We start from the raw sequence: 72,089 nt of genomic DNA, 5'->3' as shown, positions 1-72,089 counted from the left end.
GTGAAGAGAAGTCCACTCCATCAACCTCCATCTCTCACAGCTACTGCTGGTAGTCCTTTGCCCTCATTACTCTCCACTTTATGTCACATAGCCAACTCCAATCAAGGGTCTTTCAAGCCCATAACTTCTCCCTCCAGGAGCCTAAAGTCATGCAAGACACACTTCTCTCCATTTTATCACTTCTTCCCCTCGTTCTTATAGAGAAACCCAAAAGATCTCTTTCGGGCAGATTTATGGGTCTTATTACGTGGCTATTTCCGACCCTTTTTAAGTATTTTATCACGATTAATCCTTCATAAAAATTATTCTTCTTTGAGTCTAGTTTCCGTGAATACTTATTAGTCTCATTACATGCTCATTTGGTCAGTCAAAAGTATTTTTAACCATGGAAAGGACATTCTGGGCGTGAAACTAGAGAGTATGATATGTTTTGGAATTTTTGACCAAGCTAGAGAACATATCTTGGTCCGAAAATTTTATGGAGTGTTGTTAGCATGTGTTTATGAATGTTAATTGAGGTTTTGTTGCATGGATAAAGCTTTTGAAGATAGATTTCCTTAGATTTTGAAACTTGAAAACTGGAAGTGGAAAAACAGTTTTTGTTTTGTGAAAGTTTGAATATTTTGTGGTTTGATCTTATTCCAAAGGTTTTGATATTTTTATATGATGATCCTAAGTCTCTTATATACATGTTAGGATGTTATTTTGAAGATATTTAGTATTATTTTTAAAGGTATGATTTTTCTATGCAAGAGGATTTCGGTTAGGCTTAAGATTTGATGTTTTTGGGTTAGATCCATGTTTTATTGAGTTTTAGCCATGTAATTTTAAGTTTGATGGTTGGATCTTCTTTAGGACACATTTTTAAACCATGATATGTTTTAGTTTGAATATCACATGTGCTTAAGCCATGGATCAAGAGATTGATCAAAGTTAGTGGAGGGAAAAATTTCTGTTTTGGACTAACTTTAAAATCAAAAACTCCAAGTGTTGTTTTGTGATTTTTGGTGATTTTTGTTTGATGATTTAAAACATGGTTGATCTTAAGATGATGTTATGAATATGTTAGAAGAAAGAATTTATTTTTTTGGAATTCTTGGAGATGTTTTTATCAATGTCAAAACTTGTGACTTAAGGTGTTTATTTTTGTTAAAATGTTTGTGTATTTTTACAAAAAAGTTTAGTGTTAATGATTAGCTTTTTCTTAATGGATATTTTAAGTGTATTTTTAAACTTAGGATAGGAAAGTCTTTGTTACAAAATTTTGATTTAATCATGGGTTTTGAAGATGGAAGAAATTGCAACCAAAAATAAGGAAAAAAAATCCTATGGATGTTTCGGCCATAGTGAGTTTTTCATAGTTGTGAATGATTTTAAATTTTTCTAATTTGATATTTGCATTTAGGACAAAATTTACATGAGGAATGTAAATTTTGTTAATTTTTAGAGTTAGGATGTGAAATCCTTAAGTTAGAGGTAAAATGATCATTTTCTCCCATGTAGAGGGTAAAATGGTAATTTTACTCTAAGTTGTCTCTTTCACATTTCTAATTGTTAGTAAATTAATTTCTAACTTTTAGAATACCCTCCTACAGTTCCTCGTGTTTCGCACTTTATTCTCGTAGAACACGACGATCGAGGTAAGTTAGCTCTTAACTTACTATCAGTTTACTGTGTATGTGTGATGGGTAAGAGAACTATAATTTATGTTCGTATGTTGTTATATATGTCATGTCATCACATGTTTATCTATTACACGATTTATTCTGTTACGAAATATTTATCTATTACACAATATATTATGTCTCATGTTACTTTCTATTACAAGTATGTCACATTATGTATGTTTTCTGTTACATGTATATCATGTCATGTAATATTCACTGTCACATGTTATGCAATGTTATGAAATATTGTCTGTTACATGTTATATCATGTTACGAAATATTGTCTATTACATGTATGTCATGTTATGAAATATTGTCTGTTACGTTTTATGTCATGTCTGTCATCTTACATTCTTGTCACGTTATGCTACTTCAAGACTTCTATCATTTATGTCACGTTCATGTCACGTCACGTTACGAAATGTCATGTATGTTAGTTAAGTTATTCCTATCAATCACGACCCTAAGCACTAGGATGGAGTAATATCCTAGTGGAACTCCTTTATTCATGCTGAAGTATCTAAATAGGTGTGAAATTCTCTAAGTTGACAAAATACAGTCAACAGATTATGAATGAGGCCTAACTAGCTGGTCACCGGAGCCCGCCAGGCACTAACGCCGATGGAGCCATACATTATGTTACGTGTGTTTACAACAAGTGTGGCACAAACAATTCATAAGGCCACAACAACTGTGGAGCATATACTACGTGAGACACAAGAATTGTGACACGTAGAATACGTGGGGTCACAACAACTGTGAAGTACGTATTAACGCACTCACAACTAGTATAGACATATGTGTTGTGATGCAGTAATCAGTAAGGACACATAGCTCAAGGGAACCCGTGTAGCACCCGTATGGTCACTTTATAATTAAGTCCATTGAATAAGATTCCAAATTCATGTATTTCACGTTCAAGTCATGTTTCACGTTATATTATGTTCAAGTTTACGTTCATGTCAAGTTTCAAGTTCATGTTTATGTCATGTTATGTTCATATTCATGTTATGTTCAAGTTCACGTTCATGTTATGTCATGTTCATGTTCACGTTTATGTTATGTTATGCTCAAGTTCATGTTATGTTCAAGTTCATGTATGTTCACGTTCATGCTATGTTTCAAGTCCATGTCATGTATGTTCACGTTCATGCTATGTTTCAAGTCCATGTTTTGTTTCAAGTTCACGTTCATGCTATGTTGCTAGTCTATGTTATATTTTTAAGTTCACGTACATGTCATGTCACGTCAAGTTAAGTTTCAGTTCAGTTCAAGTTATATCATTTATGTCATGCTATATGTCAAGTTATACTATACTTACTTATGACTTTGTTTATGCATTCATACTTTTACTGCCATGCATGCATCATTAACTTGTGTGGAAATTTCCTGTTAATTTGCTGAGATTTGTAATCAAATCTCACCATGGTAGTCCCAACTACCATTTCCCCTGATTGGTAGGTGATGTGTCAGGATCAAAGCAGGGAGCAGACACTAGCAGACTGGAAGAGGTTGACTAGACGCCGTGACGCAACACGGAGCTTACAGCGTCCATAGTTAGGTCTTTGTATAGTATTTTGGCATCGTTAGTCGAGTTACACGAGTTACTCAACGAACTAGCCCAATAGTATATTTTGGCAATGTAATTATGGAGGCAGGTCTCTGTCATTTTGAGATTACAGTCTTTTAAGACCCGTGCTGTAATCGTGGACAATCTGTTTTTCCAGCAGACAAGGGAGGGACTTTCTCTTTATCTGCAGGATGCTTGGTATATTTACCATGAACTATTGTGCCCTTGCTTTCACTTTTCACATCTTTTGCCACATTGGGAGACTGCAGACCAAATTTTTGGCTAGATTGTTGTACTTTATTTTGCTGATCAGATCGTGGAGCCACAGTATTTTTATACACAATACCACTTTTGCATTGCCCTGGGCCTCCGGAGGTTTTGGGCAGTTGATTTGCATTTGCTAACAAGAATCCCATCCACATTCTACTTGACAAATGAATTAAAGATCCCACAGAACCTGAAGAAGAATTGCAGTAAGCATCAAGAAAGAAATATTAAACATTTAACTCATGTATGTAGTCATGTAAACGGAAAGACTACAATTACTACTCACTAAAAGGAATGACCAATATTGCTTTTTATCAACTCTTTCTTTCAATTTTTTTGAACATAAATGCTCAAATTAACAAGTCCAAAACAACTCATGCACTATGTATAAAAGCAAAAGAGAATTCTGATTATGACTTATCATGTGTGATTGCCTTTGCTCTAACGGTTTGGGGCTGGTCTTCATTGCATATTTAGGCCTCATTTGTTTTCAGGAAACATCTCATCTCATCTCATCCCATCTCACTTCATCATTACAACTTTTCCAAATCTCCACACAAAATAAAATAAACAATTCAACTTTTTCAAATCCCAAAATCAAAATAATATTAAAAAATATATTATAACAATATTTTATTCAACTTTTTAACTTTAATCTCATCTCATCTCATCTCATCTCTGAAAACAAACGAGCCCTTAGTCAAAATTACAATTTGGTGCACCATGTACAAGGATACTTTCAGCAGTCTCTCTATGTACAAAGGGAATGGAAGAATTCTACCGACCTGCCTAGAGGTTTAATAGTTATGGCAACTATATAATCTGAAATAGTGGCAAAATAGACTAGATAAAACTAGAAAGGCCTCTGGCACCATAAAACATGGCAAACAAAGGTGCATGGACTTAGGTTAAATCATAAAAATACACTAACCTATTATCTCTCAAGCAATTGTCAGTAGAGAAGTGCTGCATAAAAAGCTCTTCAGCTTGTACAAATTCAGCATTCCAAAGTGCAGCTGGATCTTTTGGAATGCAAGCTTGCACACTATAAACCTAAATTGAGCAATTTCCATCAAAATCTTGTTTGGCTTCTGCATAAAATCAGAACAAACGGATCCCACATTAGTGTCTCTATCTTTAAGTTGCCAACACACCCTTATTTCATAATAAATCAGATAAATAATTTCTATATTTTTACTCACTGCAAGGGTGCTTTAAAATGTTTTTTTGGATTAAATCTCAAAAGTGTTTTAAATAGGGGTGAGATATGAGTTGAAACAGCTAGAACAAAATCAAGTCCACAGATTCACAGAACAAACGCTTTTAAATAAAGCAAAAAAAGAAAAGAAAAGAAAGGGATTAGTTTATCAGTTTATGTCAGTAAGAAAGGCTTTTCTAAGTCGCATTTCCTTTCTTGGAAAATTATTAACTCCCTGCCCCCTCCAATCTCTATCCTACACAACGCATTACAATATTTTGTTGCAAGAAACACTGAATAAAATCTTACCTGCAAGTTTACGGCCAGAAACAAGCCTTATATGGTAATTTGAAGGATCTTTCTTCAACCAGCCAGACAAAGTATACACTACTTCCAACCCACTTATATGTTTTTCAACAAACTCCTGAAGTAACCTATGTATACAAGCAATCAACTAATTGAAAAACAAAAAACTATGCAAGCTCTAGATCCCAAATGTCACAATGAATAAGATCAAAAGGAGCAGCAGATAAATGAACTTTATTAGGAAAATATAATTTTATTTGTTTAGCTAAAGGACAGATCATGCAAGGATTGCATGGAATAGTTAATTTAAGAACAAAATTATTCACAAACAACATCATGGAATTAGAAGGATGACCAAGTCTATTATGCTAAAGCTCATAATTAGAGCATTTAGAAGAAATGGAGCAAACATGTAAAGATATTGTATCAGGTAAGCAAGCAGCATATGTACTAGGAAAAAAAAAGTAGGTTTAGAAATAGAAAGGCCTGACTGTTGCAGTATATAAAGCAAAGTTTTGAATACCGTTTCGGTCAAGGCATTGGAATGAAATATTTCAATACCGATACCGTTACGTGTACCGTTTCGAAATGATCTATATATGAATAAATTATATAGATAAACTATATTATAAAATTACAACAAAATAAATAAAGCATTCATTAAATAAAGTATCTCGGTACATATATCAAATATACCATTCATATATTAAATATATGAAATATATATGAACTTTTTTTTCCCAACAAACATACCATTCATTAAACAAAGTATTTCAGACTCCGGTACATATATCAAATAAACAAGAAAGCAGTTAAAAAAAAAAAAGAAGAAGGTACACGTTACCTTTTCTTGCAATAAAAGTTAAACAAGAAAGCAAGAAGTACAGATTACTGTTAGAATAAGAAAAAGTACATGAAATGACCCTATCTGTACCCGTTACTTGCTGTTTTACGAAAATGACCCTATAGTTTTACTTAAACTACAAAAATGCCATCAATTTGATTCAATTAGTCGGCTTCAACATACCAGCCAAAAATTTGCATATTGGCCGGTACCTTGGATTTCGGCTGGTACCGGCCGAAATACGCTGGTACTGCCGAAATTTTTTTCGGTATGAAGCATATCTTTTCTCTATACCGGCTACTGTTCCAGTATGGCATATTTCAGTCGTACTAGCCGGTACAGTACGATTTTTAAAAGCTTGATATAAAGGCCTCCCTGCAATCTACCCACTCCAATTCAGCCTCCAACGAATCAGGTCCTGTATTAGACAAATGTCAGTGGAAAACAGAAAGCAGTAAATTAGTGATTGTGTTAACTTGCTAATGGAAATCAATTTGAATTTAAAAGCTAGAACATATAGAACATCATGTAAAACAAGATGTTCAAAAATAGAAATAGAGCCAATATGTGTAATAGACACAAATTGACCATTAGGAAGCTTCACAGAAACATTAACATAATTGATAATAGAAGTAAAACAATCGATAGAATGAACCATATGATCAGTGGCTCTAGTATCAAGAATCCATGAATTTGAATCAAATGTAGTAGACTGAGCAACAAAAAAAACAGAGTGAATATTATTATGAGGAAACATAATACCAAAAAAAGAATTTGAAACAACTGCATTGATAGCAGAAGGAACTTCATCAACAGATTTAAAAGGATGAAGCATGGACAAAAGTTGTTGATACTGAGCCTCAGTCAAAGCGAAAGGAAAAACAGTCGAGGAATTGTTATTACTAAAGACAACATTATTAGCCATAGACTGTTGCCTCTGTTTTGGTTTGTAGCCTAGGAAAAACCATGCAACTTGCAACATTTTTCAATCACAGGACCAGTAATTCGACAGTGTTTACATATTGGTCTATCCTTCTTAGAAAATGATTTAACAGATCTTGTTCCATCAATCTGAGAAGCAAAAACATGTGAATCAACAGGGGGCAGAGAAACAAAAGAGATTTCTCGTTGCTGTTCCTCTTGTAAAACAAGAGAAAAAACTTTATTAAGAGGAGGCAGGTGCAGAAGATTCATTCAATCCCATCAAAAATTGAAAAACACATTCATGTTGAACATAGGAGTTGAACGATTGTACAGCTCCACAAGAATAAGCATGAACATGTTTGTAATTAGTAAGTTCATCCCAAAGGCCCTTAAGATGAGTAAAATAATTACTCATCGAAAGAGAACCCTGAGAAAGGGAGGAAATCGATTTCTGCAACTGAAAAATGTGATGTCCATTTTTTTGAGAAAATCGTTCCTCAAGATCTGACAAGATCTCACAAATAGTTGTAATGTACAGGATACTAGAAGAAATTTTAGGAGAAACATAGTTTAAGGTCCAAGATATCATCATATTGTTACATCGAAGTCATAGAGAAAAGAGAGACAGGATATTGGGAATTGATGCTAAAGTGGAAAGACTCTTAATAGTTGATACAAAAAGGTGGAATATTCCTTTAATCCAGTCAATATTCAATAAAGAGGAAGTTGATCTCATTGTTCAAATCCCTATTAGCCAGTGCAACTAGCCAGACAAGATATTTTGGAGAGACAAAGCAGATTGGAGAGGCAAGGCAGATGGCAATTTTACAGTTAGAAGTGCCTACCATATATAAAGGGAGAGTATGGAAAAAACAATGGGCCAACATTCTAACAACACTAATTTTTCAGACGAATGGACCAGAATTTGGAAGATTGACATTCCTCTTGCAGCAAAAAAATTTCTTATGGAGAGGTTGCAAGAACATATTGCCCACTAAACTGAATCTATGTAAGAGGAAAATTTTGGATGATCCTACCTACCCTATGTGTTTAATGGAACCAGAAAGCCTAGAACATATATTGTGGGAGTGTGTCTCAACAAATGATGTTCTCAACTTATGCACCAGGGTGTGGTCAAGGTTGATACCACAAGTGGAATGTCTTCCACTTCTGAAACTTGCCTACCAATTAATACTTCAAGGTGTTAACCATTTATTTTAAAGATCCGACCATCCTCAAGATCCTCTATTTCTACCGCCCCATTTGCAAAAATATTTTTCACTACAAAAGGGCCGGTCCACCTAGACCGAAGTTTTCCTGGATACTTATAGAGTCTAAAATCATATAAGAACACTCGATCATTAGGCTTAAACATTTTTCTCAAAATATTTTTATCATGAAACACTTTCATTTTATCTTTATAGATTCTAGAGTTCTCATAAGCATCATTTCTCAACTTTTCTAACTCAGTCAACTAAAATTTTCTAAACTTACCTGCTTCTCCCATGTCAAAATTGAAATGTTTGATGACCCAATAACCTCGATGCTCGAGCTCCACATGTAAGTGGCAAGACTTTCCAAAAATAAGCCTATAAGGTGACATGCCTAAGGTAATTTTGAAAGTTGTACGGTAGGCCCAAAGCGAATCAACTAGTCTCAAAGACTAATCTTTGTGATCCAAGTTTACCGCTTTTTCTAAAATTTGCTTAATTTCTTTGTTTACAAGTTCTACCTATCCACTTGTCTGGGGGTGGTAGGCAGTAAAGATCTTATGTACTATCCCATATTTTTTCATCAAAGCCTTAAAAGAATGGTTGCAAAATGTGTACCCCGGTCACTAATGATAGCACGTGGTGTACCAAATCGAGGTAACACATTCTCTTTAAGAAATTTAATTACCATCCTATTATCAGTGTTCCTGCAAGCTGCTGCCTCTACCCATTTTGACACATAATCTACTACCACAATAATATATTGATATCCAAAAGAATGAGGAAATGGTCCCATAAAATCAATGCCCCAACAATTAAAAATTTCAATCACTAAAATTGGGTTTAAGGGCATCATATTACTACTGGACATAACTCCTAACTTTTGACAATTTTCACATGAACGACAATAAATGTTTGCATCCTCAAATAAGGTAGGCCAATAAAATCCACACTGTAAAATATTTGCAACGGTTTTCTTCATTAAAAAGTGGCCCCTACAATCTTAGGGTGACAAAATTAAAAGACACTAACAATCTTCTCATCAGGGATACAACGCCTTAAAATTTGATCGGGGCAATATTTGAAAAGAAAATGGTCATCCCAATAGAAGTTACGTACCTCAGTCATGAACTTCCTCTTGTCCTAAGCGCTCCAATCCACCGGTATCTCACCTGCAGCCAAATAATTCACAATATGAGCAAACCATGGTAGAGAAGTAATAGAGAGTAAATGTTCATCGGGAAAATCATCCCTGATTGCCAGGTCGCCGGAGGTGTCCTCAAATGTGAGTCTCGAGAGATGGTCAGCCACTACATTCTCACTCCTTTCTGTCTTTGATGGTGATGTCAAATTTCTATAAAAATAAAATCCACTGTATTAGTCACGCCTTAGCATCCTTCTTTGTAAGAAGGTACTTAAGGGGCATGATTTGTGAAAATAATAATAGGAGAACCAATCAAGTAAACATGAAACTTATCCAAAGCAAATACTACAACTAGCAACTCTTTTTCAGTGATGGAGTAATTCATCTAAGCACTATATAAAGTTCTACTAGCACAGTAAATGACAAAAGGCTTCCCCTCCCTTCGATATCCAAGAACAGCTCCTACAACAAAATCATTAACATCACACATGATCTCAAAAGGTAGAGTCCAATACGGTGACTGCATTATGGGTGCTAAGGTAAGCTTGCCAATTAGCATTTTAAAAGCCTCTTGACAAGCTCGTGTCAGGGGCATCTTTAGCTAGGAGGTCACATAGTGGTCTAGATATGGTGAAAAATTATGTATGAACGTCATATAAAAGCCCGCATGACTAAGAAAGGATCTCACATCCTTTACTGTAGGTGTAGGCAACTTAGTGATTAATTTAATATTAGATTGATCAACCTCTATCCCCCTAAAAGAAATAATATGCCCTAAGACAATACTTGAAGGTATCATAAAGTGGCATTTTTTCCAATTCAAAACCAATTCCTTCTCTTCACAACGAGTCACACTCTCTCTAAATTCAATAAGCATGCACCAAAAGAAGATAAAAAAAATCAAGTCATCCATAAAAACTTCCTTGCAATTTTTAAGAATGTCACTAAAAATGATCATCATGTAACGTTGAGAAGTATCAGGTGCATTACACAATCCAAATGGCATTCTACGAAAAGCATAAGTACCAAAAGGACAAGTGAAAGTGGTTCTATCATGGTCTTCTAATGCAATTTCAATTTGATAATAACTAAAATAACCATCCAAGAAACAATAGAAATGATGACCAGCCATACGCTCAAGAATTTGATTAATAAAAGGGAGAGGAAAATGGTCTTTCCGAAGTGGCAGCATTCAATTTTCTGTAATCAATGCACATCCGCCACCTAGTCACAAGTTTTATAGGGACTAATTCTCTCATGTCATTCTTCACCACAATAACACCTGACTTTTTAGGAACAATCTGTGTAGGACTTACCCATTTACTATCATCAATAGGATGTATGATTCCTACATCTAATAGTTTCAACACTTCATTCTTCACCACTTCTTTCATAGTGGGATTAAGCCTACGCTGGGGGTCTCTACGAGGACTAGTTCCTTCCTCTAAATTAATTTTATGAGAACAGACTAGGGGATTAATATCTTTTATATCAGTAATGCTCCAACCTAAGGCTGACTTATGCTCACTTAAGGTCTGAATTAATTTATCACCTTGAGACTCAGACAATTTAGATGAGATAATAATAGGAAAAGTATCACCTGGACCAAGAAAAGCATACTTTAAACTCTTAGGCAGAGACTTCAATTCAACTTTGGGGGCTTCCACACTTGAAAGATTTTGTTTTTCACTTTTCTCAAGCAACTCCTCAAACTTCAGTTGCCATACCCGAGTGCCATAAGCTTGAGCTCTATAAAAAATAGGATAAATATCAACTACATCAGATGGATCACTGATAGAATCAGACTCAGAATTAACAAGAAAATATTCAAGCGAATCAAAATCATGAGCTGTAGAAACTCCCCTATCCATGAGTGAGTCAATCATGTATGTCTGGTAGCTCTCATCATCATCTTCTGGCTGTTTTGCAATATGGAAAATATTCACCTCGAGAGTCATGTTTCCAAAAGACAACTTCATGAGTCCATTCCTACAAGTAATAAGAGTATTAACAGTGGCAAGGAAATGCCTACCTAAAATCAAAGGAATTTTAGAAGTAGTATCAACAACAGAGCTAGTGTCAAGGATTAGGAAATCAACAGGATAATAAAATTTGTAAATTTGAATTAGAATATCATTTACCACACTCCGGGGTACTTTGATTGAACGGTCAGGCAATTGTAATACCACAGTGGTTGGTTTGATTTCTCCCAACTCCAACTGCAAATAAATAGAATATGGCATTATATTCACAATAGCTCCTAAATCTAGCAAAGCTTGCCCAACTCATGATTTCCAATGTTGCATGCAATGGTTGCACAACCAGGATCCTTGTACTTGGGAGGATTTCGCTACTCAATTAGAGCACTAACTTACTCTATCAGGAATGCTATCTTCTTCATAAGGTGCTTCATCTTAATTGTACACAAATCCTTGAGAACTTTTGCATAAGTAGGAACTTGTTTAATCACATGCAAAAGAGGAAGATGATTTTTACCTGCCTTCAATTCTCTAGGATTTCATAATTAGGATCCAGAGTTCGCTTGCTTGATTTTAAAGCTTGAGGGAATGGTACCTTAATAGAACTCGTTGTCACCTCAGGTTTCTTGGGTAGCTCGGCATCACTACTACCTTAATTCTTTTCCACATCCTCTGATTTGTTCATTGTTGGGATGTGTAATGACTTACCACTTCATGTCACAATGGCATTCACATCCTTCAAATTCTCTTGCACCAAATGTTGACCATGGGCTACGGACTGAGCTTGAGAATGGAACTTACCTCGCTCATTCACACTCAAGGAGCTCATTTTTTTGGACACTTGGCTCTTTATCTCTTTGTTTTCTTCAACAACCTGCGTAATCAAATATTCAAACTTTTTGTTAGTCCTACCATGTGCCTCAATAAAAGCATGCAAAGTGTCTTCTAAAGGATTCCTAGAATATGAAGGTGCATGATATGGTGCAGGATATGATCTAGGGGTTGTCCAGGCGACTGGTTTTCAGACTTCCAACTAAAATTGGGGTGATTGCGCCACCCCAGATTATAGGTATCAGAGTAAGGTGTAAAAGGCTTCTTGTACATACCTAACACATTACATTGTTCCTCATACATCCCTCTCATCTCAGCAAGTGTGGGATACTCTTAGGCAAGGTGATCTACCCCGCCACACACAAAACATGGTCCAAAAGACTCTGCATGATTAGCCACATGTGTTGGCTTTAAGTCCTTAGTCTTTAACACATCTACCTTCCTAGTGAGCATATCAACTTTAGCCTTTAGATTATCCTCTTCCTTGATATGGTAAATTCCACCACCATTTGGGTTTCTTGCAGGTCGTGACCTATTTGTGCTTTCGGTAGCACTAGGTCTAGTACAAGTGTGAGCTTTTTCAACAAGCTCATTGAGGTGTTCTATGGCCTCATCAAGATCTTTTTGTAAGAACTCACCATTGCACATCATCTCCACAAATTGGCACTCGCTAGGTGTAAGTCCCTTATAAAAATAACTCACTAAGCACCAATTCTCAAACCCCATGGTGAAGACATGATGAATGTACGAAAGTACACTCTAAATACCCTATTATTAGACTAAAATGCTAAAATATGAATAGAAATTATAGAAATTAATGTGTATTCTTGAATTGAGTTTCTATTTATTTTGGAATACTCTTAAACAGATTTTTATGTTTAATTTCAGGGTCTATAAAAGAGTAAGTCAAAGTCCAGTCAAATTCAAAAGACTTTCAAGTGGGCAAGACATTGGAAAAACCTATGAACTTTCAATGAGTGTAGGACTCTTCAAATAAGGATAATGATGAGTTTTGAGAGTAATTCGGATCTAGAGAAAAAGTCAGAGTCCAAAACGCGCTAGGAGACAACCTGGACATACTTTAGAATTTTAATCGTAACTTTTCACTTGATGCGATTCTTGATGTGTTAGAAAGATATCTTAAAGGGCTACAAAATTTTCTCTAATAAGGATTTCTCAATTCGAGATCCTGAAGCGAGTACGTGGCTGCCAAGATCAGTCCTAAAATTTAGTTGATTTTGTATGCAGCAATGTGAAAACATTAGGGTTTCTTTCCTACCCTATATAAGCAATTCATTAGCACGAAATTGAGAGTTTTTAGAAAAGGGAGACGACTCAGTACTGAAGAACGAAGAGACAATTAATTTTCATGGACGTCGTTTTCTTTATTTTTTTCTTGAGATTTGTGTTGTCCATTATATTTATGATAACTAAATTCTCAAGTAAGGGTAGGGATGAACTTGCACATTAGATGATATTTTTAATTTATTTTTAATTTATGTATTTGATTTTCAATTACTAAAACTCTTTTGTTTTATCATTCTCAATTCATTGTTGATGTTTTATTCTCCGAATAATCATAAAATTTATTCTGTTTATGGATTCAGTCATAATTTTTCTATTGAATTGATTACTTCTTTGATTATGTTTGGATTAATTATTTATCTATATTGATTTAATTTTTTGCTGCAATATCGCCCCTGAGTATATTGTCATCGTTAGATTTTCTCAATAGTGATAATAATTTACATATTTTAAAAGTGGTGAATGATTTTTGAAAGAGTTACATTTAGTTAATCTTGGTTTATAGCACAGCTTTGGGGTGTCGATTCCACAGAGAGACAAATTAAAATAATAGTAGAATAAACAAGAAATTAAAAAAAAAATATTAAATGATTAATGAAGAACAAAGATTAATTTTAAATGTAAATTAAAGTGAAGTAAAATAACTAACGGAAAAAGTACTCAAATTTAACAAACAGTAAAGCGTTGGAAATTCCTTGCACAAATCTGGTATTTTAATTATTTTTAATTCATTGAATAACTCAATTAGGAACTTAATTTCCAAAATTTCCAATTGGAAGGTATTTATTTATAAACCAAGATTAAACCAAATGTAACCCTTTAAAAAATCATTTACTTTTTTTAAAATACGTAAATTATTATCACTATTGAAAAAATCCAATGACGACAATATACTCTGAAAGTGATATTACAGCAAAGAATTAAATCAATATATTTAAATAATTAATCCAAACATAATCAATGACCAATCCATTCAATAGAAAAAACATGACTGAATCCATAAATATAATAAATTCTATGATTATTCAGAGAAGAAAACATCAACAATGAATTGAGAATGATAAATAAAAGAGTTTTAGTAATTGAAAATCAAATATATAAATTAAAAATATCATCTACTATACAAGTTCATCCCTAGCCCTACTTGAGAATTTAGTTACCCATAAATATAATAGACAAGAAAAATCTCAAGAAAAAAATAAAGCAAACGACGGCCATTGAAATTAATTTCTTCTCCCCCTCTTCAAAACTGAGCCTTCCCCCTTTATGAACCCTCAATTTCGTGCTAATGAAATGCTTATATAGGGTAGGAAACAAAACCCTAATGTATTCATATTCTCACATATAAAATCGCCTAAATTTTAGGACTCATATTGGCAACCACATACACTCTTTAAGAGTTTGATTTAGAAATCTTTATTACCGATAACTTTGTAGCCCTTTAAGATAGCTATCCAATGCATTAATAATGACATCAATCCGATATTTGAGCAGAAAGTTATGATCCAAATACTAAAATATATACAGGTTGTCTCTAGCGAATTTCAGACTGACTTTTTCTCTTGATCCAAATTACTCTCAAACCCCTTCATTATCCTTATTTGAAGAGTCCTACACTCTTTAAAAGTGTTTAGGCTGTTCCAATGTCTTACTCACTTGAAAGTCCTTTGAATTTGACTGGGTTTGGACTTGCTCTTTTATAGACTCTAAAATTAAACATAAAAATATGTTCAAGAGTATTTCAAACTAAATAGAAATTCAATTCAAGAATACACATTAATTCATATTATTTCTATTCATATTTTAGCATTTTAGTCCAATAATAGGGTATTTAGAATACACTTTCGTACAGTCATTACTACCTACGTCACTCATCAGGTGTATTCTACCATTTTTAGTTACTCTCCATTCAAATTTGATTCTTAAACATTGAAGATAATATTTCATTTAAGTTGGGGGTGATGGTGCAAATTTAGTATTTAAAATGTTTGTTTTGTTGGAACGCTGTGACATATTTTCATGTTATTCAATGAATTTTGGGAATTGAATTCCCAATTGAGTTATTCAATAAATTAAGAATAATTAAAATACTGAATTTGTTCAAGGGATTCCCGACGCTTTACTGTTCATTAAATTTGAGTACTTTTTTTATTAATCACTTTGTTTCACTTTAATTTTCATTTAAACTTAATCTTTATTCTCCATTAATCATTTAATATTTCTTTTTAGTTTCTTTGTTCCTTTTGCTATTCTTTTAATTTGTCTCTCTGTGGAATCAACAACTTAAAGTTGTGCTATAACTACCGCGTTATTCTTTGAGTATAATCAGGACACATACTCAACAACTCCTTAGATCTCTCCCCAGACTGATACAAAGTTTCACTGTTCTTTTGTGCAAAGGTAGAGATTTGCCTTTTTAAAGCATTAGTCTAATGTTAGGGAAAGTATTTATTAAAGAAGACTTGAGTCATCTCATTCCATGACCCAATAGATCGTGGTCTCAGCGAGTATAGTCAACTCTTAGCTCTATTCTTCAAAGAGAAATGAAAGAACTTAAGTCTCACAACGTCATCAGTTGCATTGTGACTATGAAAAGTCGCAACTATTTCCTTAAACTCCTTAATGTGCACATATAGATTTTCATTTTCCAAGCCATGAAAAGTAGGGAGTAACAGTTCATCCCTATTTTAAAATCCAGGGCGAGTATTAGCGAGAAACATGATGCATGATAGTGTGGTTGTGCATGTAAGGTGGAGGAAATCCTGAAGAGTTCTAGTGGATTGATCTTCTTCGTGTTCACTGAATTCTTTAGAATTAGATGGATTGTCAAATAAATGATTAAAAAAGTTTGATTCTGACTCCAGCATAGGCCAAAAAGCAAATCTACCCAATGTGTCTCTATATCTGTGCATACAAGGTAACAAAATACTAAAAAAATAAAAATACTATAAAAAGAAAAAAGAAAAAAACAATGCAGCAAGTTAAAAGAATGAACAAAGTTACCGCCTTTACAAAATGTTGAAAAGAAAAACTATCTAGAAATTCTTCTACCGTCTCCCCGGCAACGGGGCGCTAAAATTTGATTACACTCAAATAATAACGCGGTAGTTATAGCACAGCTTTGGGGTGTCGATTTCACAGAGAGACAAATTAAAAGAATAGCAAAAAGAAAAAAGAAATTAAAGAAAAATATTAAATGATTAATGGAGACTAAAGATTAATTTTATATGCAAATTAAAGTGAAGAAAAGTGACTAACAAAAAAAGTACTTAAATTTAACGAACATTAAAACGTCGGGAATCCCTTGCACAAATCCGGTATTTTAATTATTCTTATTCATTAAATAACTCAATTGAAAACTCAATTCTCAAAATTTTCAATCGGAAGGTATATATTTATAAACCAAAATTAAACCAAATGTAACCCTTTGAAAAATCATGCACCACTTTTTAAAATACATAAATTATTATCACTATTGAGAAAATCCAACGATGATAGTATACTCAAGGAGCGATATTGCAGTAAAAAATTAAATCAATATAGATAAATAATTGATCCACAAATAATCAAAGAGCTAATCCATTTAATAGAAAAAGTATGACTGAATCGATAACCAAAATAAATTCTATGATTATTTAGAGATGAAAACATCAATAATAAATTGAGAATGATAAAACAAAAGAGTTTTAATAATTGAAAATCAAATACATAAATTAAAAATATCATCTAATGTGCACGTTCATCCATAGCCCTACCTGAGAATTTAGTTTCTCATAAATATAATAGATAACAAAAATCTCAAGAGAAAAATAAAATAAACAGCGGCCATGGAAATTAACTTTTTCTTTTCATTCTTCAGTATTGAGCCATCTCCCTCTAAAAACTCTCCAATTTTGTGCTAATGATATGCTTGTATAGGGTAGGAAAGAAACTCTAATGTCTTCATGATTCCTGCATAAAAAATGGCCTAAATTTTAGGACTCATCTTGACAGTCACGTACACATTTCAGGAGTTTGAATTTAGAAATCCTTATTTGAGACAAATTTGTATTCCTTTAAAATAGCTTTCCAACGCATTAAGAATCGCATCAATCCGATGTGTGAGTGGAAAGTTACGATTAAAATACTAAAATATGTCCAGGTTGTCTTCTAGTACGTTTTAAATTCTGACTTTTTCTCTTGATCCAAATTACTCTTAAACCCCATCATTATCCTTATTTGAAAAGTCCTACACTCGTTGAAAGTTCATAGATTTTTCCAACGTCTTGCTCACTTGAAAGTTCTTTGAATTTGACTGGGTTATGGACTTGCTCTTTTATGGACTCTAAAATTAAATATAAAATCTGCTTATGAGTATCTCAAAGTAAATAGAAATTCAATTCAAGAATACACATTAATTTCTATAATTTCTATTCATATTTTAGCATTTTAGTCTAATAATAGGGTATTTAGAGTGCACTTTCGTACACTCATCAAGATATTTTTGATATTGTTCGAGAGAAAATATTGAATAGTTAATGAATTTTTATCATTAACTTGGGATAATTTGGATTCTATAACAAGGAAGAACAAATTGTGTGGGATTTGCTAGGTGAAGTCAAATGTTGTAGATCTATTCTTATTATTTTTAAAATTTTAATTTAATATTCTTTTCTTTAGTTTAATTTAGATAAATCATTCTTCAAATTTTGGTTTTCTAAATAGTAATTAATTTAATCAATTTCAATATTCAATAGCATAATTATTCATTGTGGGTTCGATAATCGTTTTCTTTAAATCACTTTACTAGTTTTACGATTATGTGTACTTGCAAATATATTTTTATGTGAACACATTCATTTGCCACAGAGGCCCTTTGTTGCTCAAAGGCACGCGCGCGCGCACACACTCAGACTCACACACACTTGCTCATAGGCACACACTTGCTCATAGGCACACTGAAACTTTTTTCCAAGGGATGCTTCTCTAGTTGGATGCAACCAACTCGAAGACACTAGCACGTGATAAGTGGGGGGACCCCACATCTCAACTATCAAGTGAGGCCAATACGACATTGTTCCACCCCACTCCCCACGAGGCATTCTCCTTCTCGTGTGATGTACATAGTAACACTTCACGGAATGGTCCCAGGGAATTCTTTGTCCCATACCATGAATGGAGACTCACGTTGACTCCACTGACACACACACACACACCGGCATCCAGGGTTCCCACACAGGGTCTCAACAATAGTTGCAAAAAACGGTTAAAAGCATTGAAAATATTGAAAGCATTGGAAATCAGTGAGTAAGAATAGCTAGAAACAAAATGCTTAAAATATTTATCAATGCTTGTATAAAGGGAAAAAAAAACTTATAGAAGTAATGCAATGCCTCTTACAAACAACATTCACCCCCACAACCCAGCTCTGATTATTTTAGAAGTTAACCTACCTTCCTACATCGGAAGTTCTCTCGTCATCGCTCCACTCCTTGCTTTCCGCAACAGTCATCTTCTTGAGTTCTTTAGTAAATAAGGTCTCAAAAGTGATATCTTGTCCCACGTCTAGTTCCTTTTAAATAGAGTGGGAATGTCATGTCTTTTCTGACGTATCTCTAATTTTAGATATGCTTGGATATAAGTCTTTCATCCTTATCATGTCATACTGCAGGATGACAGAGATAAGTGACAGGGTATGGTTAGCACACCCTACGGTCTACCAACTTCTCAGTTCTTCTTTGAACGAGGGTTCTCCACGTGACGTCAGGCCATACTTATGGGTCGTGATGATACGACTTGTCACGCCTCCACCTTTCATTACAAAACCCCTTCGAATGTGACCTCTCAAATGGAGTGTGAGCTTCTGCGCACGTTGCTAACACTTCTCCAAACTCTTTCGTGTTATCTCGGAAAGTTTCCATGTCTGGTGTGTCAGTCTTTAACCGTAGCTCCACCTTGGGCGAGTAGCTCATATCTCATCCAAGCTCATCAGTCGTTTTAGCTCCTTGTTCTCCTTCTTACAATAGACAACTTTTCTAGCTTGTTTGCCATGGCTAAGTTCCTCATCTAGATTCCCACAAGTTGCTTGCTCGCCCAGATGTTGGACTAGCTGCACTCAATGTCTCCCGCTGCTTATTCCTTAAACCATTGGAATGCTTCTTGTCTTTACCTTTCCTTCAACTCAAAGAATCATCTGTCCCCTTTCGCATTAGGTAGGGCCCTCACAGGAGCTCTTCCATTTAATCTTTCTAGTGCCGCTTGATGTTTTGACGATCTTTTAGGCAATTTTTTTGTATAGTTTCAAAGGTTTCAACATATTGTTGGAATCCTTCAACAGATGCTTAGAGCCGATTTGGACTGAGAATAAACTCATCTCACTACTATTCATAAATTTTAGCTCACAAATCTCACTACTATTCACAAATCATCTCAACTCATCTCATCTCATCTCTCAATCCAAACGGGGCCTTAAAATTGCCTATAGATCTTCAATTGGAGTCTTCACTCTCTCTCACACGCTGCAAGAAGTTTCTGTCAGGCCTCCACATGCTATTGACCTTTAGCTTTTGACTATTGACTCTAATTGTTAACCAGGTGTTTCCTACTAAATTTTTCATCATGATTTCATATTTTCAATCTATTTTAGCATAATATCTCTTGCAATAGCTCAAAATGATGCACAAACACACAATTTCTCAATTTATGCATAGTTTTCTCGAGAGTCGTAAACTTCGGCTCAATGTGACTCGAGATATCCCGAACCCCACTAAGGGCTCTACTGAGTCTGGTGAAACCTTTTATACTTGTCTTATTGATTGGGAGAGTAATCATCATCAAATTCTCACATGGTTTCATATATTACCACTTTACAATTAGTCTGTTGTTTGACCCTTTTGATGATTCACAATCTGCCTGGGATATGCTTGTCACTCGCTACTCATTAGTTGATGGTTCTCGAGAGTACCAATTGATTCTTGATCTTTATTAGCTAAAGCAAGAACCGAGCCAAAAGTTTCAACTATTTGTTTTGGCCCACATGCAATTTTTATGTGATATACTTTCTCTCTCGGATCTAACTTAAAGGGATCCAGATGATGCTAAACTATATTTTACGTGTAGAGATTAGACTCAACTTTATCAATTTTTTATGGCACTATGTAATGATTTTGAATTTGTTCATGGGCAACTTTTGCATCGCACTCCTCCTCCATCATTGGACACGATTGTTGTTTAGCTTGTTTGAGAAAAGACTCGCTTGTAGACACTGTGTTCCCATCATACCACTTCAGTCTTGGATACCACATATTCTGGTTCATCATTTTCTCAACTAGAGCTTCTTGACAAGGCAGCCCCCTTCACCTTCCTTCCAAGAATCGAGAATATTGTCACTATTGCAAACGTCCAGGACACACTATTGAGACTTGTAGTGTCGCCTGAAGGCTCCCCAACCCACTGTAGTTACTGCTCATATTGAGAGTTCCACATCTCTCATTGGTCCCTCTAGCAAGTCTTCTAAGTCTTACTTTCACCCTCTCCAGAGTTGATCTCCAAGATCTAATCAACTAGGCTCTCAATCTTGCTAGGTAAAACTTCTCCTTGGCTTTTTGACTCTGTATGTTACAATCACATGACACCCAACCGATCCACATTTACCACGTTTTATCGTCAACCTAAGATTGAGGGGGGGAGTATTAGAATATTACCATACTTTGAATATATTCTAATATGTATAGTAATATGACTTATTCTCAACCATATTTAGTTTATTATGTAAATTATATGATATAGAAAGTGCTGGTAAAGTTGTATATTATAGAAATGCCTATCTCAAAAAGGTAGGGCTGATGTGGCACTAGTGCTTTTCTCTCTTGAACTTGAGGTGATCTAGGGTTATCATGCATGGCACTGGGCGTCGGCCTTGTGCCTCCCCCGGCTGGAAAAGAGATTGAAGAGGAGGGTTTGATTCGCAATTCAAAGAAGAGGGCGTCTACTAGTGAGGGTAACGATTTGAAGGATACATCAGGGAGGCATTTTGCAAATGTGGTGGGATCCAATCCTCAGTTGTTGCCGAATGTAAATATACCTCATCGTGATCCGAAATTTCAAGATGATGAAATGTTCTTTGTTTTCTCAAAGATTAAAGTGCAGTTATCTGCTGAACTGTTCGTTTCTCGGTAGTTTTGAAATTCCTACGTCGACAACCTTCGCTTGATCATGTTCAGGGATTTATCAATAATCGGTGGGGTTTAAAGACAGTACCTGTTATTGGTCAATTGAAGAATCCACGTAATGTGTTGGTTCGGATGGCTAAGGAAGAGGATTTTATCTCAGTGATGGCGAGAGGGAATTCTGAAATCCTTGGAGTTCCTTTTCGAGTTTTTCACTGGACTCCAGATTATATGGAAGATAAGGATTCATCATGGGTTCCTATGTGGATGACTTTGCCAGGTCTACCTCCGAATTATTTTCAAGAATCAATGTTGCGTAGTATTGGAAATGGTTTTGCTAAATATTTGAAGAGAGACAATGCCACGACTTGTGTTACTCGACCTAAGGCAGCTCAGATTTTTGTTGAGTTAGATATCTCTTCGCCTTTGAGGCATTCATTCTAGCCGGGTCCTCCTCATGGGGCTTCTAGTCATTTTCAGGAAATTTTCTATGAAGTGGCGCCGAGTTATTGTGGATCTTGTCGCAAATAGGGACATATGGAATTCAATTGTAAACGAGTTCGTTTGAATGCCGAGATCAAATAGAAAAATGTTGAAGCGGCGGGAGATGGTAATAAGAAGTCGGTAAAACAAGTTTGGAAGGAGGTGGATAATAAGGAGAAGGAAGAGCACAGGCCAATTGCACAGGTAGTGATTTATGAGGCTTCGAAGTCTAGGCGTGATGAAATTCTGGAGATCATACAATCTCGTAGAAATTTAAAACCTAGTAGATCAGAACAAATTTTATTTATTTCAAAGTTGGGAGTGGTGCATGAGAATTGTGAGGATTTCATTAGCAAAACGGAACTAGATTTGTCAAAGAAGGATCTTCCTGAGTTGCGAAAATCTAATGAGTGAAGTTCTAGCACTCCTATAATTCACCTGCATCAACAGATTGTGCAGGCTAGATTCCTAGAAAATTTGCCATCTACCCAAGCACATGTAGAAAATTCAGGAAAGTGGTGTGATATGGTTGTTGAGGTTTCGGATGAAGAGGTACAACAGATTGAGGTTCAGTCTGGTCCCAGGAGTTCGCTGAGGGTGGTTGATGAGGCACTCGAGTTTGAGTTAGGTGGGTTGGGAGAAAAAGAATTTTTTGCAGTCAAGGATTTGATTGAGGAGGATGTTCTTTGCCAGACAGTTTCTGATGGGGAACAAGAGGGTGAGTTGAATGAATTGGCTGTAAAAAAAATTTATTCTGATTCAGAAATTCATGTTCCTTTGAAAAAGGTAAAGGGGCTAGAAAAGAGAAATCTATCGTTGTTATGGAGTGTGGTACGCGTTCCAAAAAATTCATTTGATTTTTTTATGAATATACTGATCTGGAATATTAGGGGAATTCTTTCGTTGAATAATAGGTTTCGACGTATTTTAAATAAAAGTTAGCCATTGGTGGTGGCTATTTTAGAACCTTTTCTAAATGCTAATAAATATAGTAGATGGGCGAGATGGTTGCATTTACCGTCTTTTGTGAATAATACAAAAGTGGGTGGTAAAATTTGGTTATTTTGGGCGGAAGAGCTTGAGTTTGAGTTGATTTCGGTTTCAAACCAAGCTATTTTGGGATGATTTTCTTATGGTAATTGTCGTGTGTTAACATCTTTTGTGTATGCCAGTTGTTTATGTGATAAAAGACTGGAATTATGGGAATATCTTAAATTGCAACTCTTGGGGGGTGCCATGGCTCATTAGGGGGATTTTAATATTATTTGAAATGATAGCGAAAAAGTTGAAGTTTTGTTACAGGCATCTCGAGCTAAAGCTGATTTTAATGGGTGCATTCATGATTGTGCTTTGCTTGATCTTCCTTTCAAAGGTAATCGTTTATCTTGGTGCAATGGTAGACTTGGAGGAAGGCGAAGTTAGGCTTGATTGGATAGAGTTTTGGTTAATATGCAATTCTTGAATTTACTTGGGGATGCAAATATTAGTTATCTCCCGAGAACTTCGTCAGACCACTCTCCAATGTTGATGCAGTTATTCAGCTATAGAGAGGCTTGTGCTTGGCCTTTCAGATTTCTACGTATGTGGGGTTCTCAAAATGGATTTCTTCCATTGGTGAAGCAGGTTTGGGAGGCTAATGTTGAAGGTTGTGCCATGATTCGAATCAGTAAAAAATTAAAGAGGTTAAAAGGTGTTTTGTTGAAATGGAATAGAGAAGTATTTGGCCTAGTTGAAGTTGAAATCAAAAGGTTGGAAGATAGGATTATTTGGTTGGAAGAAGAAGTGAGCAGGAATTTTTCTGTTCAGTCCGAAAATGAGTTAATGCATTGTAAACAAGAACACTTGAAGTGGGTTCACAGGGAGGAAATCTTGGCTTGTCGGAAATCTAGGATTAAATGGCTTACGGAAGGGGATTCTAATACAAGTCTTTTTCATGTTGTTATAAGAGTGAAGAAAAAAATAAAAAAAAAATGTCTCTTGATGATGGAAGAGTCTTGGAATCGGCTAATGTAGTGCATGATGAGGCTGTGGATTTTTTTCAACATATTTTTTTAACAACAAATGTTAATTTAGGTGTGCCGGAACTTGAGTTGTTGGTTCCTTCAGTGACAATGGAAGAAAATGTTTCTTTGTGTGAGACGTTGTCGAATGAAGAGGTAAAAAATGCAATTTGGTCTATCTCTCCTGATAGCAACCCAGGTCCTGACGGGTTTTCAGCTTGTTTCTTTATTATGGCTTGGGATATTATTAAAGATGACCTTATTGAGATGGCTAATGATGTTTTTGCTAGACAACCTATTTCTGCTTTTTTGGGGGCTACAAATTTGGTCTTGATTCCTAAGGTGGAGGAAGCTGTTAGATTTGGACAATTTCAACCTATTAGCCTTTGCTCAGTTGCGTATAAAATTATGATAAAGATTATAGTTGCTAGATTGGCACCTATACTTGAAAGACTTATTTTGCGCCAGAGCAAGCAACGTTTATTCCAGGTAGGAGCATTTTTTATAATACGTCTTTGGCTCAAGAATTGTCTCAAAGCATTAATCAAAAGGTGAGAGGTGGTAATGTGATGTTAAAAATTGATATGGCAAAGGCGTACGACCGTGTTAATTGGAGGGTCCTTTTGGAAGTTTTACGTAGATTGGGTTTCTCTGATAATTGGAGAAATCTAGTTTACAATGCTATTTCTTCCTCTTATTACTCGATGATGTTGAATGGCTGCACTAAGGTTTGTTTAGGCATCGCGTGGATTTCGGCAAGGTGATCCATTATTGCCTTACCTATTTATTTTATCTCAGGAAATTCTATCTCGTATGCTGCATCAACAATTTAGTTTGGGTCGTATAAAACCTTTTCATTCTGGTGGGGTGCTCTTATTTCACATTTACTGTATGCAGATGATATTCTGATTTTTACAAATGGTGGAAAGGCGTCCATTACGAATCTCATGACAACATTGCACCAGTATGAAGGTATGTCTGGTCAGTTGATTAGTCCGAGTAAGTCTACTATTTTTTTCTCATCTTCCATTTCTATGGAAAGAAAAAGTAGTCTCAAATTGATATCCGGTTTTGAAGAATGTACATGGCCTTGTATGTATTTGGGAATTCAACTTTATGTGGGGCGATTGAAAGTTAGCATATTTGATTTTTTTTTTTTCTGGCAAGAATTCAGAAAAAATTAGCGGGGTGGAAGAGCAAGATTTTATCCTTTGGGGGGAAGATCATTCTCATTAAAGATGTGTTGAACAGTATGCCAATCCATATGTCATCAGCTTTGAAAATGTCGAAAACAGTGTTTGCAGCACTTAAAAGGATTTTTTCTGATTTCCTTTGGGGTTCTTCGATGGAGATTAGAAAGCGCAAGTGGATTTCATGGAAAATTATTTGTAAACCAATGGATGAGGGTGGTCTTGGCATTAGAGATTTGATAGAGGTGCAAGAGTCTTTACTTATGAAATTTGGTTGGAAATTGATAAAGAGGGAATCTATGTGGGCGGATTTTTTCAGAAAGAAATATCTTGGCCATGATCATATTTATAATGTGATGCGAGTGAACCAAGGCTCCCGGTTTTGGAAGGGTGTAATATCTTTAATGCCTAGAGTGATTTTGATCTCTAAGTGGATTGTTCAGAATGGTCAGTTAAATTTTTGGATGGATAATTGGGTGGGATGTGGTCCTTTGAAGGATCTCATTTCGGTGGTTGGAAGTAGTCAGTTGTTTGTTGCTGAGGTAATTGATGAAAGAGGTCTGAAAGTTGAAATTATTCGAGACTTGGTCATGCTTGATTTGTTGAAACAAATATGTGAGTCGGTGTTCTAGGCATGCAGCTATTCCCAAGAAAATGTATTTTTTCTGTTGGAGGGCAAAGAAAGGAGTAGTGCCGACTGATGATATTATTAAACACCTAGGCATTTCATTGGCCTCTAAATGCCATTGTTGTGCCATGCCTCAAGTGGAAACTTTGCATCATATTTTATGTGAGGGGACAAGTGCTCAAAAGGTGGGGAAGTTTTTTGCAAACCTTTGCCAGATAAGGTTGCTGCTGATCCGAAATTGGGAGGGTATGGTGTCTTTTTGGTGGGAGCAAGCAACGTTCCACTCTCAAGTAGGTTGGATACGTGGTGCTCTTCCTATTATTAGTTCTTGGGTTTTATGGAAATCTCGATGTGCGGCTAGAATGGAAGGTATGTCTGTTAAGATAGAAGATATTATTCGAAATGTGAAGTTTTTACTTAAAGATGTTTCTTGCAATCTGAAAAAATTCCAACATATGGGAAATAATGATAGTTTGGCGATGGAAAGTTTAAATATTCCGACTGTTCCTATTCATAAGAAAAGATCAGTTTTTATTAAATGGAAATTGCCAGATATAAGAACAATGAAATTGAATATTGATGGTGGTGCTTGTGATAATCCGGGAAAGTCAGGGGGTGGAGGTATTATTTGAGATTCCAATGGTAGCGTTATAGCAGGTTTTGCACACTCCTATGGCTATGCAACTAATACTATTACAGACTGTAGAGCATTACTTTATGGCCTCTGGTTATGCAAAAGATTGAGATTGCGGGATGTTTTAGTGGAATCGGATTCATCGATTGTCATGAGTTGGCTTACATCAGGAATTTGTCGACTTTGGTTTCTTTGAAATTTTTAGGAGGAGGTCAAAGAGCTTGCACATGAGATCAACACTAATTTTAGGCACATTTTTCGCGAAGCAAATATAGTAGCAGATTTTTTGGCGTAAGAAGGTTGTCATGGAATTAATTAAAAGTTTGATGGTTCGGAAGTTTTACAAAGCCGTTTGTGATGTTTGATTCGTATGGATAGTTTGGATATGTCTTATATTAGAGAGAAATGAGCTTTATTTGTTTAGAGGTCTTTTTGAGATTTTTTCTAGAGGGCTTGGTCTGATTGTATTTATTTTAGCATCGCTTTCTCTTTGATTGTATAGCACCTTGGTTTTGGGTGTTATTGTTTTATTTGGTAAACTTAGGTGCTTGAGATTTGTTATCACGGTTTTCCTTCGCTATAAGTGAGGATTCTTTAATAAACTTGGGGTAGGGGCCACTCTTGGACATGGGGTCCCGACTCTTTAAAAAAAATGTAAATAAATTTACATCAATTAGTATCATTGATTTAATATATTTTCCTTTTTTTATTTTATTTTATTTACTACATGGTATGAGAGCCATTGGCTAACGCCAGACTTGATTATGTGAACTATTTCTTTTAAAAATCTTCCACTAGCTTTATCGCTTACAAAAGTGTCTCAATTACATCTATTTTTCAATTTGGTTTTTCTCATATCAGACTACCGGTCAATTGTACATGCTATCATTGGCATTTTGGCATAAGAGACACTGATTTACTCGTGGTTATTTTTTCCATTCATGATAAATCATATATTCAATATATTATTTGATGTTTTTTTTTCGTTCACCACACATTCTCCAAAGACTTCCTATACACTTAACAGATCGTCGTTCTTGGTAAGTCTCATATTCAACTTGTTATTTGGTATTCTTTTCGTTCACCACACATCTTTCATAGGCTTCCTATGTATTTATTGAGTCGTTGCCCTCCTTTTCGTCATCAATCTCATACATCGGTTTGTTTTTGCCAATCATTCACTTGTGTCACACACCATAGAGACACGTTTTGTTGGGTCTTCAATCAGATCCTTAAGTCTCATCCACCTGGCCAGCAGTGTGATGTCATTTACAAACTCATCTTGATTTATTCATCATTATCTTGAGTTTTTTTTTTTTTTTTTTTTTTGTGGGGGGGTTCCTAACATACTTATTATAGAATATATTCATAATAAGTATGGTACAGGATCTAAGTCAAAGTTTTGTTTTTCACACACTAAAATCATAGGAAGACGGTTAACATCCATATATAGCAATCGTGCATGCGTTGGTATTGTCCAGAACTAATAGTGAGTAAAATGGATTTCTTATAACTTTTGGGTTCACCTATGCCAAAAGGAAATTATATCATTTATTACTCTAGCTTGATGTCTTGGGGTAGTAGAATTTTAAAGGAATATATTTTACAAGAGTTTCAAGTGGTGTTCTAGAGGCTTTTAGTTCAAACTCTGGTCTTCTAGTATCTTAGTTAAGAGTTGATCAAGAATTGTTGTTTAGTAAGGCTACAAGGTAAGTGGTTTTGATTAATGTAGTTCTTGAGAAAACAGTTGAATATTCTAAATGGCATGTTTCTACTAGAATAGTTCAAGTTAACTATTTCATTAAAATATGCAATACGTTACAATATCAATCCATAAAATTATTTCAACTAATGAAAATATATGATAGACATTGAAAGTCCGACACATGTGACTCATGTGCAGCTTGGACGTTATGTGAAACCTATGAAATGGTAGTATGACAACGTTATGTAGTTCAGCCTAGAAGATTAAATATTGGAGAGTGTTGTAATGTAGTGAACTATAGTGGCCGGAAAGAAATAGATTGAGACTTTTGACATAAAGGAAGAAAGCAACAAAAATGAAGAAAAGAATGCTTATGTACAAGATCCATAGCTATTTAAAGAGAAGAGATGATTTGTTTTAGAAAGGGTAAGGAAAATATTTAGAAAAAGCGCTATTGTTAGGAGTGTAATCAATCCGGTTTATTTCGATTTTAGACAAATTTTGGAACCGAACCGTTATACACTAGTTTTGCATTTTCAAGAACCGATATCGCACTGGTTACCCTCCTAAACCGATATTTCCAATTTTACCGGTTCTGGTCCGATTTTTCCATTTTTAATATATATTAAATCTCTAATCTCTTATACTTATATATATATATATATTAATATATATATATATATATAAATATTAGTAATACACTAATACTATTACTATATAGTAATACTATTGGTATAATACTATTATACCAAAAGGAATATTATCAAAAGGAATATAATACTATTATCAAAAGGAATATGTTGAGAATTTATTAAGCCATAAAATGTAATTAATATATATATATATATTATATTTAAAACATATGGTCAAATAAATGTTCATGTTTAAAATTAAAATTTTATGTTATAAATTATAATATAACAATATTTAATATATAATTATAATTTATAAAAAATATATATAATATAAAAAAAATATTATATATAATATTAAAAATATATAAATATGCGAACCGGTCCAGTCCTGGAAAAAATAAAATTGAGACTGGATCGATTACGACTGGTTTTTAAAATGGAGGAACCGGTCTCGGACCGAACCAACCGGTCTGGGCTAATTTTTTGGTTTATTTTTACAGTCCTAACTAGTGTATTCTTTTTCATGAATAAAAAAGAGTTAATAGTTGTAACAGCCCACTAGAAATTCACCGGTGGAATTTCTATTGACTTTAGGAATCTCGTGAAAACCCCATAAGTTTCTACGAATCGACCAACCGCGCAGATTTTAGTCTGTCAACATAGTCAGTGTTACCACTCACTATGATGCTAGATATATGAGTTTAATTATTTGAGGTAGTTAGAAGTGTCAGAATGCGTTATGGTTTACGTCATTAGACTCAGTGGATTATTTAGGATTTTATAGCGCAATAACCCATTTTCATAATTTCGGACGAAACGACTGTTCAAAATTGTGAAATTATTTTTAGGGGCACTTTGGGGATAAATTTCGGTAAACGATTTTCACTACAGGTTAATATGAATATTTAGGATTTTTCAGTACTAAGTTTAGTATGCATTTTTTTCGAAGTGAATAGTAATCTCGATAAGCGCACCTAGTGCAGTGTTTTCAAAATCACAGTGTGAAATGTCCAAATTAGGTTAGAGAAGTTTTATTTGGACACTTGGCAAGATCTTAGCCACACATAGTGAATAGTATTAGACACTTGACACCATGAGGAGCCATTAGATGGATTTGTGAAGGAAATCAAGGTGTGAGATTATGCCACCTAAGCAAAACCTTGTTTCATCTGTTCAACCAAATTGTGACAGAACAAAGAGGGTTTCAACCCTAGCAAAATCCTAAATAGTTGGAATCCAATTGAAACCCCAAAAGCTTGATTGAAACCAAAACCCTAAACGTTTTCCCCAAACCCTAAGTTGGCCTCCAAACCCTTTTTAATCCGATTTTTAGCATTGTGTTTAATCACTTGATTAAATCACTTCCACATACTATTAATTAATCAAATCCTTGTCATGACATCATTATCCAACTTTTTAAACCTTGGAAATTTGATTGGGCCAAGAAAAATTAGTTTTGGGCTTGATAGCATCTCAAACCCTAACCAAACCCCCTTTAAACCCCAAATTGAAGCCCACTTGGTTGGGGCCCACCAAGGCCCACGAAATTGGCCACCTTGGCAAGACTTCTTGAAGAAGTTTTCTCCCCCACATGGCAAACCATCTACTACCATTGGCTACAACCCATTAGTGCCTTGATGTGAAGAGAAGTCCACTCCATCAACCTCCATCTCTCACAGCTGCTGCAGGCAGTCCATGCCTCTCACTATTCTCCACTTTATGTCACCTAGCCACCTCCAATCAAGGGTCATTCAAGCCCATAACTTCCCCCTCCAGGAGTCTAAAGTCTTGCAAGACACACTTCTCTCCATTTTATCACTTTTTTCCCCTGTTCTTAGAGAGAAACCCAAAAGCACTCTCTCGAGCAGATTTATGTGTATTTTTACGTGGCCATTCTTGACCCCTTGTAAGTATTTTCTCATGATGACTCCTTCATTAAAGTTGTTCGCCTTTGAGTCTAGTTTCCGCGGATATCTTATTAGTCTCAATACATACTCATTTGGTCAGTCAAAAGTATTTTTAACCGTAGAAATGTCATTCTGGGCGTGAAACTGGAGAGTATAATATGTTTTGGAATTTTTGACCAAGCTAATGGACATATCTTGGTCCGAAAAGTTTATGGAGTGTTTTTAGCATGTGTTTATGAATGTTCATTGAGGTTTTGTTGCATGGATAAAGCTTTTGATGATATATTTCCTTAGATTTAGAAACTTGAAAACTGGAAGTGGAAAAGCAGTTTTTGTTTTGTGAAAGTTGGAATATTTCGTGGTTTGATCTTATTCCAAAGGTTTTGATATTTTTATATGATAATCCTTAGCCTCTTATATACATGTTAGGATGTTATTTCGAAGATATTTAGCATTAGTTTTAAAGATATGATTTTCTATGCAAGAGGATTTCGGTTTGGCCTAAGATTTGATGTTTTTGGGTTAGATCCATGTTTGGTTGAGTTTTAGCCATGTGATTTTAAGTTTGGTGGTGGGATCATCTTTAGGACACATTGTTACACTATGTGATGTTTTAGTTTGAAGATCACATGTCTTTAAGCCAAAGATCAAGAGATTGATCAAATGTAGTTGAGAGAAAAGTTTCTATTTTGGACTATGTTTAAAACCAAAAACTCCAAGTGTTGTTTTATGATTTTTGGTGACTTTATTTGATGATTTAAAGCATGATTGATCTTAAGATGATGTTATGAATGTGTTAGAAGTAAGATTTGTTTTTTCTGAAATTCTTGGAGATGTTTTTATTAAAGTCAAAAGTTGTGATTTAAGGGTTTACTTTTTGTTAAAAAGTTTGGGTCTTTTTACAAAAAGTTTGGTATTGATATTTAGCTTTTCTTAATGGATATTTTAAGTGTACTTTTTAAACTTACGATAGGAAGATCTTTGTTCCAAAATTTTAGTTTAATCATGGGTTTTGAAGATGAAAGAAATTGCAATGAAAATCAAGAGAAATGGCCTAATAATGTTTCGGCCATTATGAGTTTTCCATAGTTGTGATTGTTTTGATTTTTTCTAAGTTGTTATGTGATTCTAGGACAAGATTTACATGAGGAATGTAAATTTTGGTAATTTTTAGAGTTAGGATGTGAAATCCTTAAGTTAGGGGTAAAATGGTCATCTTCCCACATGTAGAGGGTAAAATGGTAATTTTACTCTAAGTTTTCTCTTTTCACATTTCTAATTGTTAGTAATTAAAATTCTAACTTTTAGAATACCCTCTTACAGTTCCTCGTGTTTCGCGCTTTAATCTCTTAGAACACGACGATCGAGGTAAGTTAGCTTTTAACTTACTATCAGTTTAATGTGTATGAGTGATAAGTAAATGGAACTAAAGTGTATGTATGCATGTTATCATATGTTCCATGCCAAGTCATTACGTCTTTATCTGTTATGCGGAATTTATTCTATCACGAATTATTCATCTGTTACACAAGATATTCTGTCACGTATTTCTATACATTGCTATGCATTGCAAGTATGTCATGTTAAGTTAAGTATGCCATCTGTTACATGTATTTCATGTCACGTAACATTCACTGTCATATGTTATGCTGTGTTACGGAATATTGTCTGTTATATGTTATGCCATGTTACGAAATAATATATGTTACATGTATGCCATATTATAAAATATTTTCTGTTACAAGTAAGTCTCAAAGTAAGTCATGTATGTCATCTTATGTTCACGTCACGTTACGCTACGTCAGGACTTCTGTTTTTTCATATTCATGTCATTCTGTATCGAATACAGTTTGTGTATCTCGAGAACAGTCTTGTTAAGTTATTCATGTTAATCACGACCCTAAGCGCTAGGATGGGGTAATATCCTAGTGAAACTCCTTTGTTCACGCTTGAGTGTCTAAATAGGTGTGAAATTCCCTGGGTTGACGAAGTACAATCAACAGGTTGCGAATGGGGCCTAATTAGCTGGTCACCGGAGCGCGCCAGGCATTAACGCTGATGGAGCCAAACTTTATTTCACGTATGTCCACAGCAAGTGTGTCACAAACAATTCATGGGGCCATAACAACTGTAGAGCATACACTATGTGAGACACAGCAATTGTGACACAAAGGATACGTGGGGCCACAACAACTGTGGAGTACGTATTAACGCACTCACAGCTGATATAGACACCTGTGTTGTGATGCTGTAATCAGCAGGGACACACGGCTCAAGGGGACCAGTGTAGCACCCGTATGGTCACTTTATTAATTAAGTTCATTGAATAAGATTTCAAGTTTATGTATTTCACATTGAAGTCATGTTTCACGTCATGTTATGTTCAAGTTTATGTTCATGTCAAGTTTCAAGTTCATGCCAATCATGGTAACCCCAGGAGATAAGAATATATTTCAAGTTCATGTTTATGTCATGTTATGTTCAAGTTCATGTCATGTTCAAGTTCACGTTCACGTTCACGTTCACGTTATGTCATGTTCACGTTCACGTTATGTTCCAAGTTCACATTGATGCTATGTTATGCTCAGGTTGATGTTATGTTCAAGTTCACATTCATGTTTTGTCATGTTCACGTTCACGTTATGTTCCAAGTTCACATTTATGTTATGTCATGCTCAGGTTCATATTATGTTCAAGCTCATGTTCAAATTATGTATATTCACGTTCATGCCATGTTGAAGTTCACGTTCATGCTATGTTGCTAGTCCATGTTATGTTTTAAGTTCACATACATGCCATGTCACGTCAAGCTAAGTTTCAGTTTCAGTTCAAGTTATGTCATTTATGCCATGTTGTATATCAAGTTATGATATGCTTACTTATGATTTTGATTATGCATTCATGCTTTTACTGCCATGCATGCATCATTAACTTGTGTGGAAGTTCCTGTTAACTTGCTGAGATTTGTAATCAAATCTCACCGTGGTAGTCCCAACTACCATTCCCCCCGAATGGTAGGCGATGTGTCAGGATCAGAGCAGGGAACAAACACTAGTAGGCTGGAAGAGGTTGACTAAACACCGTAGATGCAACACAGAGCTTGCAGCCTCCATAGTTAGGTCTTTGGATAGTATTCCGGCATCGTTAGTCGAGTTACATGAATTACTCAACAAACTAGCCCAATAGTATATTTTGGCAATGTAATTATGGAGTCAGGTCATCGTTGTTTTGAGATTACAGTCTTCTGAGACCTGTATGGTAATTGTGGATATTTTAAGTATGCATGGTTTATGTTTTAAGTATTTGGGATATTATAAGTTTGGTGCATAGTATTGGTAAAAAAAAAAATTATCCGCTGCGAATATTGCATAATGCTAGATGCATGTTAGGAATATTGCATCTTATATGTCATGAACGGGGGCAGGTAACCTTGTGTTGCATGTCCAGACACTTCAGATGTCTGTCCGATCCCAAGCGAAATCTGAGGGCGTCACAATAGTACAAGAAAATATTAATATTTTGCATATGATAATTTTTAAATCAGCTCTAGTAAATGATTAGGTAGTAAGGGTTAGGGGTTTGGTTGAGATTAAGGCCTTGATTGGGAATCCATTTCATCTTATCTCATCCTTAAACACTACTGGAAATATAAACACTTTTTAATTTCAAATATTAACTTTTTCATCTAATTATTATAACTTTCTTAAACTTTCAAACAAAAAACATATGTTATCGATTGATATAGCTCAGAACTCTTCTGGTCCTAAAGCCACCACAACTGGCACACAAAAAAACTCTTGATTAGACCTTTTTTTTTTTTTTTTTTTTTTTTTTAAATATGATCATTTTGAAATCAGCTATAGTAAATGATTAGGTGGTAAGGGTTAGGGCTGGATTTGGTTGAGACCTCGTTTGGAAACTCATATCATCTCATCTCATTCGCAAACATAATTTAAATACAAATATTTTTTAATTTTTAACTTTTTTATATAATCATTACAACTTTCTCAAACTTCCAAACAAAACATAAAAAATAATTTAAAAATTTTAAATTCTAAAACAAAAGTAATATTAAAAACAATATTTTAACTTTATACTATTTTTATTCAATTTTTTCTCTTTCATTTCTCAAAACTTAATAAAATATCTTAACTTAAACCATTTCATATTATTAACAGATTTTGCATCTCATCTCGTTCCTTAAACCAGACTTTTTTTTTTTTTAGTATACCTAAACCAGACTTAAGTGGCAAAAGTTGGAGCTTACGAGAGTATTTACTGGGTGTTGCGACGCTATGTGGCAAAATATGGATCTTTCCTCTTCACTAAATACATTTTCCACATCTTACATATTTGAGTGAAATAAGAGAGAAGTTAATGAGAGGAGAATTCCGCCAATATAAGGAGAGGTTCGGATATTGAATTAAGATGAAATGAGTTGAAATAATAGAACTTCTGGCCACCACTCCGATTGTAACGATTGACACTGCTTGGGCGTGGCGACCAACGACTATAGTTCGGGCAAGTTTGGGGTAGGATGAGATACAAAATTTTCATCTCATCTCATCATTACATATTTTTTAAATCTTCATACAAAATATAATAAATAATTTAAAATTTTTAAATCTCAATTCATTCTTTTCAAATTTTAAAATAATAATAATATTAAAACATAATATTTTAAAATCTCAAATAAAATATAAAATTCCCGTCACATCGTAAACCCGCTCAGAACCTTACGAGTGGTGGTCGAAATCTGGCAAATTCTGACCTGGTCAGAGACCAGAGCAATCTAGTGGACTTCCTTCAGGATGGTTCGGCAGCCAATTGATTCTAACATCTTTTTATAAATTCGTGTTTTAATTGTTTGCGAATGAGTTTATTTTATTTATGATGAAAATATTAAATGTAACATTTTTAGTTTGAAGGAATCTAGGTCGTTTTACAACCCACTTAGTTTTAAAATTAATTACTGGATTAATTATTTGAGAAATGATAGACTAAACACTATTTCACAATTATTTGACAACTATCTAATAAAATATCGATTACAGAATTGTTGTTTTTACTTTCGTTTTAATTTATTGGATTTGAATTTCAAAATAATATTATTTTATGATAAAGTTGTAAACAAATTGTAACGTAGTAGTTGGTCTATTGGTGGAGAAATAATTTGGTATTGGATTTTTCAAATGTAAGTGAAATGTAAAATTTAACTTATCTTACATAAAATTGTCTGTATTGATTTATTCAAACGCAAAATTATATTATTTTTAGCTACAGTAGTAGCAAGTATCCCATTGTCATATTTGGTTCCTTAGGGTAGAAAGGCCAAAGCAATAATTTAATCAATAAACATATGTTTTCTAAATTTGGGTCTTCAATTATATTTATATGTTAATTAATTAATTAAATTTTTATGTTAATTAATTATATTTGGGTCTTCATTTTATAAAGAATTAGGGGTAAAAAAATATCGGTGAACTGGTCCGGACCAGACAAAATCGATAGATTTGGTTCGGTACCGATTTCATTTTTCTCCAATCTAGTCGAAAACGGTTGGATTCCGGTTTTTCTTTTTCTAATACCGGAACGAACCGAATCGGACTGGCTCATATATATATTTAATTTTTTATATTATATAAAATATTTTTTATATTATATAAAATATTTTTTATATGATTTTCTATATTATGATTAATATAACATTAAATTTTAAAATCCTATTATTAATGTATAATAATAATCTAATAATATAAAATTAATATAATATTTAATATAACATTTGATATAACATTACTATTAAAAGTTTTAATTTTATAACATAACATTAAAATAATATAAAATTTTAATTGAACATTTGATCATATGTTATTAATATAAACTATATAAATATATTAAGGTTAAATACATTTTATAGTATAATAAATTATAATATATATTCTTTTTGATAAATACATTTTTATATATTTGATCATATACACTCATATAAAAAGTTTATGTAGCCATCATATTATTACTAACATATATGTAACTAAACATATTATCACTAATATATATAATCAAATATATAAATAAGTTAGACACTAACATATTATCACTAGCATATTATCACTAATATACATTATCAAATGCTATATTAATATATGATGCTATTTTATATATATATATATATATATATATATACTAATACTAATACTAACACTAATACTATTAGTAATCCACTATATATAAATAACTATATAAATCACTAATACTATATTATTATATAATCCACTATATATCACTATATAATTAAAATATAGTTATACTAACTATATAATCCACTAATACTATATTAAAACTGGAAAACTGGACTGGAATCAGTAAAAGTGGAGGTACCAATTTATGGGTGTAACTAGTGCGGTATTGATTATTAAAATATCAAAACCAGTGTATACCGATTTGGTTCTAAAATATGTTTAAAACCGGATTGAATTTAATCAATAAACATATTTTAACTATATTTGGGTCTTGAATTAGATTTATATGTTAATTAATTAATTAATTAAATTTATATGGTAATTAATTAATTATATTTATATGTTAATTAATTATATTTGGGTCTTCCGGCTAAAGCAATATTTGTCACTACCAATTATATGTTAATTATAATTTGATTATTAATTAACATATGATGGGTAGAATTACAAAATATGACAAAATTAAATTAGAAAAAAATAATATTATTAAATTAAAAATAATTTATTATTATTTTGACTAATAGTTAGATAATCTAACATGAGAGTCTCTCTTGATTTAAATTAGGACTTTACATTTGTATAATCTAATGATAATCCTCTAAACTGACCACTATTTAATAATAAAAAATAGTAAATACGTATCACTTTTTTCAAAATTTTAACATAATAATATTTTATAAAAATAATATTATTTTACAAAAATATTTGTATTTTATTATATATATATTATAAAATTGATGCGTTTATATTATTACTTTTTTAACTATTTGACAACTATCTAATTTCAAAATTATTGTTTTTCACAATTATTTATGTAAGCGCCTGGTCATGGTGTAGAAGTGGACAGACCATGTACTAGGCCTTTTAAACAGTTTTGGCACTTTGTTGGCGGCTGCAACCGTGAAATCTCTCTCAACTCCCTCTTGTCTCCATTTTTCACGCACACAAAAAACACGTACACGCTGTCCAAAAAACCCTAATATCTCGCTCTTCGCCGTCTCTCTCTCGCTCTCACTCTCGCTCTACCCAACTGTGTACCAGGCTCATGCTTTTGATTTACTGTTTTCACGGATCAAAGATTCCTTTACAAACCCCGCCTTTTTCTGCCTTGCTTTTAGATTCTTTGCTACAAATTCTCACCCTGTTCCACTGATACAACATTCTTCCATTCACACTCCCATTGGCATGTGGTCTTGCTCCTCTTCCAAGATTGCCTTTCCTATCAATCTTGGATAATCACAGTTGCACCAAAACTGTGCTTGTGTTCTTGCTGGAAAGAGACAGTGAGTGAAGCTTTGAAGAGGAAGTTCGGGGGGACATTAATAATCGGTGAGATCGGAGGTTGGATGGTGATGGCAGACAATGAGGCTGACGTCGATAATCACGACAACAAGGAAGTGGGTGGGCCAAAGTCGCCCTGGAAATCTCCCGTTGCCGTCGATGCCGAAGCTCCGGTAATGATTGGTGCGGCGGAGTCTTGGCCTGCTCTTACCGATGCGCAGCGACCCAAGATTCCCGATGGCGCCGCCACGAAGCCTCTGGTTACTCCTGCTCCTCCAGTTGTGCAGGTTTGCCAAATTCTCTTCTTCATATGTTGGACGGTCTTCTTTAGCCCACTGTGTCTTATTTACGGCTTGTTAATTTTAGTAATGTGCCAAAAATGCGCTTTGAAAACGAGCCGTGTATACAGAGAATGGAATTGTGGGGGTTCTTTGGCATAAATATCACCCATCCCTGAAGCTTAAGCTGTAGAGTAGCGGAAAACTTAAATCATATACATTATTCTAAAGGGGACTATATGAGAGCAGCTTAGACGAACGCAAGTCCCTACTAGATTTAATTTTTCTTTTTTGGCCAAGTAAACATTTTTGGTTCCATTGAGTGTTACCTGGCATGTTATCTTACATAGAGTATAGTAATAAAGCTGTGAGCCCAATATTAAGTAGCTCAATCATTCTGTGACTATTCTTCTCTCTTTAACCGTGCACATAAAGTTGAATAAAGCTACTATTTTTCCATTACAGCAAACCTTTCCGGCAGAAGTGTAAATCAATAATCTTCTTAGGAATCATATATGTGAAAAAAGAAGAAAACATTCTTAGGGATCACATCTTAGGCCCTAGAGAAAACGATGCAAAAGGCCATAAATCTGGACAAACAATAATGTGCAACAGATTATAAATATGCTCATCATTGCATTTCACATGCGATGCCAGTTCATTATGATGAGACTCGTTTTGGATGTGGTATCCATAATTAGTCTTAAACAAGGAGATTGTCTGAACAAAAATACAATGTTCCTGATGACTTTGCTACACCAATTACTCCTCTATGGGATTTGCACATGACTAGATCTCTATAATTCGCATTTACCTGTATCTTCCTCCTGATAGGTGTTCCACTTGTATTCTCCCTGTGTACTTGGGTTGTCTCTTTTGTGCTTTCTAATTAATTTTTTATTTATATATAAAAAAATAGCATTCACGTGCAAGAAAGATCTCTTAAACTCATAATAAGAACAAGAGTAATGCTACAAACCACACTCTCATCCCACTATGTAAAATGTGGCGCACTCATCACTCTTAGATCATCCTTAATTTTTTTAAAGAAAAAATCTACAGGTTGATGGAAAATGCCACCTCATCATAGTGGGATGAGAGGGGGATGAGGGTGTAGTATGTAGAATTTCCCTAAGAACAATTGTCAAATTTTCTTCTAGGATTCAGCTTTTGCCTCAAGTCTTCAATTAAACAATCCGTTTATCCGGTGGAATATTATATAATAAGAGATGAATAAGAGAATATTAAAAAACAGCCTTTAACTTTTTTATAATGTTCTTATGTCAATTTGTTTGGTTTGCGAAGTTAGGACTTCAGCCAATGGGTTTTGGGGCTTCAGATTAATTTAACTTTTTATGTGTTTTTTTTTTCTATTTAAATCAGGAATGGGTAATATGGAGTAGCAAAATTGTGTTTACCCCTCCTATTACATGTTTATGAAGGATGCTTTGTTAATTTTTTGTTCTATTTAATTGCATGAAAATTAAATGGTATATGCTACTGTAGCTTTTTTGGATACATCCAGGGACCAGTTGGGTTGCAAAAATCACATGGATCTGGAAATCCTAATCCTTCGAATAAACACTCATCGTCACGATATCAAAGATCAGGCTCTAAACGCAACCCAAATGGTGGTCAACCTTTTCCTGTATCCCTACCCTATTGTCAACCATCAATCCCACCCGTTTTTCATCCTACAGTTTCTCCATCTCACATTGCAGTTCCTGGGTATGTGTACCCTCCTAGTCCAGGACTCTTCCCAAGCTTTGAAACTCAAGCTCTTGTTCCACCAGGTCATGGTGTTGATGCTAGTAGAAATATTCAGCCTCCATCACAAGTGGATCCCAATGCTTATGCTGTCAATTCTTTTACTAGAAGACCACATATGCAAGAACCTGTTGGCCATTTCAATCCTGCCTGGCATTATCAAGGAGCATATAATCCGGTAGACAACATTTCATTGCGACAGGGTATTGAACCAAGGGCTGTCAGAGGACCTTTTTTTTTTCGCCCAGCGGCTGGGTTCATGGTTGGTCCAAGCTTCCCTGGTAATTCTTTGTATCCATTGGAAGGGGCTTTCATTTATAAAACCATTTTTCCTACTACCTTCTTTAATCTGTCATCGGTATAGGGAATGATCTTCCTCCTCTTCAATGCTGTTTGTGCTTCAATCATTTCTAACTTTGTCCCCAGGACCTGCATCTGTATACTATGTTCCTATTGCACCTCCAGGCTCTAATAGGGGATCTCATTCGCTGCACACTATGACATATCCTATTAATCCAGCGGCTCCTGTAGCATCCCCAGAGACACTAGCTTTGAGGGCTAGCATAGTAAAACAAATCGAATATTATTTCAGGTATGTCCTCCAGGAAGAGAATATTGCTTCTTCATTTTTATTTATTTTGTATTGGCGGCAATAATTCAACACCGTTTCTTGGCTATCCTACATAATCCATCATGGCTGCATTTAATCCTGTTTTGTGTAAGCACAAGTTTTTCATGTATTGTTAACTTGAAGCCTCTTAGGCCCCTTTTAGTTTCACAGATGGTCTCTACCCATCTCATCCCATTGCATCTCATCTCATCTCATCTCAACATTCAAACACCATTCAAACACAAACACTTTTCAATTTCAATTTTTCAACTTTTTCATCTAATCATCACCTAATCATTACAATTTTTCTAAACTTCTAAGCAAAACACAAAACAATTCAATTTTTTTCAAATCCCAAAACAAAAATAATATTAAAAAATTATATTCTAACAATATTTTAGCTTTATAATATTTTTCTTCAACTTTTTTCTCTCTCATTTCCCAAAACCCTATAAAATATTTTAACTTAAACCATTTTTCTACTATTCACAAACTATCTCACTACTATTCATAGATTTCTTATCTCATCTCATCGCATTTCATCTGTGTAACCAAACGAGGCCTTATTCTCATTGATGTAGTAGCCTTATAATATGAGCCGGAAGTGGACATGCCATGGACATTGAATGCTTTGGTGTCATTATATTATTCTGTTTAAAATAGGCCCTGAATTATGTGAGTCATCATACATTTGATGCTGTAGAATCTCCACAGCTCAATTCAACTCAACTGAGCCTAATCCTTATTACGTTATGGATGCTCCTAATTGGGTTCAGCTACATGTACTCTTTTCTGAAAATATTGAACTGATGTTTGACATTTTTATGACCTTTTCCATTTCTTTGATAGCCCCTTCTGTATATCTTGATTGTCCTTTTGGATACTAAATATAATGCTGACACTAATAGATTGGACATCCAAATGTGCATAAGGATTTCTGGGAATTTTAGCAACTAAATAAAATAATGGTTCTGTTTGTATAGTACAGACTTACAGCAAAGTTTTTGTCTTTTGCCTTTATATCCTTTTCTTTGAGCAGTGATGGAAACCTGCAGAATGACCATTATCTAATCTCCCTGATGGACAGCCACGGATGGGTTCCCATATCCACTATTGCTGACTTTAAAAGAGTAAGCTTTCTGTGTTCTATTTATGCTAGATTGCCATGATTATACAGGCTGGTGCTAGTTCTGATGCAGATCTGGCTAATTTATTCCCAATTGCCACAATATAAAGTTAGTATGTTAGATTTGCAAAAGACATGTTCCCTTGTTATGTCGCTTGAAATGATTTGAACCTCACTTTTGTTTGATTTATTAAGCAGGTTAAGAAGATGAGCTCAGATTTACCATTCATCCTTGATGCACTGCAGACTTCTGGTGCTGTAGAAGTTCAGGTTGGATTTTCATACATTCGTTCTTATATTCTGTTTCTTCTCCATATATGCTGGAACGATTTGAAGCCAGAATAGTTTCTTGGGTGTAGAGTTATAACTTAATAATTTTGTTTTTCATTAACAGATAATGATCTTTCTTTCTTCAAATGCAAAAATCTTAGTTGGTTTAGGGTTGGTTGCAGTATGATCTCCCTCATTTCGCACAATCTTCAAGATTCTAATGTCTGAAGCTGATTCGAAAGAATGTTATTTTTTGCAAATTCTAAATCTTTGCAGATTTATGAAGTATTCCTTCAATGTATGTGTTCATAATTTTTATTTTTATTTTTCCAATTGGGAATCTTTTCTCCCTATTTATTTTCTATTTTTCCCAAGTGAACATAATAAGGTCTTATTTCTTCCAAAATTTATCAGACTTATTTCAAAAGGTGCAAGTTGTGTTCAGAGTTGTTATAAAAGAAGTTGTGTACAGAGTTCTCCGTCCTTTGATAAAATTTCATGTGTCAAAGAGTGGTGGAAAGGGAAACCTGTTTGGAGTTACCCTGTTAATTTGAACAAGAGTTGGTGGCATTAGTTTGGTTGAAGCATCGATATGAATTCATTCCACCTTCACACCTTGGAATAGAGTTTATGGTGCTGTTGGGAGTAACTCCTTCCTACTTTTGGATCCAACTCATGTGTACAAGGAATTTTATACTCTAAGTTGGGAGATTTTGACATGTGATTTGGTTTCTTCTAGTGCTATGTTGCTTTTTCTCCAGTGGCATGAAACTTACTATTGGTGCTATCTCTATAGGGTGACAAGATACGGAAACGTGACGATTGGTCAAAGTGGATTCCATCTTCTGCAGAGAATTTTTCATTGCAAGCTCAGCCTCCCCAAGGCCAATCCGTAGAGAAGGCTATTGATTCCTTTTCAAATCGTGAGGCCAATATGAATAATGCAGGCAACATCTCTCAAGAAAATGCTGAATTTGCATCACAAGATGAAAGTTCAGCCCAACATTTATTGTCAAACAGAGATACTCCTGTAGTACCAGATATTACGAACACTGAACATTACAACAGGAGTGCTACTTTCAAGTGCTTAGATCTTGGCACCAGTTTTGCTTCTCTACTCCCAGAACACTCAGGAGGAACTGAAAACACAAAATTTGATGATCACGAGACTGGAAGCAGGGGAGTGTCATCAGATATGGCTGTACAGAATGTTGATGACCTGTCTAATGATTTTGCAAGCACATTTATGCTTGATGAAGAGATGGAGCTTGAACAGAAACCAGTAAGGAAGGATGATCTTTCTTCAGCTAGAAGGTAGTGCATGCTTTTGTTTTTGTTAACTTTTTCTGATAGAAATCTCTAGTGCTTTCATATTTGCTTGATGATCTTTTTTCTCCTTTTCATATTTTCTTGTGAAGCATCATCTGGTACTCTGATATTCAAATCCTTCTATCCCAGAACACACCTATTGTACATATTATATCAGATTGGCAAGTTGCTGTAAATTTTTGATGAGATCTTGAATACAGTCCTAGAAAAGTTCTCGATTTATTCTAAAAAAGAATTTGCCTAGTCGATGGTACAATACATAGATGTTTCAGTGGTTGTTATGTGCTTTCTAAACAACAACCCCATACAGGAAGGGCTAGGCAAGCAGGGCATTGGGTAGGAGGAATGTAGGGTTGCACTTTAGAGGGGTTTAATGTTGTCCATGTGTCACTAGAGATGCTTACTTATAAATCTTTTTTTTTTGATTGGCACCGGGTGTCTGAAAACAAAGTCTCGACTAATCCTAAGGGTGCATAGGCCCTCAGCAAGGAATTTCTCGCAAGTGCACCTCGGGTAATTCAAGGGGAAGTTCCCCCAATTCGATGGCCCCTACAAATTGTTTGCACCCAAGAGGATTCAAACCTTAGACCTGGAGGGAGCATACCATCAAGACTAAAACCTTTACCACTTGAGCCAACCTCTAGGAGTTAAAATTACTTTATTGACATAGGGGTGGTACGAACCCCTGCCCTTTGGGCCAACCAAAGGAATCATTGCCATTAAGCCAATGAATACTTAAATCTTACATAAATCTAAATCATCTAATATCGATAAATCTGCAACATGTATCTTCACTTTTTTTCTTCGACATGTTTTCTTCAGAAAAATTTCTGCAGATGGTTTGGGATATATGATTTTCTGCACTTTGATCCTATGAATTACATTGATTTAATTGAAAGTATGCAAGGCCATGAAGGAATTCAACTTTCCCGTAAAATTAACAGCAAAGATGATATTAATAATGTAAAAAAATACATGAAGTGCAGTTTGAAATTCATTTATTTCATGATGTGGTTAGTTTGAATGAAAAGTAAAAGGCGCGATGGAATGTTTATAATGGTAAATCAATAGTTAGAAATGTTAAAGCAACATGAAAATCAAACATGGACAATGGAAGTCATCTTCAGTATCGAGGTCATTTTTAGCGTTCCTCTCCCACTGTCATTCATATTTTTTCCCATAAACCCTCTCTTGCTTTACTTGACAATTTCAACATCTGACCTTGATAATATATTCAGAATGACACACTTTCAAATGACATTGATTTGTTGCCATGTTCTTGAAGAGGATGTCAAGAGAAGATTATGTTTGTTTAGGGCTATAAATGAACTAGTCTACTTGACAAGCCACTCGTGATCAACTTGATTCAATTCCAGTTCGGCTTGTTTGCTCACTAATGAGCTGCTCATGAACGCAAAATTATTATCGATTATTTTTTGTTGTCAGTAAGCAAAATCTTATTAATCGTAAGAATAGGCAAAAACCCAAGTATTTGAGACATTAACAAAATCATTGCCTATGTGCGTAATTTAGGCACCGTTTGGATTTAGAAAGTGTTTCATTTCATCTCATCATTACAACTTTCCTAAATTTTCACAAAATATAATAAACAATTCAACATTTTCAAATCCCAATTCAACCCTTTCAAATCCCAATTCAATTTTTTCAAATTCCAAAACAATAATAATATTAAAAAAATAATATTTTAACAATATTTTTTTAAGCTTTCATCTTTAATCTAAAATCATCTCATCTCATCTCTGAATCTAAATGAGGCTTTAGTGATACAAGACATCCATGAAAGTTTATGCCATTAAAATCAATTACAACCAATTTCGTTTTTGGTTAAAAAAAAAAATTCTCTCTCTCTCTCTCTCTCTCTCATGTTCTTGCAATGGTTGATTATAATGATTCTAGGCAGAGCTAACTATTTCCTTTGGTGGGGGGATGGCTGCACTAAAAAAGCTTCTAGTTGATTCAAAGGTCTTTGAGTTTATAAGGGAGGGCAACGCTACTTTACGTATTACTGAAAGGAGGAGGAAGGTGGTGAAAGAAATTATTATTGGAAGTTTGTCTGTGGGCTGGGTGGTGAAAGCAATGAAGGATTTTATTCTAAGGACAATGGGAGTTTTTATTAAACTAGAGATGGAAATAGATTGTATGTGGCGCAGCGGTGCTCCAATTACTACGACAAATACTTGGTGATGATTGAATACGGTGGAGGATGAAGAAGTGGTCATATTGTCATTCCATAAGGAATAGAAGGGAGGGGATGGAAGAGCTTTGCTGATGCTCTGAGTTGAGTGTCAACCTCTGTTTTCGGTAACAAAAACAAGGTGTCTCCTTTGCATGTTGGTAGGGGTATGTTCAAGGCATCCCAAAATCAATGGGACACATAATAGTGCAGAGGAGGTCATATAAGGAGGCTCTCAAAAGTCTTGGAATGGTCTCGGCGGCTCATACATATACATAGCCCAGGGTGGTATATCTGACTTGAGAGAGTTCTGTTGGTAGCAAGTCAGGGGTGTTTCCAAGAGACTATCATGAGCTTCAGAAATTCACATTGGGGTCCAATCAGAAGGGAGTTGGGGCTTTAGTAGGTGGCTCGTCAGTTGGAGGCTCGCCTACTATTGGAAATGAAAGATCAACTTTTGGCGTTAAAAGAAATGGTGGAGGGGATGATCAGACAAGTGGATGAAGGGTTGGGCTCGAGTATGGGCTTGGAGCGGAGCAAAGAGAAGGCACGGGCTAGTGGGCTTCAAATGGGCTTTCCTAATTGTAAACTTAGTGGGCCCATGAGCCGGATCACTTATAATGGTAAAGAGACAATTGGGCTGGACCAGTGAGCAACTTGACCCACGTAGCTTTGGCGGGCCAAAACCCAGATTCATACGAAATGGGTTTAGGCTCGTTCTCCTCACTGCTTGTCGATGGTTGCCCTTCTTCCTTTTGGGGTGTCACAGATTTGTTTATAGGTAGTAGTCGGTCCCTCCATCGGCGTCCCCCCAATGATAGTACCTTCGACGAGCAAGAATGAGGGTGTTTACAAAATAGGTTCAGTCTCGGTTTCTCTCCTTTGCAAGTCGACGATTGCTCTACCCTCCACGGGGTGTCACATGCTTGTTTTCTGGTTGTTGACAGTTCCTCTACCATTGTCCCTTTGATGGTATTATTGCCGGTGAGCGAGAATGAGGGTGAACAAGAATTAAGGCTCTTCACTTTTACCAAGTTTGAGAAGAGCCTTAATTCTACATTCATTCCACTTGTTCCCAAAATAGTTGGTGCAATAGAGGGGAAGGCTTTCCATCCTATTAGCCTTGTGAGTGGGATATACATGATAATTTCAAAAGTTCTTGCTAATAGGATGAGCGTACTCATGTATTGAATCATTTTTAAGTCTCAAAATGCATTTGTAAGAGGGAGACAAATATTGGATTTGGTTCTTATCGCTAACAATTGCTTGGATAGCAGGTTTAGGTTAGAGATTCCGGGTATTATGTGTAAACTAGGCACGGCGAAGGCTTATTATCATGTTAATTGGGTCTTTCTATTTTACTTGTTGGGGAGATGTGGTTTATGGAAAGAGATGGAGGTTGTAGATTATGCATATTGTGTCAAAGGTTTTGATTCGGTGGGTTTCTTCAACAGTTCGTGGGGGTTGAGACAAGATGATCCACTATCACCTATCTTATCTGTCATTGTTGTGGAGGCCCTTAGTATATTGCTGTCACCTTTAGTTGAGGATGGTTTCTCGGTGGGGATACTACCGTGGCTCAATCATTATTTCTCATCTTTTGTTTGCGGTTGATACATTGTTATTTTGTGAGGCAGACCAAGGTCATATCTAGTATTTGAGGGCTATCTTGCTTTTCTTTGAACCCATCTCTTGTTTGAAAGTAAATGTTTCTAAATTTGAGCTAGTTGTTGTGGGTAATGTTAGCAACAATAAGGGGTTTGACTTATTAGGTTGTGGGGTCTCTTTACTGCCTATGAAGTACCTTGACCTTCCTTTGAGAGCATCATTCAAAGCCAAGATTATTTGGAATGAGGTGTTAGAGAAGATTGGGCACATATCGGCTGGATGGAAAAGGTTGCATTTGTTAAAAGGGGGTCGGATTACTTTAAAGAGCACACTTTCAAACCTTCCCTCATATTTCTTATCATTATTTCCACTTCCCGCTAGTGTCGCCTCACGGATTGAGAAGCTCCAACGAGATTTCTTGTGAAGTGGGCTAGGTGAGGAGTTTAAGGGGTTGTTTGGATTGAGAGAGCCTCTCAACTCATCTCATCTAATCATCACAATTTTTCCAAACTCTCACACAAAATACAATAAACAATTCAATTTTTTCAAATCCCAAAACAAAAATAATATTAAAGAAATAATATTTTAACAATATTTTATTCAATTTTCATTTCATCTCATTTCAACTCACTATCCAAACCTCCCATAAGTTTCATTTGGTTTGTTGGGATAATGTGTGCTTTCCAGTGGGGTGGCGGGCTGGGGTTTCCTAATTTGAGGGTCTTCATTAAGGTTCTCTTAGGGAAATGGATGTGGAGATATAATTATGAGAGGGAAGCATTATTGAAAGTAGTGATCGATACTAAGTATAGTTGGTTGGTGTTCTAACGAAGTTAGGGGGGCATATGGAGTGGGATTATGGAAAAATATTCGGAAAGTTTGGGGATCCTTCTCTAGATATACGAGACTAATGATGGGGGATGGTAACAAGATTAGTTTTTGGCATGATGTTTGGGTTGAAGATACAGCTCTTAGGGATGGTTATCCCTCTGTTTTAGAATTGCATGGGAACAAGATGCTTTGGTGGCTGATTTAAGGGAAATTACTAATGGCTTACAATAGTGGAATGCCATCTTCATTAGGGAGGCATATGATTGGGAGGTTGGTGCCTTTACTGAATTTTGTAACTTGTTATACACCTGTGGAGCTGGTGATACAGTGGTGGATAAGATTGCTTGGACTCCTTCCAGTAAAGGAAACTTCTGTGTATGCACTTTCTATGAGGTCCTTACTACTTAAGCTAATAACCACTTTCCTTGGAAGAGCATTTGGAGGAGTAAAGCGACTCTTTTTCTGGTATATAAGAGTAAATTTATTGATATGAATGAAATAAATATAGCTCATGTACACAGGAAGTATACAAAAGAACACTGAAATACATTCTAAGATCAGGAGAATAAAGACAAGAAAGCATGCACATTGTTTCCATTAAGAACAATGGCTGAAAACCAAAGCATTAAAGTGTACAAAAAAATTCTGAAGCTCCGTCGATGAAAGCTCCCTATCTTCAAGGCAACTCATTTCTTTCCGACCATATACACCACATGATACACAACAGGATCATCTTCCACACTGCTGCCACTTGAGGACAACCATGAATCTCCTTCCAGCAAGCCAATAAATCTACCACCCTCCGAGGCATTACCCAAGCGACATTAACTCTTCTAAAGATCTCATCCCACATCACCCTTGTTACCTCACAATGCAACAGTAAGTGGTCCACAGATTCCCCATCCTTTTTACACAAATAGCACCAATCCATCACGATGCAACCCCTCTTCCTCAGATTGTCTGTGGTCAAAATCTTCCCAAGGGCTGCAGTCCATATAAAGAAGGCCACTTTAGAAGGCACAGGAGACCTCCATATATTCTTTCAAGGGAAATGAACATTAGCTTGTGATCCCAATAATTTCTAATACTCCCTGACTGTACACTTCTTGCTGGCATTAGACCTCCACTGCATCTTATTCCTATGTGCCGTGGTGTTCCCTATAGAGTATATTAATCTGAAAAAGTCTGAAATAGAGGGTAACTCCCAATCATGAATGTCCTGATTGAAGAGGATATTCCAATGGGAAGTACCATGAGAGGATGTTCGCAAATTCGCCACAGTAGCGTCACTATTAGTTGCAATATGATAGAGAATTGGAAAAACTGTGTTAAGAGCGCAATCTCCACACCAAACATCATGCCAAAACCTTATTCTAGTACCCTCTCCAACCAAGAAACAGATATGCCTTACAAAGCTCGTCCACCCCTTCCTAATAAATTTCCATAAGCCCACACCGTACCCCCCTCACTTCATTGGAATACCAACCCCCCAAGCACTTCTGTGTCTACAATCAATAATCTTCCTCCACAACGACTCCCCCTCCAAGTGATACCCCCATAACCATTTCCCCAACAAAGTTTTATTAAAGGTCCTCGAGTCGCACACTCCCAATCCCCCATTCGAAATTGGGGAGCAAACTCTATTCTAATGCACAAGATGAAATTTCTTCTCCTCCCCCACTCCCCCCCACAAAAAGGCCTGGAACAATTTCTCAATCTTGTTCGCCACCCCTGTAAGCAAAGGGAACAAGGATAAAAATAGGTGGGAAGATTCATTAAGGTGCTCTTTAGTAATGTGAGTCGACCCCCTTTCGATAAATAAATCCGTTTCCAACTAGCCAAGCTTTTCTCTATTTTCTTCACGACCCCTTCCCAAATAGCTCTAGCCTTAAAAGTCGCCCCCAACGGCAGGCCCACAATAGGCAACGAGGATACTTTACAACCCAAGAGGCTTGCCAAGCTGTTGATACAGGGCACCGTACCCACCGCAACCATCTCAGATTTACTCAAATTCACCTTAAGCCCCGACACGGCTTCAAAGCATAATAAGAGTGCTCGTAGAGATTGAATTTGGCCATGATTCGCTTCACAAATAAGAAGATTATCGTCTGCAAACAAGAGATGTGAGATTAAGATAAAACCATTAATACCCTCACCCACCGAAAATCCTGAAAGAAAGCCACCTCCAACAATCGCCTTTACCATCCGACCAAGTGCCTCCATAACTATAACAAAGAGAAAAGGGGATAGTGGGTCCTCTTGCCTCAAACCACGAGAATTGTTAAAAAAACCAGCAAGGGTGCCATTCACTAACTCTGAGAACCAGATAGTGGAAACACTATGTTGAATCCAAGAAATCCACATATCACCAAATCCACACCTCCCTAGCAAGAATATAAGGAAATCTCAGTTCACGTGATCATAAGCCTTTTCCGTATCAAGTTTGCATAGAATACCAAGAACTCCCTCCTACAACCTATGATCCAAGCACTTATTGGCAATAAGGACCGAGTCTAGGATTTGTCTCCCCCGAACAAACATATTTTGAGGCTTAGAGATAATTTGTTCCAATACCAGGCTTAGTCGGTTAGCTAGAACTTTAGAAATGATCTTGTATATTCCACCCACAAGGCTTATGAGACGAGACTCCTCAATTGTCATAGCCCCTTGTTTCTTCGGAATAAGAGCGATGAATGTCGCATTGAGGCACTTTTCTAATTTTTGATAGGAGTGGAACTCCCCAAAAACCTGCAATACATCATATTTTATAATATCCCAACATGCTTGAAAGAATCCCATCAAAAAGCCATCCGGACCCTATGCTTTGTCCTTGTCCATGCTAAGAATGACCTTATAAATCTCATCTTCATCAAAAGGTCTTTCTAGCCAACACGCACTCTGCGAATCAATAGAGTCAAACAATAGATTATCAAGCTTTGGCCTCCAACAGGCCGGTTCCGTGAGGAGATTCTTGTAGTAATGCACACCATGGTTTTCTAATTCTGAGGTGGAAGTAAGCACTTGAGTACTTGAAAGAAGTGTCTCAATGGCATTGTTACGCATATATGAATTAGCCATCTTATGAAAGAACTTCGTACAATTATCACCTTTTTTCAGTCAAAGGGCCTTGGATTTTTGTCGCCAAGAAGTCTCTTTCATCAATAGTACCCTCTCCAAATTTGTCACTACCAAGCTCTTCCTCAATGATACCTCCTCCGAGGTGTCTCCCATCAGCTCCCTCCCCTCAATAGTCTTTTGGTTAACAACGTTACCAAAGACTTCCAAGTTCCACTTCTTAATATTGAGCTTTAGGGCCTTAAGCTTGCCTACAAGGATGAAATTAGGGGTGCCTATAAATTGATAGGATACCCACCAATGGCGCACCCTCTACAAAACCATCATCTGCTAACCACATATTTTCAAACTTAAAATACCGGCGTCCCCCCTGGATTCTCCCACAATCTAACAAGATAGGAAAGTGATTTGAGTAGATATGGGGCAGCCTCTTTTGACGCAATTTTGGAAATTGGGTCTCCCACAAAGGAGACAATAAATCTATCCAATCTCGACCAACCTCGACTATTAGACCAAGTGAACTCGCCACCAACCATGGAGAGATCCATAAGATCTAGATCAAAAATGAATTCCAAGAACTCCTCCATGGCTAAGGAGGTTCGATGATTCCCCGATCGTTTACTAGAAAAGTGAGTGATGTTGAAGTCCCCACCCATACACCACGACACCTCCCATAACCAATATAAACCTGCCAATTCATCCCAAAGTTGTCTTCTATCTCCATTCATGTTTGGCCCATAAATGCCTACAAAAGCCCACTCCCACCCATCTACCACATTTTTAAAATGGCTAGCAACCGAAAAAGTACCAACACACTCCTCTTCCGCTTCCACCACTCTTTTATCCCACATTAGGAGAACACCACCTGATGCTCCTAACGAAGCCAAATATGACCAGCCCACATACGAGCACCCCCACAAACTTTGAATTATTCTTCTATCAATGACCCGCAATTTTGTTTCTTGAAAACACACCACATCAACCTTCCACATTCACAACAAAGATTTAATGCGGAGGCGCTTGTTGCGATCGTTAAGCCCCCGCACATTCCAGGAGAGGATCTTAGGTTTCATGAACGGTAGCGACCCCCACCCCTTTCAATCTATCCCTTCTGCCACATCCCTCCTTTGGTTAATAGTTAATAGAACATTTGAGCCTTTTGAGTTCCCTGTCTATCTTTGTGGCGGACTTCGATCTACTAGCTTCAATGGCCACAAGAAGAGCTTTGACTTGTTCTTCAAATCCTATGCAAGAGACCCCAACTCAAGCTTGCATCTCCTTAACCTTTTTAAACACCCACTCCGAGATGAACCTTTCTGGGTTGGGGCTAGGAGGGAGCATGCATATTGGGTCAGCATCCCTCCCATCGAAACAGGCCCCTTCACAAACAGCCAACTGCAAATCCACTCCTTCTGACCCCCCCACAGGGAACATCACATTTCTCATATTGCCCCTTCCATTTTTTAGTGATGTTTCCAAGTCTAGTACCCCGGATGGGGGATCCAAGACTGCATCCCAACTCTGCCCAGCCCCTTTGACTAGAACTTCACATTCTGATGGACTAACCATATGAGATAACCTCGTGGATACACCCACGTCCACCATTGTGTGGTTCTGCGCAGGTCCCGAAAGTGGGGAGACCACCATCGCATGGTTCTGTGCAGGTACCAAAAGTGGGGATGCACTGGCGACCTCTTCCGGATCACAGAGGGCTGGTTTTTTTTTTTTTGTTTCGACTGCATTCTTGGGGAAAATTCCGACCATTGACAACTAAGAAAACATTGGTTTATCCTTATTGATTGGTGTTGTATGTGCAAAAATATTGTTGAAACAGTGGATCATCTACTTCTACATTGTGAGTTTGTTAGGGTCTCATGGAACTATTCTTTTAAGCAAAGTGGGATTAACATGGGTTATGCCTAGGAGGGTGGTTGATCTGGTAGCTAGTTGGAGAGGGATTAAGGGGATATCCCAAATTGCAGCTGTGTGGAAGATGGCTCCCATTTGTCTACTTTGGTGCATTTGGAGGGAATTATTTATTTATTTATTTGATAAGTAAAACAAGTATTTATTAATCCAACAACTGTCAATTACCAAGTTAAAAATGCCCTAATTATGTAGGTGCATTAGAAACTAAGAAGTCATGAACGTCCATGCCATTAAAGTCCACAGCAATGGCCCAAGTACAAAGAGTCCTAAAAAATAACATTTTTAGCTCTGCCAAAGATCTCTCTGTCTTCAAAAGTCCTCTCATTACGCTTCTGCCACAAACACCACATAATACAGATAGGGATCATCTTCCAAACTGCTATGATCTATCTCACACCTCGAATTGAGGTCCAGCAAGCCAATACATCCAACACAGTTTCCGGCATAATTCACGCTAAGTCCATTCTTTTAAACACCTCATCCCATAGAGTCCTGGCTACCTCGCAATGTAAAAATAAATGATTAACCGACTCACCCCCACTTTTACACATGCAACACCAGTCAGCAATGGTTATCCTCCTCTTTCTTAGATTATCCGTAGTGAGAATCTTGCCTAAAGATGCTATCCACACAAAGAAAGAAGCTTTGGGAGGAGCCTTGTGACGCCAAAGCCTCCTCCAGGGAATCTGTATCTCAGAAACTTGTGTGAGGACCTTATAGAAGGAACGAACAGTGAACACCCCTTTCCCTGCAAGACTCCACCACAAATCTTCATGCTGGAAGAATACAAGAGACTATAAAAATCTACAAAACTTCCAATCTCCCAATCTTGTGCTGCTCGGTTGAAATTGATGTTCTAGTGAATGCTCCTACCTGAGACTTCCATAACCTCCGCCATTGTGGCATCGGGAGCGCTCTTTGGAGGAATTTAAGAGTATTTAAATAGAAAAAAAGAAAGAGAAAAAAATATTAAAAATAATATGCATGTTGCTTGAATGATTATAAATAGAATTATTGATATTATATACACAGCAGAGAAACCACACTGAGAGTAGCTGCACTACCCTCTTTGACCCACTTCTAACAGTACTTGAAGGTGTGTATATCTTTCCATCAGACATGAAGAGGGTTGTTGCCTAATCTAGCACACCTTCCGAATCTCTCTCTCTCTCTCTCTCTCTACACCTTACCTCTTTCCTAGATCAGTCTTAGTAACGTGTTAAGCTTCCCACCCTTTGGATGGAGAACCGGATCTAGGCAAAAGGGAATCTGTAGGGTCTTTATGGTCTGAAGCATGTGGTCGATGCTGCAAATTCATCTTCCTTACCTGTGGAAATCCACAACTGGCACCATGAGCACTGTGAACTAAATTGTCTGCAAACTTCATGATGCTGTCTGGCCACAGATACACACTTACATTATTTTTGTTTTTGTTATTTTATTAAATTTTGAACTTCAACTCTGTTTCACAGTGGAAATAGTGTATGAGTTGTTTGCCAATTGGGCTTGTAGTCAGACTTCGCTGTGCAGATCTATGTTACTTGATACTAACTGTTGCCTCTTATGAATTCTGGATGAGTCGCATTATGGTGGAATCTGTGCTTTGGTTGCTCCGCATTATTTTTGTGTAATTAGATTCTTTATATGTTGTTGTGGGAAGAACAGTGTTTCCTGGAAGTAAAACATTGCTTCAGATTTTTCCATTTACCATGTGTTTGATAAACTCATGATGAATATGGCTTGTGTAGATTTTTCATTATCCGAAGTCACCGTATTGTGCATGCTTTGCCTATTTTAGTCATGGTCTCTATGTCAAGAAAGTTTATAGTATCCACAAAAACAAGGTTTGTAATGTATATTATTAATCACAGATGTTTTCCTTCCCAAAGTGGCGTATTAAGCATTTCTTTGTCACATGATTCATGTAATTTGATGTGGGTATATGTTTTTTGAAACTATATTTATTGGCATAATTGTTCTAATACTTGTATTTAAACTCTTGTTTACGTATATGGTTACTAACCGTCCATTGTATTTCTGAATCCCTTTATTTGCCAAAGGGTTGGTGACGAAGATGATGAGATGGTTGTCCATGATCAGGATGTTCAGAGACTTGTAATTGTCACCCAGGTATGACGGTTGAGTGGGTCATTATTTTACTTTCTTCTGAAAGATATCTGGTTGCTGCTGTTTTGCACTTCATTTGTTACATTCTAATCAAAAGAAGTTTAGTCATGATTAATCGATTTCCACCATATCACATTTCTGACCGATATCTCAGCCTGAAATGTATGCATATGCATTGGGAAGTGGTAAAAATGAGTCCTGTTTCCTGATGGTTCTCCTTACATCACTAGATTCTTTGAATTGGGGAGGCTAACTGCGTAGTACAATTTAATACTTAATTGGTATCTTCAGGAATCAGCACAAGCCTAGTGTGCTGGTCAGTTTCAAAGTTTTATGATGTATGGTAATCATTCTATTGCGTCATAAATTCTTTGATAGATGTTCTCTGTACACAAATGAAGTGGATGGTCCTCTGTTGCTATCACGGATGGTTGAAAGATCCTTAAACAATAATCTTCTGGTAATTATGGAAAATTTGCAAACAACAACAAAAAAAAAAAAAAAAAAAAAAAAAAAAGAAAGAAAGAAAGAAAGAAAGAAATTGAGAAAAAGTATGAGGACAGAAGGGGGTTATTCAAGTTATTATTGAGTCCCGGGGGACTTTGGAGTGCTCATCCACTTTAGTTTAGGAAAGAGAATCAGCATAATTCTTATGGAAGCAGTTTTGGATTTGCTTCTTGAAAGTTGAAGCTTTCTTGATGTGAAGGTTCATATCGGTATTAGTTACAATTTGAAATATAAAAATCTGATCTCATATTAGTAGAAACAATTTGGAATATATACTTGTCCCTCAGGGGATGTGAGAACTTTTCCTCTGACTGAACTATCTTCTTCCGCCCACTCGCCCTTTTAACTTACGCTGTGTTTGTTTAGGGGGAAACATTCTTGAGAAAAATGTTTGGGTTGTGTGATTGTCAGGGCCAGACTATAGAGATCAGAGGAAAACTTTTTGTGGGTCAACAGGAGTTGGGCTATTTATATCAGCAGGCGTTGCTGGCACTGGCGACTGTATGTCCTTAGGTGTTGCTCCCTACCATATTTAATTCTGACTCCTAAGAGGCGTTGCCCCTTGGTTGGGTTGGGTTGGGTCTTTTAGGCGCTTGGTAGCATGTTCTGGTCATATGGAATGAATGCACACTCTTTATGTCACATTGTATTAAAGCTTCCCGCCATTCAGTCTTGTTTCATTGAATGTCATCTGCCACATTGAATGCTCAACCTCATACCTCCCATCATCATAAATACTCTCGACTTCTTTTGTTTCATCTAATGATGTCATTGCATCCCCTGACATCATCACTCCCTGACGGGATGCCATAGCCTGTCTCTATACCTTGCCTTACCATATCGCCCTCAGCTGGGCAAGGACAGCTCCTTGCTTTGTGTGGCTGGGCCTTGGGCTTCTGTTGCCCATTTAGCCAATATATGGTCTTGAGTTTAGTTATGCATATGGAAAAAAAAAAATTTCTCTCATGTTGCCACTTGGAAGGTTGACTTTGAACTTGGCTTTGACTTACATGTAGCAGCTGACAACCCTTTCTTCCCTCTGATTCTGGTTTGAATGCCTTTAAATTAGTAGCAGATGGGTTCCTTCTAATCTTTAGCCTTCATTGTCTTTCAATGATCCCAGAAGTTGGTCTCTCTTTACCACACTGCCATAAGCATTATTTCTCCTTTCAACATCAATGGGAAAGAGCTCTGCCTTGGAATTTCTTTTTTCCCATACCTCTTGATTGTAATTTGATTGGTTTTAGTTTCAATTGGCTCTTTCTTCTTTTATTTGTTTTTATCTATTGCGAGTCATTTTATTATAAAAAGAAACTCCCTCCCTCCTGTGGGTCTCTTGCAAGTGCATGTCTTTTGTTCAGAAAAAAGAATATCTGAGGTTCGTAAGTACGCAAGTTGTTTGTGTTGCCAGGATTTTGTTGTATTATTGTGTCATTAGTTTGTTGGCATTAAATTGACTCCTGATCCTTTATCTGTTCTGCAGAATAGTAGGATAGGTCAAGAAATACAAGGCAGTGATAAAGAATCAAAATCAATTTCCAACGAGCATGCTTCTGCAATAAATGATGGCCTTTACTTCTATGAGCAGGTTGGAGTGCCTGTTGGTCTTTGTGACTAATTTGAGTTTCGTAATCTCTGTAACCAGACGTTTAAACATGTTCATTATTTAGCAGGAACTGAAAACTAAGAGATCTAATCGTAGGAAGAACAATGATAGCTTTGAGAGCAGAGATGGAAACTCCAAATTTTCAAGCATTGCTTCAGGAGTCTCCAATTCAAAGGCTGGTGATAATTACATCAGTAGTACTGCTCTTGATTTGTCTGGAAATTCTAATTCACGAAGAAAGCAAAGTAAAGGCTTTTTGAAGCAGCAGTCATCCCATAAACAACGTTTTTTCTCCGGCAACGTCAGAAGCCATGGAAAATGCAGGAACTCTATTGGAATCATGTCAGAAAGTCCACCAAGCAACTCGGTTGGATTTTTCTTTGGTTCTACACCTCCTGAAAATCATGGGTCAGTTTAGAGTGACTGTTGCCTGTGTTTATCTTATGATTAAACAATTTGTTTACCTAAAACACTTTGTGGCTGTATTTTAGTATTTTCTTTCTTGATTTTAAGAAGGCAAAAGTAATTATTGGTTTTGAAGAAGCGATGTATTACTTTGAGTTTGCTAAATTAAATGTTGTCTAAGTTATTCAAGTAGTTCTTTGAATTTCCACTAAGCTAATACAAATCTGTATCTAAATTTGACAGCCATAGGCCTTCAAAGTTGAGTGGTTCACCACATGGGATTCTGTCTGGCAGTAGTCCACCAGTGGGTTCCATGCCAAAGTCATTTCCTCCATTTCAGCATCCAAGCCATCAGCTTTTAGAAGAAAATGGTTATAAACAGCAAAAGTAAGGGGTTGTGATTATGTGAATTCTGTATTTGTCTATGAGAGAAGGAGATAAAGTTTGTAATACAAAATCCTCTCGTGTGGTTGCTCTTCCTGTTAGGTACCTGAAGTTTCATAAGCGGTGCCTGAGTGACAGAAAGAAGTTGGGAATTGGTTGCAGTGAGGTGAACTCTTAAATTCTTAAAACTAACATGTGATATTAGGAGAATGAATAAATAAATAGGGAGCTATTTATTTTATCTCTATTTTCAAAGGCCTTGTCTTTCAAAACTATGGACTTAATGACATTTGTTTCTTTTTGGCTATTTCACCTTTAAACAAACAAAGATAAGAGGATACTTCGAAATGCCCATAAGGATTTCAAGTGTGGAATTTCAATAACAGAGTGGTCCATTCTTTTCTCTTTTCTCTTTTCTTTACTTTCATTACATAACAGCCAAAGGAAAGCCAAGCCACATTTGGGTTTCTATTTTAGGAAACCTGGGTTTCCTTATAGATTAATGGTTTACTTTTAGAAAATTAAATTTTGATATGGATGTCAAAAGGTTCCTAGTGAATTGTTTGTTCTTTTCAGTGAATCATTTTAAACTGTGCTAGAAATAAGAGGAAAATATAGTATAGAAAAAAAGGGAGCTGTAATAGTATCTCTTGAAGCTGCTAGCCTGCTAGGACTGTTTTGACTCTTGAGACACATTGCTTGGAAATGAGAAGTTCTTACTCTTTATAAGGTTCCAATGAGGCTTCAATTGTATCATTAATTAGTCCTTTTAGAGTATAGAGCATGCGGTTTGGGCCTCCCATTGGGACGTTACAAGAAATCAGCCCCATGTATGACTCCTAAAATGTATTTACCCTATAACTCCAAGCCATTACAATTCCTAGAACCCTTTTCTAAACAAACTAGGATTTAAGTTCGTACAGCCCTATTACTAGGCTTTTCAGGCCTCATAAACAAGACTATATTGCCTAGAAGGCCCCCCCCCCCCCAAAAAAAAAAAAAAAATAGCTGTTGTAAGTCCAGAAAGCTTTTATAGCAACTTCAAGTTCAAGAAAACCAATCCCTACTGGTAGATAACAGCTGCAAACAGCAAGGAAAATCTCTGCCTTGTTGCCACCAGCCCTAGCAAGAGACTAACCAAAATTTTTTTTTACACATACTACAATGTCATAACTAGAGGAAAGAAGCACTGCTTGCAATCTGCTACAGCCTTGTTTTCTTGAGGTTCTTGCTTAATCTTTTTAAAGATAACCACCTAAGGAAAGTTTCTGCGATTTTAAGAGACTGAAAACTAGACTCAAACTCATCAAATTCAACCTTGTTACGACATCTCAAGTGGACAATTATTGATGCACTTGTTATAGCTAGAAGCGAAAATGTAAATAGCAGATCATATCCTTACGGGACGGTAATTTGGGTTTCTTGCTTGAAATTTCGGTAGTGTTACAAACTCCAAAAGACCAAGTCAATGATACAATTGAAACCCCTTAGAATCATTATAAAGAGCAAAAACTTCTCTCCCAAGTAATGTGGGATCTTATTCACCACCTTATACTTACTCAGTATAGGTATCATAGCTAACCATTTTCTTTTCATATATTAGGGTGTTTAATGCCAATTGTTTAATTAAATTTCATCCTAACGTGTGCAAATGGGTTTTCTATTTAATGCCAGTTTATATGTGCACGCTAGTCCTTAATTGTTTTGGTTTATTCTTCATGTATTTGTTTGTTAAGTTTTTAAGTTCATAACTTCATTTATTCTCAATATACATGCACATGTTTCTTAACATGCAGGAAATGAATACACTGTACAGGTTTTGGTCATATTTTCTCCGAGACTTGTTTGTCCCTTCAATGTATAGCGAGTTCCAAAAACTTGCACTCGAAGATGCGGCTGCCAATTATAACTATGGAATAGAGTGCCTTTTCAGGTTCTATAGGTATATCAATAATCTATGTTTCTTGTCAAAAAAAATAATACTCTTTGTAATAAGCACTTACTATATTTAAAGAATTTTTAGCACTTTTTCCTCTTTTTCAGTTAAGTAGATCACTTGTATACTTCTTGTGTACTGGCTTTACACTCTTTTTAATCTTAATAAAACTTTACTTTTTCTGAAAGTAAATAAAATTTTATTGAATCAAGTACGTAGGTGTTGCCCAAGTACGTAGAGAGTATACAAAAAGAAAAACACCTAGTTACAAGTTAGGAGCTAGAAAATGATACAAGAAAGTCATGAAAGCTAGATCCATTGAGCCCAGAGAAATAAGGTGTGAAAAAAGAAATTTCAAGCTCATCTAAAGAGCTCTCATGTGATACCCTATATGATAAGGGTAGGTAGTGTATGAGATCTCATATTGTTTGGGAAGGAGAAGTTCTTGCTCTTTATAAGGTTCCAATAGGGTTCCAATTGTATCATTGACTAGTCCTTTTGGAGTATGGGCCATGTGGTTTGGGCCTTTCATTGGGGTGTTACAAATGATAACGCCATATGATACCCATATGATAAGGGTAGGTGATGTATGAGATCTCACATTGCTTAGGAAGGAGAAATTCTTACTCTTTATAAGGTTTCAATGAGGCTCCAATTGTATCATTGACTAGTCCTTTTGGAGTATAGGCCAATTGGTTTGGGCCTTCCATTGGGGCATTACATTTCATAATCTTCAAAGCTCTGGTCATTCCTTTCAAGCCAAATGCACCACATGAGACATAAATGAATCATTCTCCATACAACAGCAAAATGGTGGTTGCTGTGAAGGCCTTTCCAACAAGCGAAAAGATCCCACCACTCTCTTAGGCATCACCCATGCAAGTCTAGTCCTGCTAAAGATCTCATCCCATAACACCCTTACCACCTCACAATGAAGTAATAAATGATCCATAGATTCTCCACTTTCTTACACATCTATAACAACAAGTCTACACTTTCTCAAGTTGTCCAAAGTCAAGATTTTCCCAAGAGAGGCAGCCCAACAAAAAAAAGCAACTTTGGAAGGCACCTTACTCCTCCAAATGCACTTGCAAGGAAAAGGAGTCTAGGTCTGACATAACAACACTTTGTACAATAATTGAACAGTAAACTTCTTATTCACAGCGTGCATCTAGAGCATCCTATCCACCTCAACACTACTGATGCTTGAAGTGTATAACAAACTGAAAATGTCGAAAATGGCTCCAATTTCCCAATTCTGGCCGCTCTAAGAAAATGAACATTTCATTGAGAAAGCTCATTAGAGCTGGTCCAAAGGATCCAATACCGAGATGATGCTAGGTGTAATCCGTGTGTACTTCCTGTGTACTTGGGCTATGCCACTTTTCAATGAGTAAAATTTTATTCTTATAAAAAAAAAGTGTGATTCTTCCCCCTTTCAACAAGTACATCATTTTCCAACCTGCCAACCTTCTCTATAGCCAAATCTTGGAAAGCTATGAGTTTTCTGCTTTGATTATAGCACATACAATTGCCTTCCAAGGACTATTTTTCCTTATTAAGATACTAATGCTTGTTTACTTTCATCAGTTAATCTCTTTAATAGTTCTTTCTTATTTCAGTTATGGTTTGGAGAAGGAGTTTAGAGAGGACCTGTACAAAGACTTTGAAGAGCTCACCCTTGACTTCTATCATAGAGGCAATCTTTATGGCTTAGAAAAATATTGGTAACTAACTTGCACTTCTTTTTCCCATTATTTAGATGTGTTTAGATTGGTTGAATATGTAAAAATAGAACCGGGCCCTGAAATAAATTTGAATTGATATATATTTTTAGTTTTTTGCTGGTGTACTAGCGGAAAATCTTTCAGTTTGGAAGATTGTCCCAACACTGTTACAACTTAAAGTAAGTTTTATACACTCTTGAAGGGTATTGAAATTTCTGAACACACAAGCTAGTAATGCTCTAGGTCATTCTGGACAAGTCATGATATGAATTACCAATGGGAATGGGTATTCTTAAGTCATTTAAATCAAATTGTGATGAAGTGAAAGGCTCTTCACTGGTTTAGCTGCATGCCTTGGAGAAAAAAGCTGATAAAATAATAGGACTCGAGTGATTTGGTTGTACTAGCAGTGTGGGAGAAAGAACCCTTTTTCTTCTTGGCTGGTTTGGGGGAAGCAACCAGCCTAGCTGTCGTCTAGGGACAGAGAGAACCAAACCATCAGCAGTTGAGAATTTTGGAAAAAGTATTTACAGGTTACTGAATGAGTTTTCTTTGAACTAGGTTTTGGTTATATATCTTGTGGAAAAGCTGATGAAAATATTGAAAACTTAAATTATTGAATTGTGCCAGCAGTGTGGGAGAAAGGACCTGCCATGGCTGTGGTAATGGTGTCCGGCTGGTTTCTTTCAAAGCCTTCCATTATCACAGTGTAACATGCTCTGAAGTTTGTGAACAAGTAATGCACAGGACTGAAGCGAGTGGAGGGTAACTTACACTTGAGGATAAATGTGATCTTAAATTGCTTAATAAGTCAAAAGAAATTGTTCAATTTTGTGGACTGCATTCCAATAATTGTAATGCCGTGAATCCTAAGAAATTTAAGGTTAGCAAAAGCATAATCTGTGATAGAAAAAGATCCTTTCAGTTGGATCATTCTTGAAACCTTCCATGTTTTCATACTTGATCAAGATGGCTGACTCTGTACTATATCCTTTGTTAACAGAGTTGTTGGAGACAATCTTGTAGACAGCACCTGCTGGAGTCCTAGGCATCGATGATTTGTTGCCTAAGATGCCCTTAACAATCAAAAGGTCCTAAAAAGTACTGTTAAAAATGTGCCTCGAGAAAGCATTATATGTTTTTTTTATCATAATGGTTTTTTTTCCTCTTTACAAGGATAACTTAACCAAATGACATTATATGGCTAAAGAAAACATATTTTTGGAAATCTACCTCAATTGAAATGGAGTTAAGTTTTTTGGTATTTTATGTTTAATCTAAAATGTATTATACTATTATATGAAAATGAAAAAAGTATTTATAGATTTGTTGCCTTGGGCCTTAATCATTTTTTTTTTTTTTTTTGTAAGTAAAGGCCTTAATCATTGAGCCACTCTTATAGAGCAAGGGGAAATATTTTAAGGAGTTTGTTTGGAAATCAATGAAATAGACAGCCAAGTTTGTTCTGACATCTTTTTCCTTGAGAAGAATGAAAGTTAAAAGATTCAAGATGAACTTGAAAAATGTGGATTCACATGGCATCTTCAGTAAGGACAAAGATTTGGGTTGTATGATGAAGTCGAAGTCCTTGCTTCACTGGTTATGAACGCCTGAGTTTTGAGAACATTTGAAAGGTTTTTCACATATTTTGTATCAATTGTCTAGGTACACTCCTTCCCAAATTTGATTATGGGAGTTGCTCATCGAATTGGATTTTTAAGAAGGTTGAGGAGCTACAAAATATCTTTGGGGTCTCTTTTGGAGGCTACGAGGAACAATTTTGTGGCTATTGAAGCTAGCCGTTCGAAATCAGCCACAAAACAGGACAAGGAACTCAAACGTTTAACTTGCTCCATCAATTATGATTTTAAGGAAGGGAGTAGCGGAAGGGTTAGACCGAAAGGGAGGGGCAAGTTAAGTTTTAATGAAGCCTAAGATTGTATCATGGAACGTACGGGGGCTCAATAATAGCAATAAACGTCTTCGTATCAAAGCTTTATTGAGGTAGTGGAAGGGTGATGTGGTATGTTTTCAAGAAACAAAATTGGGTTTCATTGATAGAAGAATTGTGCGTAGTATATGGGGATGCTCGCATGTGGGTTGGGCCTATTTGGCCTCTCAGGGAGCCTCAGGTAGAGTGTTATTAATGTGGGATAAAAGAGGGGTTGAGGCGATTGAGGAGTGTGTTGGTGAGTTTTCGGTTTCGACGTTGTTCAAAAATGTGAGTGATGGGTGGGAATAGGCATTTGCAGGGTCCTATGGTCCTAATATGGATAGAGATAGGCGAAGGTTGTGGGAGGAGTTGGCGGGGATATACTCTTTATGGGATGTGCCGTGGTGTATGGCGGGTGATTTTAACATTACTCGTTTTTCTAGTGAACGATCGGGGTATCACCAGCATACTATGGCCATGGTGGAATTCTCTGAGTTCATCTTTGACCTAAACCTTATGGACCTTCCCTTGGTGGGGTGGTGAATACACATGGTCTAATGGCCGGGCTTGGTCGAAATTGGATAGATTCTTTGTCTCGCCGTCATGGGAAGCTCACTATCCAGAAGTAAGTTAGAAAAGGTTAGCTCGAGTTAGTTCAGATCATTTTCCCATTCTCCTAGATTGTGGGGGCATTCACTGGGGTCACCGGTATTTTAAGTTTGAGAACATGTGGCTTAAAGCGAATGAGTTCGTAGAGTTGGTGCGTACTTGGTGGGCATCGTACCAGTTTAGTGGTACTCTAAGTTTCATTCTTGCAGGTAAGCTGAAGGCTTTAAAGCAATATCTGAAAAAGTGGAACTTGGAAGTTTTTGGTCACATTGACAATCAAAAGTCTACATTGTTAAGAGGAATTGCAGGAGTTAGAGGATAAGGAACAATTGGGAGAGGCCTCGAAGGAGGTGTTATTGAGGAAGGCCACGGTGGTGGCAGAGTTGGCAAGCGTTTTGTTGTCAGAGGAGACATCATGACGTCAAAAATCCAGAGCCCTTTGGTTGAAAGAGGGTGATAGGTGTATGAAGTTCTTTCACAAATTGGCTAATTCACATTGGCGTAACAATGTTGTTGAGTTGCTTCATTCAGGTACTCAGGTACTATCCTCTCCCACTGAACTAGAAAATCATATTGCACATTATTACGAGACTCTTCTCACCGAATCGGCAACTTGGAGGCCGAAGCTTGATGCCTTGTCTTTTGAGGCAATTGATCTGCAAAATGTGAGTGTCTTGGAGAGACCTTTCGATGAAGAGGAGATTTTCAAGGTTATCTTTAGTATGACTAAGGATAAAGCACCAGGCCCGGACGGTTTCTCAATGGGTTTCTTCCAAACTTGTTGGGATGTTGTGAAAGATGATGTCTTGCTGGTATTCAGTGAATTGCATGCTTTTCAGAAGTTTGAAAAATCACTTAACGCGACTTTTATTGCTCTCATTCCCAAAAACACCGGACTTCGAGTATTGAGGATTTTTGTCTAATAAGTTTGGTTAGTAGTGTCTATAAGATTATATCGAAGGTTCTTGCTAACCGGCTTAGCCGAGTGTTGGAAAATATTATTTCCAAGCCTCAGAATGCTTTTATTCGTGGGTGACATATACTCGATTCGGTGCTCATAGCAAATGAGAGCCTAGATGCTAGATTGCGGGAGGGAAGTCCAGGTATTCTTTGCAAGCTTGACATGAAGAAGGCTTATGATCATGTGAATTGGGAATTCCTTTTGTACTTGCTTAAGAGGTGTGGCTTTGGGGATATGTGGATTTCTTGGATGAGTCATTGTATTTCAACTGCCTGATTCTTAGTTCTAGTTAATGGCACTCCTGTTGGTTTTTTTGATAGTTCGAGGGGTTTGCGGCAGGGTGATCCGTTATCTCCTCTTCTATTTGTTATTGTTATGGAGGCGTTGAGTAGGATGGTGCAGACTACTGTTGGTGGGGGTTTTTTATCTGGTTTTCAAGTGGGAAATGGCTCTGGTGGCCCTTTTAGCATCTCACATCTTTTCGCAAATGACACACTGGTATTTTGTGAAGCAGATAGTAGCCAGGTCCAAACGTTACGTGCATTATTACTTTGTTTTGAAACAGTGTCAGGGCTCAAGGTGAACCTTGGCAAGTCTGAGATGGTTCCGGTTGGTGTGGTCCCTAATATACGCAGTTTAGCAAGTCTTTTGGATTGTAGGGTGTCCTCTTCCCAATGAAATATTTGGGTCTTCCGTTAGGTGCAACTTTCAATAGTAGAGTAATATGGGATGAGGTGGTGGAGAAGATAAAGAAAAGGTTGGTTGGATGGAAAAAAAATGTATCTATCAATAGGGGTCGTCTCACTCTTATCACTCTTATCACTAACCTCCCCACATTTTTTTTATCTCTCTTTCCTATGCCTACAGGGGTGGTGAATAGGATTGAGAAACTTTTTAGGGCGTTTTTATGGGGAGGCATAGGGGAGGAGAAGAAATTTCATTTGGTTAGTTGGAAGATAGAATGTGCCCCAGTTGTGAATGGGGGGTTGGGTGTTTGTAATTTGAGAACCTTTAATAAAGCGTTATTGGGGAAATGGCTTTGGAGATATTATTTGGAAGGGGGATCATTGTGGAAGGGAACTATAGACGCTAGATATGGTATTGCTTGAGGTGGTTGGTGTTCCAAAGAAGTGAGAGGGGGTATGAAGTGGGGTTATGGAAGTTTATAAGGAAGGGGTGGACATGCTTTGAAAATCATATTCGCTTTGTCGTCGGTGAGGGCAACCAAATAAGCTTTTGGCGGGATGTGTGGTGTGGAGATCATGCATTGGAAAGGGTTTTTCCATATCGTATTGCAGCTAATAGGGAGGCTTTAGTGGTGGATGTGCGGTTATCAACTCATAGTTCGCATCAGTGGAATATTTTTTTTAATAGGGATATTCATGACTGGGAATTATCTATGGTTTCAGACTTTTTCAGCCTATTACATTCCTCGGGGACTACTATGGCACAGCATGATAGCTTGAAGTGGAGGTTTCAGGATCACAAGAAATGTACAGTAAAGGCGTATTATCACCTATTGACTACACAGGATCACACTCCATTCCCTTGGAAAAACATTTGGAGGTCTTGTGTGCCCTCTAAAGTTTTTTTTTGTTTGGAATGCCGCTCTTGGGAAGATATTGACCACGGACAACTTGAGGAAGAGAGGATGTGTAGTGTTGGATTGGTTCTACATGTGTAAAAAGAATGGAGAATCGGTGGATCATCTCTTACTACATTGTGACGTAGCAAGAGTATTGGGTTGGTGTTGCTTGGGTAATGCCTATGAGGGTGGTGGATTTGATGGGTTGTTGGAGAAAATTGCAGGGCAGTCATCAAGTGGCAGCAGTTTGGAGGATGATTCCGTTGTGTATCATGTGGTGTATTTGGACAGAAAGAAATATGCGATGTTTTGAAGACAAGGAATTCACAATGGTGGAGTTGTTGAATTTTTTTCTACGTACTTTATTGCTTTGGTTTTCTGCTATTGAATTAAACAAGGATGATATTCATAATTTCTTGTCCTTAGTTCATCGCTCTTAGAATGTATTTAGGTGTTCTTTTATATACTTCCTGTGTACTTGGTACATGCCTATTTCATTCATATCAATAAAGTTTATCTCTTACTTTAAAAAAAAAAAAAAAAATCTGGAGTACCGGACCGAATTAGAAATTGAGACTGGTGCAGTTAAAAATTACTGATTTGTTAGGTCCTTTTCAGTTTAAAAATGCAATAATTAAGCATATCAGCACGAGTGCGTTAGGTTCTTCCTGCCCCAATTCAGAAGCTGATGTTCTGTTTGTAATTATTGACGGTTTGTTTGTGTTTGTGGCAGGGCATTCCACCACTACCGTGGGCTTCATGACCCGAAAGAACCCCTGAAGAAACGTGAGGAATTGGATAGGTTACTCAGGGAAGAATTCTGTAGCTTGGATGACTTTCGTGCGAAAGAGAATACCATGCCATGAAAGAAGACAGTCATTAGCTAGCAGTTGCACTAAAAATTCCTTAGCAGGGACTAAAATGTTGACGTCCTGATTGGGGAAAAGAATTCTCACAACTTAACGAGGGAATTGGAGTTAGCAGCCTATTTTTGGAGAGGACATGAAGAGAAGATTGTTTCTGTATATTGTATGTGAGTAGGATCAGGGCTGCTGACGTGAGAGTTTTGTTTTAGAGCTTTCTAGTTTTGGTATACCTCTGCATTTTTGGGGCTATCTGCAAGCTTGTAGAGGTGCTTGTGCATTTTCTATGTGCTTCTTCCCTCTCTGGATTGTAACCTGTACATATGGGAAACTGCAAAACAAACTACTAAAGAAAAAAAAAAATGTTGTACTTTAGACCTTGTGAAATTTGAATAATAAGAGATTGTTTTGAAGTCTCAGGTCAATCCTTTTATTTTCTCCTTTTTTGGGCCCGCCCTAGTATGATTTTACGTCATAGATTGAGCGCAATGGTCAAAATTCATGTTTTCCCTTTTTTAAGGTGTGGGGTGGAAGCCATTCGTGTGCTGTTCTGCAGAAAAGCAGGAGTGAATCCTTCTACCCTTCTATCCTTCCACTATCACAAAACTTGTACCGATATTGGTGATCAGAGTGAATCCAGCTTGGGTAAAGAACGACCCACTGTTATGTTTACAAATCCAATTGTATGTAACACTAGTTATTTCACACCACTCAGAACAAGTAGAGAAGAAGAGATGGAAGAAAATAATTCAACTTTTTGCATAAGAAAAACAGTCTCTTTCAGCGCCCCTATAAGCAGGAACCTACAAATCATAAAAGGCGGCCCAGGCCTCTTAACTTACAGCCCATAACTGAAATACAAACTAGTAGTTGAAAGAACAAGTAAATGGATAAATGGCCCAGGGATAAATCCCTTAAACCCACACTCGCTGGGCCCAGCCCATCTCCCTTAGTCAACTGCCCTTAGTCTTCAGACAACACACTTCAGTTCTAAGACTTCAGTCTTCGATCCCCATGTGAACCTTAGGGTTCCTTTGACTTAACTCAGCAACTCATCTTCCTCCCAATTGCCCCTATGCCGTCGCCACCTCTCCCTGGCCAAGCTGTCACTGGCAGCCTTGTCACATACCCCCCATCAAAACACCTTGCCTGCAAGGTGGGGGAAGAGTTCTTTCAAGTTCAAATATTCCTCCCAAGTGGCATCTGCCGCCTCTCGTCCATGCCATAAGATGAGGAGCTCCGCCTTGGCCTTGTTCCCAGCCTTGACCATGCGTCGGCTGAGGACTTGATATGAACCCGCGGGAAGATCTTCTTGGCTCTTGACCTTGTAATTGACCCATCTGTAAGTTGCAAATGATCTTTAAGACTAGGCCCACCTTGGTCCCATCAGGACTTCCTCGAGTTCTGGCCGTAACACCCCTTGTCCATCCATGGGCAGCAGTGATGGTATGGCCGAAACCCTTGACCTTATTTTCCTCTTTAGTTGTGAAACATGGAAAGTATGATGAATACGTGAGGAAGGGGGCAGATCCAGCTTATATGCGACCTCTCCAACTTGTTGCAACAACTGGAATGGACTAAAAAAACGAGGAACTAACTTTAAGCTGCGCCTATAGGCTAAGGTGGTCTGTCGGTATGGTTGTAGCCAAAGGTATACCCACTCTCCCACAGTGAATACTTGCTCTTTCCTTTTCAAATCATAATATTTTTTCATGTGGCTCTCTTGTTGTAAGTTTTGCTCAAGTAATTTGGATATTCGGTATCTGCTGCATAGGGTTAGGTCCATAGTGTCCACACGGGCTGTTCTGGGACATAGTCTAACATTCGGGGTGGGGGGTAACCGTAGAGGGCCTCAAAGGGGGATATCCTCGTGGAGGTGTGCTGAGTGGAATTGTACCACCACTCAGCAAGGGAAACCCAAACTGCCCAGTCTTTAGGTCTATCCCCTGTGAAACACTGTAGGTAGTTTTCCACTAATTTGTTCACCGCTTCTGTTTGCCTGTCGGTCTAAGGATGGTATGCTGTACTCATAGACATTTGAGCCCCTTGTAGGTAGAATAATTCTTGCCAAAATTGGCTTGTGAACGTAGTATCTCTGTCTGAAACTATCGATTGGGGTAAACCATGTAGTTTGAGAATATTTTTGAGGAACAAGTCAGCCACTGTCTTGGCTGTGTAGGGGTGTTTATGGGGCACAAAGTGATTGTACTTTGTCAATCGGTCAACTACAACCCATAAACAATCATATCCTTGTGAAATGGGAAGCCCGTCAATGAAATCCATGGTGATGTAGGTCCATAGTTGGGACGAAATGGGTAATGGCTGTAACAAGCCGCTTGGTAGGGTGTTATCTGCCTTCACTCTTTGGCAAATATCACATGCTCGGATAAATCTCTTCAAATCTTTCTTCATACCCAACCAATAGAAATCCCTCCTCATTCTAGTCATAGACTTATCGTAACCTGAATGTCCCCCCATGGGCTGCTGTGGGTTAGCTCCATTAGCCTATTTTTAAATTCCTCATGTTGAGGAATGCACAATTTGTTTTTGTATTACAGTAAACCTTTCCTCAAGGTATAGTTAGTGCTTAGCTTACCTTCTGAGCAGCTCCCTTAAGTGTTCATCCAAGTCATATGCCTTCGTCAAGTCTTCCACCCATTCCACACTTGGAAAGGTAATGAGCATTAAAGTACCTTCCAACTCCTTGTCTTTTCGGGACAGGGCATCAGCCACCCTATTCTCGGACCCCCTTTTATACTTGACAGCAAAATCGTAGCCAAGTAGATTTGTGACCCATTTTTGCTGCGTAGGGGTTCCAACCTTCTGATCTAGCAAGTGCTTGAGGCTTTGCTGGTCAGTTCTAACCATAAAGGTCCTTCCCAATATATATGGTCTCCACTTTAACACTGCTAAAACCAAAGCAAATAGGTCCTTTTCATATGTGGACAAAGAGAGGGATTTGCCTTTAAGGGCCTTGCTGAAAAAAACAATTGGCCTTCCCCGCTGCATCAAAACTGCCCCTACTGTTGTCGCTGAGGCATCGCATTCAATTATAAATGGTAGTGAAAAATCTAGAAGGGCTAAAACTGGGGGTTGAGTTACAGCTTCTTTTAATTTCTGAAAAGCAATCTTGGCCTCCTCATTCTAGTTAAAACTCTCATTTTTAAGTAACCTTGTAAGAGGGGCTGCAATCTCACCATACCCTTTTATAAATCTGCGGTAGTAGCCCTTCAAACCCAGAAGCCCTCTCAAGGCCTTAAGAGATCTAGGTAAAGGCCACTCCACCATTGCATTTAGCTTCTCTAGGTCCGCTTTTACTCCTTTGGCTGAAATCAAGTAGCTAAGGTAAGCCACCTCCTCACAACCAAAGCTGCACTTAGATTGTTTGGCAAACAACTTGTGTTGTCTTAGTGTCTCCAAGGTGACCCATAGGTGTTGTGCATGTTCCCTTTCTGTTTTGTTGTACACCAAAATGTCATCAAAGAAAACAAGTATAAAATTTCTTAGAAAGGGTCGAAATACCTCATTTATGAGACTTTGTAATGTTGAGGAGGCGTTAATGAGCCCAAAAGGCATCACTAGGAACTCATATTGTCCCTCATGAGTCCTAAAAGCCGTTTTTACTACGTCATTAGGCTTAACTCGTATTTGATTATATCTCGACCTCAAATCCAACTTAGAGAATATAACTGACCCATGTAGATCATCCATTAGCTCCTCCACCACAGAGATTAAAAATTTATCCTTGATGGTGACACTGTTCAGCCTCCTATAGTCAACACACAATTGCCACGTTCCATCCGCCTTTCTTACCAACAACAGGGGGGACGAGTAGAGACTTTGGCTAGGTTGGATCACTCCCGCAGCCAACAACTTGATGGAAACCAAGGTGGGCCTACTTTTAAAGATCATTTGCAAGTTCTAGATGGGCCAATTACAAGATCAAGGCCAAGAAGATCAATGAAGCAATGCACGGATTGGTGCAATCCACTTGGGATGAAGCTAGCAAGAGCCCAACACTCAAGATGGGCTTTAAAGAAGGAGAACTAGCTTTGATCTACTTGATTCAAGCTGTGGAAGACATGACTTAGAGATAGGGCCTATTGTTATTGGAGACTTCCAATTTGGTTAAATGATTTACTTTATTAGTTTACAATAAGTGGGCTTGAAGATGCCTGTCCCACACATCTTATTTTTAATGAATTAGGGTTTTCGAGAAGGCCTTGTATTTTGGCCAATGGCTTATTTGGAAAGTTACTTTTTAGGAATTAGGGTTTCAAGAGGTACTGTAGCGTTACTGTAGCCGTACTATAGACGTGTGGACTGTAGCG

The 72,089-nt window shown here is 36.7% G+C and overlaps 1 protein-coding gene and 1 pseudogene across 5 annotated transcripts; one reads left to right on the top strand and one right to left on the bottom strand.

Annotated features, from left to right (window-relative positions):
• Window positions 1-8,508: 8,508 nt before the first annotated feature.
• On the bottom strand, window positions 8,509-18,737 carry LOC121238151 (annotated as a pseudogene).
• An 18,960-nt stretch (window positions 18,738-37,697) lies between these two features.
• On the top strand, window positions 37,698-68,185 carry LOC121238424 (la-related protein 1A). 5 transcript variants are annotated; one of them, XR_005935125.1, is made up of 14 exons: window positions 37,699-38,385; window positions 39,902-40,424; window positions 40,570-40,735; window positions 41,793-41,883; window positions 42,078-42,149; window positions 42,946-43,463; window positions 55,176-55,245; window positions 57,233-57,337; window positions 57,420-57,763; window positions 58,004-58,147; window positions 58,247-58,310; window positions 59,941-60,086; window positions 61,687-61,807; window positions 67,629-67,836. XR_005935125.1 is itself a non-coding variant. In XM_041135273.1 (14 exons), the coding sequence occupies exons 1-14, from the start codon at window positions 38,312-38,314 to the stop codon at window positions 67,759-67,761; spliced, it is 2,574 nt and encodes an 857-aa protein (XP_040991207.1). In that variant the 5' UTR covers window positions 37,699-38,311; the 3' UTR covers window positions 67,762-68,185. The 5 variants fall into 5 exon arrangements, 4 of the variants coding, with proteins under 4 accessions (XP_040991208.1, XP_040991207.1, XP_040991205.1 ...); XM_041135273.1 differs by having other exon boundaries at window positions 39,883-40,424; window positions 61,703-61,807; window positions 67,629-68,185; XM_041135271.1 differs by having other exon boundaries at window positions 37,700-38,385; window positions 61,703-61,807; window positions 67,629-68,185.
• The last annotated feature ends 3,904 nt before the right edge of the window (window positions 68,186-72,089 follow it).

The sequence above is a fragment of the Juglans microcarpa x Juglans regia genome, chromosome 7D, assembly GCF_004785595.1.
Source record: "Juglans microcarpa x Juglans regia isolate MS1-56 chromosome 7D, Jm3101_v1.0, whole genome shotgun sequence".
NCBI classification, from domain to species: Eukaryota; Viridiplantae; Streptophyta; class Magnoliopsida; order Fagales; family Juglandaceae; genus Juglans; species Juglans microcarpa x Juglans regia.
This window is presented reverse-complemented; position numbering and strand designations above follow the sequence as displayed.

What these genes read in the sequence shown, in the direction of transcription:
- LOC121238424 (XM_041135271.1), top strand. Translation starts at nt 38,164, where the DNA reads ATGGTGATGGCAGACAATGAGGCTGACGTCGATAATCACGACAACAAG. An exon ending in CTGGTGCTGTAGAAGTTCAG is followed by an intron (nt 42,150 to 42,945) that starts GTTGGATTTTCA and finishes CTATCTCTATAG; the next exon opens with GGTGACAAGATACGGAAACG. An exon ending in GCCTTTACTTCTATGAGCAG is followed by an intron (nt 57,338 to 57,419) that starts GTTGGAGTGCCT and finishes TTCATTATTTAG; the next exon opens with CAGGAACTGAAAACTAAGAG.